Source organism: Erithacus rubecula, assembly GCF_903797595.1.
Source record: "Erithacus rubecula genome assembly, chromosome: 14".
In the NCBI taxonomy this organism is placed as follows: domain Eukaryota; kingdom Metazoa; phylum Chordata; class Aves; order Passeriformes; family Muscicapidae; genus Erithacus; species Erithacus rubecula.
The window spans coordinates 17,786,163-17,851,449 of record NC_136666.1 but is presented as its reverse complement, the minus strand read 5'-3'; the positions used below and the strand labels follow the sequence as shown (position 1 = coordinate 17,851,449).

Genomic DNA, 65,287 nt, shown 5'->3' with positions numbered 1-65,287 from the left:
GCATTAGAAATTAGGATTATTTTTGTTAATAAACAGGATTTTTGCAGCTTTCTGTCAGCTGTTGAGAGGAAACTGCAATAAGTAGCACAGAAGGCAAACCACCTCTCCTCCCCAAACCCAAATGCTCCATCAAGAGCAGAGCTGATGGGCAATAACCAGGGTGCTTTTTACCAACCCTGCCCTAAACCACATCAATCTCCTGTCCCATTATCCCTTTATTTCTGCCCCATTTATTTCATACCCACTCTGCAATCAAACACCTTCAGGCACTTGTGCTACTCAAGGGTTAAAATATTTGCTGCTCACACACCTGATGAGGTTAAGACAGAGGCTTTGGTGCTGATTAATCATTAGCAGTTTCCTCAGCATTATTAGAAAAAAAAAATCACACCTAAGTAGCTTCTCTAAGAGTTTTTGTGGTGCTTTAAGTACTGAAACATCTCCACTGCAAAACCAGATTTTTTTGGGATAATTTAAACTGGGTTAAACTCCCTGCAGGGCTGCCTCAAGTGCAGCAAAGCTTGGCTGAGATAATGCACCTTGCAGCAAGGGGCTGTTTGCTCCATGAGGGATTTGGCACATGGATCCTCAGGGTGATTTCTGCATAAAAATGCTGGGAAATGCCTTTTTTGTGTTATATTGATATTGTTACCAAGGGCATTCCTGGCCCACAAGTACAAACCTCAGGTTCAAAGGGGACCTTGAGCATCCCTGGAGGAGCAAAAGTGTCTCAGTGGTTTTATTCCTACCATAAAATGAGCAAAAAAGATGATCTTTGGGGACAAAAAGCAATAAACCGAGGGTGGGCCCAGCATTGATAACCAGTCACAATATCAATATTTCCAGTGCTTATTGGCAATTTCCTGCCCAAACCTATCTTGGGGCACTTGATGCACTGAAACCTGGGAAAGTTTAATATGAGCAGATCTTCAGTTTTTCATGAGGAAACCCAGGCTGTGGCACTGCCACCAGCACAGGGCACTCTGCTGCACACCAGGACAGAGCTGGGACATTTCCCTGTCCCTACAGGCACAGGGAAAAGGGGGTGACTGATCTTATGAAATCTGCTAATTAATGGTTGTGAAGATCCCGAGATGGGAGTCCCTCATTTTTTCACAGCACACCCAATTCCTTATCAAGGGACCTGCTCACAGCCCAGAAGGCTGCCATGGTTAAATCCAGCCCAGTTTGGGAGTGCCCAGGCTGGTGCAGTGCAGAACATGACTCAGCCAAGCCCTAGGAGAACAGGAAGATAAAAAATTTCAAAAGCAAGATATGCTCTCCATGAAGAGCTCTGGGACCACATAACCTCACTGATGCCACCAGAGTCCTGCACAGCCCTTTTATCCCCAGCCAGCTGCAGCCTGGTGGGAGCTGGCAGCAATTCCATTGTGGTGTCTGCTCTGGAGCCCTGGAAAACCTGCACAGCTCCAACCCCAGCTGTTCCAACGAGAGCAGAACTCAGCCCCAGAGTGCCCCAGCAGGGAGGAGAGCCCATCCCTGCTGAATTGCAAGGGAGGGCAGAGAGCAGGATCCTGCATGGGGGGAAAAATCACAGGTGGGCTGTGAACACGGGATGGACACCCTGGGAATCACCAGGAGCTGGGATGGACCCAGCAGCCAGGTGAGGAGAAGGTGGTTGCTCAGGTTAAACTTCTAATTCCCAATTATTTTTCCCTGCATTGCTCAGAACACCTCTCCCTCTCCTGGAAAAAAAAAAAAAGAAAAAAAAAGGCAGCATCAGATTTTCCAGCAGGACAAGCCCTGTGTGTCAGGAACATTTTCTTTCAGCAATGTGCTAAAGAAGTGCAAAGGGTCACGGGAGCTCTGGGATGACATCAGCCTCTTTACTATTAATCCTGTGTTGAATATTATCCAGGAGAGAGTAATTTTTAATGGGGCCCTGGTTTGTCTTGTTTAAACTTGCACATACCTGAGCTACTTTTAGGCCTAAACCCACAGAAAAGAAAATAATGCAGCTTGGCTTTAGTGCAAGCAAGAGAAGTGCTAATTCCACCTTCTTTTATCTCCACATTTACTCAGTAGTACTGAGTAAATAGACCAAAATGGAGATTGTTACATTAAGGCACACCTAATAATACTACTCCATCCTTAATGCCAATTAACTCTGGGGCCTTTCAACATTGCACTCACTCAGAGCACACTTCAGATAATACAGCTGATAGAGGAGGTGAAAAACGTGGTGTGATCAGCAGCAGAGGGGAAAGCTGAGCTTCCAGGAGCAGAATGAAAGCGTTTCTCCTGGCAGAATACACAATTTTTTGTCCTGTAGGTCTCCAGGGCTTGACCAATCTCTCATTCCCAACCCCTCCACGCTGTTATTAAATACAAGAGATGACCCCCAAGCTGCAGGAAAGGAATTTGGGAGCCCAGTTTTGGTGCTAATCCCAGATTTACAAGTAAAGCTGGGTGTAAAGGAGCTGAGCAGCTCCTTTAGGCTTGCCCAGAGTCACAGGCTGGTTTGGGGTGGAGGGGACCTCAAGAACCAGCCCATTCCACTCTGCTGTGGTGGGCAGGGACATTTTCCACTGCCCCAGGCTGCTCCAAGGATTGTCCAGCCCAGCCTCTCACCTGGCAGTGAGGAAAGGGGGGAATCCTGTATTCCACAGGAGCAGAACCTGCCAGAGCAGCCACAACCCTTTGTGTGAGCAAAGGACCCAACTCCAGCCCTGCCCAGGACACCAGAGATGCTTTTCCCTGCCAGGGTGGAGGTCACACTCAGCTTTCCTGCCCATTTGTTAGAAATGGACCAACACAGCCCCCTGAAGGTGCCCCAGAAAATCCTCCAGGAAGTGTAAAGTTGTATTAATTACCCAAGAGATTTAAAAATTTAATTATTTATTTAAAGAACCATTTGTCTGCTAAAAATGTCAAAGACTCTCCCATGAAATTCAACTCCAGTGGTGATACCCAGTTACACAGCTGGACACCAGTGCCAGCACTGGAGACTGGTCCCCATGGCTCCTTCCACACATTGCTGCTCCCAAAAAACCCCCAGGTGCCCAGAGCTGACCAAGAGGAACCCACAGCCACCAGGGGAAATCACAGCTCACAAACAAGAGGCTGCAGGGCCTGAATGCTTCACAGCTAGAGAGGCAGTTTTTAATTTTCATGCTCTAAATTAAGTCATCATCAGTTATTCCTGAGATGGAAGGTATGATCTCCCTTTCTAAATATACACCTGGAGAGCTGCCAGGGGAGCACAGGCTCCAAAACCAACAGGCAACCCAGCCTGGAGGAGAGGAGAAGCCCTTGGAGACCTGGGGAGCTGCAGGAGAGGATTTTCACAGCAGGGAGAGGGAAAGCTTGGCTGGATTGTGGATCAGGAGAGCAGAGCAGAGCAGCTGAGGAGGCAGAGCAGCCCTGGAGCCCAGAGGAGCTGCAGAGGCTGGAGCCAGAGCTGCTGGCCATGGGCAGGATGGAAGGAGCTGGTGCTGCCCTCACACAGCATGAGCTCAGCTCCTTCCAAACCTGCCCGGGGGACAGGAGGTGTCTGACAGACCCAGGCTGGGACAAAACCCGCGGGAGGGAGATGCAGGATCCTCTCAAGGCTGGGATGCTCCAGAGCCCAGCACCCACACCCCAGGGGCAGGGCAGTGAAAACCAAACTCCCCACTTCTTCCTTGCCCATCAAGCCCAAAGAGACATGACTAATCAGGGGAACAACCACTAATGGCACCATCCTGAAATTCTAAATATCACCTTCATTTTATAATTCCTTCAAAAGAAGGGACTTGCCTGAAACCAGGCTTAGGATTTAGACCATAGTCCATTATTTCCCAGTTTACCAAACTGGGGCATGGCCCACTCCAGATTCCCTATCAAAGCAGCTCCTCCCTTCTGTGCTGCCAAAAAGTTTCTCCTCTACGCTAAAAAATTAATTAATTGTGGAAGAACATGTCCATTTTTCCATTTAAAAAAATTACTCTCCCCAAAGGCTGCTGGATTTATCAAAAACTGCCCCAAACATGGGTAAGAGACAGGGCCATTCCTGCTCCCTGCTAATGGGGTGTTAAATTATCCCAATTACAAGTGGTGCAATGTCACATCTTTAGCTCTGTAACAAGCAGCAAAATCTTGGCACGGCTTTTGGCCAAAGGCAATTGCTTATCAAACCCAGTGCCAGAGAAAAATGATCACAATTTCCTAATGCATCAGAGGAATGCTGCAGTGGGATGCAGAGCTTCATTAGCCAGAGACAAGCCCATTGTGGTGGCGTGGCTTCCATCGTGGCAGGAAGAGGAGCAGAGCCCAGCCAGGGCCACTGGGGCGTGTTAATCCACCCCCTGCTCCTTCTGATTTGTTCAGAAAGCTCAGGGGTTTGTATTCACTGAGCTGAATTCAGAGAGAGCCCTACAGCAGCACAGACAGGATTTATGGACTTATAGAATCCTTTAGGCTGGAAAAAAACCCTAAGGTCAAGTCCAACCATTAAACAGCACCAAAAGCAGCCTGGCTGCAGGGCGAGTCAGCAAGGATGGGATGGGTGTCCCAAAGCTGCTGCCTCCAGCATCAAGCTCAGCCCCACCTGAAAAAGGAGGGATAAAGATCTGCTACCCTGAGCAACATCCAGATCTTTGCAGGATGCACAGCACACAAATTTATCCTGTTTGGAGAGGCAGGAGCACATCAGGATTGCTCCAAGTGCCACAGACTCCCAGGTTTAGGTTAGGCTTAGAAATCCTGCAGCAACAGCTCCAGCAGCTCTGCATCCCCATCCTGCTGGAACCTGCACTGAAGGGAAAAATAACACGGGGGGAGGAAGAAAGGCAGCTGAACTTTGTTTAACCCCACAATGAGTGCAAAGGGATTTCTTATTTTCTTCCCTCTGGTTTGTCCATCTCTAATTAGTATCTCAGAGAAAACCATGTCAGAGTTTTGTAACCCCACCAGAGCGGGGAGGCTCAGCCAGGACTGCCTGGGGCTGCAGAAATTCGGAGTTTTTGCTCTGTCCTCCCAGCACTTCCCCCTAGGCCAGACATCACAGCATTCTTTGGTCCAAAAAGTCCTCAAAAGGCCACCAAAATTGGATTGTTGGGAGCTGGAGCTCCCTGGCGTGGAGCCAGCACTGGGAACATCACCAGGACTTCACCATCCAAAGATATAAAAGATGTAACTATGGCCTGCAGCTCCCTGTGGGGACAATTCCCCCACATTTTGTCTATTTAATCTCAAGGGTGAGGAGCTCAGCTTTTGAAATTTCATCCACCCCAGGCACAGCTTGAGGTGCAGGAGATTGAGATGGAGTGGGAAGGATACAATCCCCTCTCCATCCCAAAACCCCAGGGCCAGCAGCTGTCTCAGGGATGCAAATATTTCTGCTATGAACCACTAAAAACCAGGATTTCTCATCCCATGGGTATTTATGGGTGCTGCCCAGGAGCACTGAGGCAGGGAACCATGGAAAGCTCAGGGAAGGCTGAAGCACTCTGAGCTGCAGTTGGATTTTTAGGGTTGTTTCCTGGCAGTGGGTGTGTCAGGAATATTCATTCATAACATCCAGCTCACACCAAAAATCCCAGAGCTGCCATTAGGTATCCACAACAGAAATCAGGTCTAAGAGCTCAACCAGGCCAGGGAACACAATCAGTGCTAAATGATCCATTATCCAGCCAAGGGAGTTCAATAAAACCACCATGACTTCCTAACAAGCCAAAATATGAGACTGCTCATGTAGAAACCTTTGATCCTAGAGAACAACAAGTGCTTAAAAGGAATCTCATCCATTCACCAATTCCTCCCACTCATGGGCTACCAAAACCTGGCCAGGACATTCCTTTGTGGAGAGATGGAGATTTTACACCAGATGTTGGGGATTGATCTTCAGAGCAGCACAGAGCCTGGCTCAGCAGGATTTGGTGCTGCCTGGAAGGTTTTGGGGGTGTCCTCAATCCACATCACCCCCTCCCAGAGCACAACAGGGATCACAGCTGGCTCCTCCTGCAGGGAGCAGGGGCTCCATGGGAGGGATTTACTCCAAAGGAGACACATCCTCCCTGCTAATGCATCCCAGCTTCTTGTCCCTGTTTCCATCTGGGCTGTTTCTAGGTAGCCAGTTTAGCTCCCTGGTCCCACACGTGGCACCACAGCATCGCCTTCCCCACTCACAGAAACCCCTTCCTCTGCTGACAAACAACCCCCAGCAGCTCCTCAAACCCCAAAGGAGTGGCCAACACCAAGAAACAGCAGAGCAGGGCTGGGGGAGAAGGGATAAAACACTGAATAAAGCAAAGAGACAGCTCTGGAAAAAAGCAGAAAGGATCCCGTTTGTATAAGATATTCCGAGCGCCGGTGTCAGTCCATCATGGTTTGTATTAAAGCCAGATGGAGATCATCTCCTCTTCAAAGAGAAGTGGCTGGAGTTGTTACAGTGGGCCAGCTGCTCTGGAGCTCCCCTTCTCCCTGCAGTGTAATATATCCCGTGCTCCTTGGAGCTCACGTCCCATGGAATATCTGTGCAATTTGTAACCAGCACACAATGCAGCTCAGCTGCAATTCCATAAATCACCCCCAGCCTCCGTTTCATCATAAATCTTCTGATAGCTCTGCCTTGCAAAGGACCAAGCAAAGGTTTGAAAGGGTTTTGTTTTGGTTTTGTTTTTTTTTTTTCTTCTCCTTGCATTTCGAAGGGAAAAAGAGATTCAAAGACATTTGCAAAATCCACAAGGGGTCAGTGTCTTGGCAGAAATCCTCCTCCAGCGCCGAGGAACACAGGCATGGCCCCAGCTCCAGGATGTTTTTAATACTCTGAGACAAGGGAAGGATTTGTGGGGGCAGGGGGTTGATTTTGATGTTTCTCCCTGCCTCCTTTTTTTTAATGAAAAAAAAGCAACTCAAGCAGCAATTCTGCTTTGCTGCGCTGTTTTTGTGCCTCGGCACGAGTGACCTCTGAGGAGTGGGAGAGCCCTGCAGGGGGATGCTGACCCTGGCCCTGCCCTGCTCAGCCAGGCAGGGAGGGGGCTCAGCCCCAGCAGCTCTGCCAGTGCTCACAAACATCCCCTGGGGGGACACAAAGGGACAGGGGGATCAGAACCCCCCGGGTTCACTCTGCTGCAGCTCCACGGAGAGCTCAGGGCTCCCCATGGCTTCCCTGGGGCTCCCCAGTTTGGGGACATCACCCAGGCAGGGTGAGGCTGCACAGCAAAGTGGGAAGGGTCAGTGAGACCCCAAAGCTCATCCCAAACCCACATCCCACCATGGAGCTGGTGCTGCACTGAACAAACCCTCAGAGCATTAAATAAAACCCAGTGCCCAAATCCTTCCCTCTCCTGATGCACCTGAGGGGTTGACACCAAAAACAGATCTAAAGGAGGGATGGAAACTACAAAATCTTTAAAGTCCCTTCCAACCCAGCCCATCCTGTGGGGGAACAGAGAATTTCCCAGCCCTTCTCCATACAGTGACCCCAAAGGTGTTTCTAAAATAAATGAAGAACATGCCCAGTGTTGCTGCAGTTCATTCATGACCACATAAGCAGCAGGCTGAGCTTTCCAAGTCCATCTGCTGCTTTTTCCTGCCCACATGGAGGATTCAGAGTTGTTTTGCTGATTTTCCATTGACTCAGGGGCTGCTGCTCCAAGAGGTGATGCCCAGGGGCCTCTCAAGCCTTGGCTTGGTCTCCTCCCTTTCTCAGGTGTGTGGCACCAGACCAGCCCAAAGCCCTGGAGGGTCTCTGAGGGGGGGACTCAGGCTGGTGAGAGAGGAAGGATTGCCCAAATCTCCCTCAAGGAGCAGCTCTGACCTCCCACCCTCCCTCCACACACCACCACTTACTTATCTTGGAGGAAACATTTCACAACATCACATAAAAAATTATTTTACATTTAATAAACCAAAGTTTATGACCATTAAGCTGCTATCAAAAGCCTTCTGGAAATCTCAGTTTGTCTAATTCCAGGCTAAAAATCTCCAAAAATCACCACAGAACCTCTTTCACCTTGCTTAATCCCAGCTCATGTGCACATTTTTATGAGAGGTTTCCTAAGCAGGACAGGTCTGACCCAGCTGGGCCATATCTCCAATTTCAGGGGTTGATAAGACTGGGAAACAGAGAGGAAGAAAGTTCTCCCATCCCATTCCCACAGATGGAGGTGATGTCAGATGTTCCCTGCAGCCACTTTCTGGAGAGCAGAGCTTGGATCCCACCAGGGATTTCCCTGCCAACACAACCAGCTGGAGCAGGGGAGGATTTGCCCTCCTGAAACCACAACCAGAGGGGATCTCATGCAGCAGAAACAGAACTCAGCAGGGACTTCCCTGGTGGGAAGCTCAGAGAAAAGCAGAAGAGCCTTTGTGACCATCCTTCAGCACCAAACCCCACACCCTGAAATTCACACCTTGGGCAGTTCTGAGAAGCAATAATTGGTTAATTATGACTTGCCAGAGTTATTTTGGAACTGCTGCTGGGACAGAAGAGCTGCAGAAGCTGCTGCAGCACCAACTTCCCTGATGGTCCCACTCCATCCCCACCATGAGAGCTGCACCATGGGCTGGCTCAGAGTCCTCAGAAGAAAGAGAAAAACATTCTGAATTCCCCAGCATTTGAATCACAGAAGGGGCTGCCAAGAACGGGCCTCCCTCGTTCCAGTTTCATAATTCCTCAGTGCTCAGACCCCGTTTGGGTAATAATTAACTGTTCCCAGCACAGCCCTGGCACACAGACCCTCAGAATTAACAGCACCGAGTTGATTTCTGTTAATTACACTATTTTGGAAGGAGAAGAGGAAGGAAAGCAATTTCCAGAGATGTGGGGGGATTTTCTTCCCAGCTTTCCCAGGCATCCTTGGGGAGAAGGAGCCACCAAAAATATTTTGTGGCCATTTCATGCACCATGGGCTGCAGAGACACTGAGGGACTGAGCAAGTGCCACTCTCCTGCCCCACTATCACACATTCCATGGCACTGCCAATGGAAAACCCATCCTGGGGAGAGGCAATGGCTCAAAGGCACTTTGTTATTAAAAATAAATTAAAAAATCGATCAATAAAGCAGCTGGAGCCTCCCAAGCCCCTCCTCAGCAAACACCTTCATTGTCTCAAAGCTTTGCCCTTCCACGAGTGGGGTGCACTTCCCACTTCCCCAAGGTCCATTTCCAGCTCTGTCTCCTCAGCCAGGGCTGGAGGGAGGCTGAGAGTCACATTTCCCCAAGAAATTCCGGGAAAAGCACTCCTGCTTTTAATGAGAAGACTTTTTTTTTTTTTTTTTTTTCTCTGCTCTCTTCCATAGCCAAGCTAATAAAAATGGAAAGCAATAAGAAATTCCAGCAGAAGGGAGGTGTGGGGGAGGAGCAAAGGGAAGACACCACTCATTTAAACCTATCCTAAACAGGAGATAATTAGGCACATATATCCCAGAAAGAATAGCAACAGTATATGCAATTATTGGGAATGCACACTTTAAGAGCATTTGCCAAAAATGCCTGTTTTTATTAAAAAGGAATGGTTTCACAAAGGCCCAACTGTAAGAAAGGTTGTAATTTGCCCAAATAAAACTTAATTTGATCCATGAAATAGCTGTGGTTTATTGTGTAATATATGTGCTATGTGTTTTAATTTAATAGAATCCAATATAATTGTAAGCCAGTTGAGTTTCAGAGCAATTTTGGGTTGTTCCCACAGTGTGCAGAGCACAGATGCCACTTTGTGCATCTCACCAGCACATCCATAAATCAGGAATATAGGAAGGATTATCCACCAAGCAGCAAGCAATGCTTCATCCTGCTCCAGACAGGACAGAAAACCTTTGAGAGAAGCAAAAGGAGTTATTTACAGGAAATAACTCAGGATGCTCTGCACTCCACCAGGCTCCTGGATGCAGTTTTGGGGTGCTGGACCAGCCCAGATATCACCCAGAGATGCCATGAAGCTCCTTGCAGTGCCCCCAGCACACCTCAAGTGAGGGGAGGTGGAGGTAAATCTTTATTTTTGCTTTCTAGGAAGCTCCTGGTCCATGCATGAGGCCAGATCTGAGCTCTCCCAGCAGGCAGCTCCTGCTCCCAAACAGCTCAGGGAGGAGCAGGGACACACTGAGGGGAAGAGCCAGGATCTCTGCTCCCCCAGCACAGCTCCAAATTTGAGTTAAACCACCCAGGAACAGCACATCCCCAGAGCCAGCTCCCTCCACAGGGCATTTACTGCATCACAGACACATCTCATTTGTTTTTTTGTCCTGGGACTAAACCCCACAACCCCCCTCCTGTTCCTGAAGCTCATCCACAGCTCTCAGAGCACCAGCAGCTCCATCCTCTGATCCAGCACCACCCTAAAGCTCTTCCTCCCCTTCAATCCCATCCCAGAGCAGGCAGAGCCCGAGCCTGGAGCACCCAGGGATTTGGGAGGCACAGGCTGGTGTGTGAGCAGCTGCTAAAAGCATTAACCCACATCCCAAAGAGCTGGAGACCTTCCACCACTCACAGCATCACCTCCAGCTCCTCTCTCTGCACCAACAGGGATTTCTGTCTTTTCTCTTGGTAGCTCACACACAGCCCTGAATTTGAATTCCAGCTCTGAATTCTGCATTAAACATTGAATTATCCACTTTTGCTGTGGAGATAAAGCCACAGAGAGGAAGGATTATGGCCTGAAGACTGGCAGCCCCCCTAAAACTGCAGCCAAACTTGTGCCACAAAGGCTCTCAACCTCTCTTTCTCAGAAGAGCTGACAGTGGATGGATTTAGCAATAATTCATTTTCCATTCTGGCTGGAGAAAAGCATTTCTCAGTCACAGCAGCAATGAAAGTCAAGGACTGGGATGATGGATGTGTGCTCACAGAGGAGCAGCAGCCCCTGGGACCCAGAGCAGCAACTGGCTGCTGCTCCTCAGCCCAATGCAGAGTTTTAAAACCCATTATTGCTAAATTAAGAGGATCCTGTCAAATAAACACTCCACACACCAAAGCCTGCAAGGACTCAGGTCCAATACTGGAATTACTAATTCAGGAGTTCCACTGGAGTGGAATTGGGGTACACCCACAACACCAGAACTCAGCTGCTGCCTCCATCAAAGCCTTGGCACTCACAGGATATTTGCCCAGAGTTTCACTGCTTGAACAGCAGCTCAGGACATCCCAGCAGCCCCAGAGATGACCCATGAAGAGCCAGGCACTCCCTGAGCTCAGCCTGACCCCTGGGAGCAGCACAAGGGATGTTCCAGCACTGCTACAGAAAAAAAAAAAACCAAAACAAACCTCACTTCCCCACTGCACTGCACAAAACATCCCACAAAAAAAAGCCCCTGGTGGTTTGTAGCCACAGGGGTGACCCAACAGCCTCCTCAGGACAAAGCTGAGCCAGCTCAGCCCAAAAGGAGCCACACAAAGCCTGGAACAGCAGCAGCTCACCCCAAGCACAGCCCAGCATCTTTAATTTCTACCCTTGCAAACAGAACACCACAGACCTTACAGGAACAACAGGGAATGTGCCACTTACCTGGGGTGCTGGGAGACCTCAATTCCTGCAGAAGGAGGAAAAAACTCCACTTGGAGAAGCTCAGGAGGCTGCTCAGAAAACAGTGGAGCTGTGACCATCCTGCTCCTAGAGGGGCTGGGCAACCAGCAGCAGCTGTGGGTGCTGCACAGCAGAATCCCATCAGCTCCTTCATCAAAGCCAAGCTGCTCCTGCAAACCTGGCAGGGCATTCACTCCCCTTTCCCACCCCAAAGGCTCCTCCAGGTGCCAATTCCCAGCCCCAGGTCCAACCCCAGGGCAGGGGATGCACAGGGAAGGCTCCAGCTGGGCTCTCACAGGGTCCAGTGTGCAGCTCAACAGCTTTGAAGTCCTAAAGCTCCTTTGAAGAGTTCTAAGTTTCAATGATTATAAAGTATTAAAGGGGCAAAATGAGACAGAAAAGGATGCTTGATGTCTTATTTCATTGCCTCACCATAAAATCCTTTTTTATTCCCTTTAAAGCCCTGCTGTCAGCTGAAATAAAACACTAGATTTATTCCTGGGGAAGTGCATGAATAATGAGAAAAAGAGAATTAAGCACAATCAGTGGATTGCACAAGGGAAAGCCCAGAGTTAACCTTCAATTCCATCCTTGGTGCTTTTTTTGTCCAAAATATGAAGTGTGTAAAATGATAAAAAAGGTGGCACTGCTACACCAGGAGGAGAACAAGGAGCAAAGGTGTGAGTGAGAAATGCTGGGAAAAAGAAAAGGAAACAGGGAAAGCAATTTCTGCTGGTGCTTCCCAGGTAAAATGAGGTCAGTATTAATAAAAATTTCTTTAAACAGCCCCCAAAACATAAAAATGGCCTCTTGATTGACTGTGTGAAAGTGATACAGCAAGGGAGGTGGGTGGTTTGGCAGGACCCACCAAACCTAAGCCAAAGGGATAAAAAAACCCCTGCAAAGCTCTTGAAAGAAGCTTTAAATGAGAGTGACATGTTTTGACACCGTTCCCTAAGAATGGCTGTAACACAAACAAAAATTAATGATGTCAAGTATTAATACTGATGCTGCAGGAATTCAACCAATGTGGTCCCAATTAAACATCAAATATAGTTATAATTTGAAAAATGACTGCGGGAATGTCATTGCAACATTCCCTGCTTGGATCTCTCCCAGCACCCACCCAAGGTTTGTGTTTCCCTCTGGGATCAGCCCCCACCTTCCTCCATCCCTGCAAGTGCCCAAGGCCAGGCTGGAGGGGGCTTGGAGCACCCTGGGATAGTGGAAAATGTGCAACAAAATGAGATTGCAGGTCTGCTCCAACCCAAACCACTCCAGGATCCCACAATTCTGTGATTCTCCATCCTCACTCACTGTGGCAGGATCATCAGGGCCAGGTGCCAAAATGCACCAGGAGGGCTTTGGAGTAGTAAATTTAAGCCTTATTTAACTCTTTGAGGTCTCTCTGCAAAGATGAAGGTGACAAAAACATCCTCTGCAACCTTGAAAGCTTCCCAGTCACTGGGATTTTGTGGAAATCAAAGGCACAGGGATTTGTGGCAGGACTCTAGGACTTGGCAGAGCTGCTCCCTGGCAATAAATAACTTCTGTGACCAAGCAGAGCCCGTGTCCAACCTGCCCCTGCCAGGCCCAGCACAGAGCAGAGGAGCTGATTTTATCCAGCATTTCCAGGCAGAGTAAATCAGCTCAGACAGGCACATCTGACCAGGACATTTTTTTGGCTGCAGCTGCTCCTCAAAGTAAATATATTCTTCCCAAACACTCCTGGATCATTTATTGCCTGGATGACACACTGGGAGATCTACAGGACAGAGCTGCTCATGGCTCCTCTGAGGCACTGGAGGCATTCCCAAAATCCAGGCCATGCTCCAGTGGAGAATCCACCCAACCAGGAGTTGTCCAAAACCTCCATTTGTTTCTCAACCATCAAACACATCCAGGACGTGCAGGACTCACAGACAACCCCTGGGTAAGGCTGAAAATCCAAACTGGTCCTGCTGGGCAGCTTTGTGGCTGGGGATATTCTGCTTTTCTCCACTGATTAGCACTGATGAAGATTAATCTGCACAATTAATGTGCACCCTGGTCCTCACCCTGCTCTGAGTTATCAGGGAGGTCAGACAGCCCTGGGTGAGAGGAGCTGCAGATGTTCCTCTCACCTCCTCCCAGTGCTCCCTGGCTCTCCAAGCAGCCTCACTCTCCCTCCTCCTGGAGCCAGCTGCAGCCTTCCAGCCCATTCACTGATTTTCCAGGGTCCTGGCTGAGATGGGAGACAGCAGCTGCCCCCTGGAACTCCCCTGACTGCTGCCAACTTCAGCTCGGGGGGGGAAGAAAAAAGACAAATCCCCCCCCGTAATGCGAATACTTTATTATCAATGAGTGACTGGTATTAGCTTTTTGTCTGGGTATTAATAATATTTCAAAAAACCATACATCAAAATTAGGGCTTTCTCCTATTTTTGCTGTATAATTTTTGTTTTTTTTTTCTTTTTTTTTTTAAAAATCTGTATTGAAAGAATTATATAAGCCAAAGTGCATTTTCTGTTTTTTGTCCATATACACATTGCACCATACATAAATAATTACATTGTAAAAATGACTCCATAATTACAAGTATAATATATATTTTCATATAATATATAAAACTTTATATTAAATCTAGGTAGATGATATTTGGGATAAGTCCTTGCCTTTTTTTTTTTTTTTTTTTTTTTGCCTTTTCTCTTTTTTTAAAAATTTTTTTTTCCGCGCGCCTTTTCCCGGTCGTCTTTTTTTTCATCACCGGTTGTTACTGAGCAGAATCTCCAGCCAACACGGACACGAGGTGATGAACTGTCTGGAATAACAAGGCCCCCAACCTTTGGCAAAGCTGATCCTGACACTGTTGGGGTCGTAGGGCCCGTCTGCATAATCCAGCTCGGCCGTGTGCTGCAGCAGGCAGGACTTGTCGTAGTCGAACACCTTGATGGAGTAACCCGGCATCACCTTGCGCACGATCAGCGTCCTGCAGCTGGGCACGTCCAGCGTGGGCGAGTTGACAAAGATGGGGTGCTCGCTGCGGTTGTAGGCCCACACCCCGTCCGGCTCCTTGCTCAGCAAAATCCCGTAGCCGATTTTACTCCGAGTCCTTCTCACAGTCTCGCTCCTGTTGTCCAGGTTGAGCTGTCCCAGGCAGAAGCCGTTTCCTTGAGGTAGGTCGTAGAAGATACTGACGGATTGTTCGTACACTGTGTACAGGCGGCCCACGCGCGTCCGGTGCTCCCAGTAGGCCACGTTGCACCAATGGCTCCTCTTCACGGCGTCGGGCGACGTGCTGGCGTCTGCGGGGAGAGACAGGGTCAGGAGAGCTGGCACCAGCTGGGAAACGGCAGGGATGGAGCCTGGGAACAGCTCCTGCCACCCACGGGCTGTGCGTGGTGAGAGCTTGGGTTTGTGTTCAACCCTACCCTTGTGTTCAACACAAAATCGCTGTTCAACCCAACCCTCGTGTTCAACACAAAATCACTGTTCAATCCAACCCTTGTGTTCAATGCAAACTCCATGTTCAACCCAAAATCACTGTTCAACCCAACCCTTGTGTTCAACACAAAATCACTGTTCAACCCAACCCTTGTGTTCAACACAAACCTGGTGTTCAACCCTACCCTCGTGTTCAATGCAAACCTGGTGTTCAACCCAACCCTTGTGTTCAACACAAAATCACTGTTCAACCCAACCCTTGTGTTCAACACAAAATCACTGTTCAATCCAACCCTTGTGTTCAATGCAAACTCCATGTTCAACCCAAAATCACTGTTCAACCCAACCCTTGTGTTCAATACAAACCTGGTGTTCAACCCAACCCTCGTGCTCAACCCAAAATCACTGTTCAACCCAACCCTCGTGCTCAACACAAAATCACTGTTCAACCCAACCCTTGTGTTCAACACAAACCTGGTGTTCAACCCAACCCTCGTGCTCAACCCAAAATCACTGTTCAACCCAACCCTCGTGCTCAACACAAACCTGGTGTTCAACCCAACCCTCGTGTTCAACACAAAATCACTGTTCAACCCTACCCTCGTGTTCAACACAAACCTGGTGTTCAACCCAACCCTCGTGTTCAACACAAAATCACTGTTCAACCCAACCTTCGTGTTCAATGCAAACTCCATGTTCAACCCAAAATCACTGTTCAACCCAACCCTCGTGCTCAACACAAAATCACTGTTCAACCCAACCCTCGTGTTCAACACAAACCTGGTGTTCAACCCAACCCTTGTGTTCAACACAAAATCACTGTTCAACCCAACCCTCGTGTTCAACACAAAATCACTGTTCAACCCAACCTTCGTGTTCAATGCAAACTCCGTGTTCAACCCAAAATCACTGTTCAACCCTACCCTCGTGCTCAACCCAAAATCACTGTTCAACCCAACCCTCATGTTCAACCCAAAGCTGGTGTTCAACCCAACCCTCGTGTTCATCACAAACTCTATGTTCAACCCAAAACTGGTGTTCAACCCAACCCTTGTGTTCAACATAAATTTCATGTTCAACCCAAAGATGGTGCTCAATCCAAAACTTGTGTTCAACACAAACTCCATGCTCTTCCCAAAATCAGTGTTCAAACCAAAACTTGTGTTCAACACAAATTTCGCACTCAAAAACTGTGTTCAAGCCAAAACTGGAATTTAACCCAAAGTTCATGTTCAGCACAACTTGTGCTTAACACAAACTCCATGTTCAAGCCAAACTTGTAAAGTTCGTGCTCAATCCAAAACCTGTAACCATAACTTGTGTTCAACACAAACTTCATGTTCAACCCCATATTTGTGTTCAACCCCAACTTGTATTTAGCCCAAAATTTGTGTTCACCTCAAAAGTTATTTAACCCAAAATTTGTGCTCAACCCAAAGTCCATTTCAACCCAAAGCTTGTGTTCAACCCAAATCCTGTCTTAATTATGTCAAATGCCACCAAGACTGGCAGCTCAAGCCCAGGCTGGGGACCCCACAGGATGCCCATGAGCTCAGCTCATCTCTCTCTCTCCAATTAATGTCCAACCCTGCACCCAGCAGCTGGATCCCTGTTTTCTCAGGGGATTTGCACTGCTCCCACCTCTCCAGCACCCTGTGCTCCTGCAGCTCCACTTCCCAAGCCCAGTTTGTGCCGAGCCTGGGGACATGCCTGGATGAGTGACCCGGGTGTCTCCTCTGTGTAACATTCTCTGACAGCCACGCTGATGTTCCCACGGGGAACATGAAATCTGAGGAAGTGTTTCATGCCAAGGGGGAGTAGCTGCTATGAACTATACATGTCCTTCTAAAAAACCCATTGGAACTCTCTCCAGACAATGAGAAACGTCTCATCTTTCTAGGAATTACACTCAGGGAAGACGGCAGGGACGCAGGCTGCCAGAAATCTGTTTAATCTATGATGCCTCCAGAATTTATGATGTCTCCAGAAGGAAGACAGGAAAAGAAGGAGCCCCAAAGAGGGCGAATTAACCACTTGCTGAACATCATTCCTGCTCCTGCCACACTGTGGGGTTTGCAGGCAGGGAGCACTCAGCTCCCTGACAGCCCCTCACGTGCCCGCGCCCCACTGACCCCGCTGCCTCTGTGCCATCACATCCCATTAACTCACCCAAGGGCTGATGCCATTATTTTGCTCCAGAGCCCCCATTTAGCACTGGATTTCAGGCCCAGCCCCTCCAGCCCTGCTTCTTTTCAGGCTCAAATTACCCCGGAGGGCAGCGGGCTCCCCTCCCCATTAACCAGCTTTGAATTAAGCGGCTTTGTTGGAGTTTAACTGGAGTTGTAACTCTACAAATTTCAGGGGAGGGCCAGGGGGGAGGGGTGGCAGGGCAGGGAGGGAGGGAGAAGGATGTTCTTTGCTGTGGGCAGTGCTAATCAGCCTCAAGCAGCAACATTTGAGCACATTTTTGGGGGAACCACATCTGTCTCTTCCCCTTCACCCATCACAGGTCACATTTTTGGGGACACCATCTCAGTCCATCCCCCTGCCATCACCAGGGACAACTTCCACTGAACCAGGGTGCTCAGAGACCCCTCCATCATCCAGTCTCCACAGCCATTTTCCCCTGGGACATCCTACAGATGCTCACAAAGCCTTTCCAAAGCTCTCCCCAAACTCTGAGCTCTGCTCTTGTCCCATTCCAGTGATCTGGGGGCTGCACACCAGCTCAGGGCCTTTCATGTGCTGGAGCTGGAGGCTGGTAGCAATTACTGAGCTCTGCATCTGTTTAACCTCCCAACCTCCTCAAAGCCCTCCATGCCCATTAGCTATGTTGGTTTTGTTATTACATTTTTGAGAAACTACTGCTCAGCCCCTGCATTTCCCTTACAGATTAAAGATGGGACAACTTCAAACTTCCAGTGTCCCCAGCAGCTTCATTAATCAGGGGAACAGTCAGCAATAAACATTTATATAGGAGTTTCTCATGGTTTATTGCAAATTAATATACAAGGGGGTAAAGTAAAGCTGGAGGAAAACAGTGCCTATTCTACAAAAACATTTTGTTGGAAGTGCCAACAGCCCTGGTGCCATCTCTGCTTTCCAGGAACTGGGAAATATCTAACCAAAATCATCCATGAAAACAGGAGAAGGGTTTTTCACATGAAAATAGATTTATGAAAAACACTTCCATGCAATTTATGGCAGGAACTTCACTCCATCCATCCATGAATGCATTCCCCTGCCAATGTGCTGCTCACCTCTGTCATCCTGGCAGTGCCAGCTCACAGAACCCCTGACATGTCCTGTGCTCCTTCAAACAGGTGAGGATGTGAGTTTTAGGTAACTACTCCTCAAGAAGTGAGACGTTTTCTTTCAACCCACTTCTTCTGGCCAGGGAAGAGGAAAATCTTTAAAATTAAAAAAAAAAAAAACAACCAAACCCACCCTCAGGGAAATGAAGCCCTGGACAGGGGCAGTTCAAGGCTCATCTGAGCCTGCAGGAAGCTGTCACAGGGTCCCTCTCCCTCCTTTTATCTCCCACTGCACTCAACCAATTCCTGCAAAGATGAACTCATCCCACAGCCCTGACATAAAACAAGCACTTCAGCAAGCCCCCAAATCAGGGGGGCCTGTGCTGTGTCTCATCCCCTGCCAAGTATTAGTTTGCCTCCAGCTATTAGCCACTACCACTCTGCAGAGAGCAGGGGCGGCCAGCACACCACCACCTCCTCCTCTGCCTTTTAAATAAATATTCCTCTTTTCCCTCCTCTTTTTTTTCCACGCTGCCCTTTATGCACAGACAAGAAAATCCACTTTTTGTTCTGTTTTTTTCTCCCCCCCTCCCACTTCTGCTGGAACAGAGGCGAGCTTGTTAACGTTCTTTTTGAAGAAAGGAAAATATTTGAGTCCTGCAGTGGTACAGGATGGGTTTTTAACAACTATCATTGTAGGCAGCTACAACTTGTAGCAGCTCCAGAGGGGCTGGCGTCAGGACTATCTCCTCCATCAAAGCACCTCCATCCATCAGATGCAGGGGCTGAAACTCTGCCCTGTGTTTACTCCTTCCTCCACCAATGCCTCACAGAACATCCCAAAGTGAATTCAAACAATTAGAGATAAAGGAATGAGATAGGAGAATGGAAGCCAGAATTTAAAGGGAAAAGGCTCCAACGTGGCTCAGGCAAAAGGAATCTGGGGCTGGGAATAAATGCAGAGAGCAAACACTGTAAATCCTCCTGGTGTTAGCAGCACTGCTGCTGTCACTCCCTGCAGAGTGTGGAGGTAAAGAAAATAACTTGAGGTTTGAGACTATTTGTGATTTGACAGCGTTTTCTGCCAGTAAAGTTCAAAGGAGTGCTTTAAAAGAGAAAAGAAAGATGCTTTTTTTCCAAAACAAAACGCTGCACAGTCCCACTGCTTGATGCTGCAGTTAAAAGCAGGATGGAAAACATGGGCAGATCATGAAATACATGAAATAAACAGCTCTGATTCACTCCTTGGCTTTTCCAAAGCCACCAAAACCTCCTCTCAGCAGGTCAAATGGCCCCCTCAGAACATGGCTGCAAGGAAGAGCCTCTCAAAACACATTTAAGAGGTGCCCACAGGGAAGACCATGCACATGAAAAATAAATCACTGCACTCTCCAGATGTGACAGGGACTCAAATGCACATCTGGGAAACCTGGAAATGAAGCAGGGCATTCAAAAGTCTCCCCACTACAGAGCCCACTCCCCATTTCCATCTCTCCCTCCTGTACTCCTGGGTCACAGGGCAGCCTCACACTCCCCTGGCCATGGAGCTCAGCCATATCCTCCCTCAACACCTTTCCATTCAGTTTTATTCCACTTTTGGACTAATCAACCCATGCTCAGTCATTTTCCTCCCCTCTGCCACAGCACAGACCTGTATTTACACTGCCCAGCACACAGGAGCAGGGAAGCAGGAAGGTCACAGCCACACACAGGTCATTGTGAACAAGGTCCAGATAAAAAGCCCAGCACAAAGAACACACACATTTCCCCAAAATCTATTAACAGTTCACTGGGGAGCCATCAGTTAAAATAATCCCCCATTAATACCCTTGGAAGCAAGGAGCAGGGTAAGGAAGGGGTTAAAACTTTCCACAGCAGAAATGGAATTTTTATGGCCTGGCAAAAAAAAAAAAAAAAAAAAAAAAAAAAAAAAAAAAAAAAAAGAAAGAAAAAGAAATTAATTGTCAATCTACCCCAGCAAAGCTCACAACCATTTTCTTTAAGCCAATATACTTAAAATACCTCTGCCTTACAAGTTTCAGCTGGAATGCATCACTGTGCCCCCCAGAGCCCCCCTGCCACCCCAGCATGGCCCCTTGGGCTGAGAGCTGTCCCAGCATGGGGGCCCCTCTGGGGACACACAGCAGCCACCTCTGGCTGCCCATCCCCACTGGGATGGGACTGGGGGCACTGGGAGGGGCTGTCGTGGTCCCAGTGTGTGTATTTAGGGTAACATCCCAATCCCAGCAGGGAGCAGGCACAGGGGGCTGGGCAGGGGTTTCTCCATGTGGAAATGCTGCTGAGGACAGCCCATCCCTAATTCCTCCATCCCCAACTCCTCCTTGGCTTCTCCAGGAGCTGCTGGTGTGGCAGGATGGGCTCTGAGGATGGGCAGCCCTGTTTCTCCTCCTGGACATTCTCTCCAAGCCCAGCATCAGCACAGGATCTTTGATGTCCCAGCTGTCACCAAGAAAAGCTTCTCCCTGGGTCACAGAGGCCATGAAAAGCAGTGACCAGCTGGACCTTCCTGTGCTGCAGAGCATCAAACTCTCCCAGATTTCTGCTTTGCACCACTGAATGTAAGGATTGAGCCCAGCTCCTATCTCAGCTATAAAACAAGAATGTGATTTTATATTCTCATTCATCTGTCTGGTCCCAACTTCTCCACCCTCACCAGGCACCATCCTTGTGTTGGGCAGCCAAGGACACCAGTTCAGCTCATTTATCCCAAAAAAACATGGAAAGAGAGCTGAGCAGAGCCCTCCCTACCACCATATCCACCATCCTCCTCCTCTTCCAGCCCTCCCCTTGGAGCAGAGCTCTGCTGCTCCCCTGCCTCCTCTGCCAGCAGATTTAATTTGTTAACCCAGGAGATGATTAACTCCAAAGAACACTTGCTCTGGGTTAATTAATTAAATTAGTTAAAAAAAAAAGGGTCTGACAAGCACCAGAGCTGGTGCAAGAGGTGTGTGGAGAGGCCTGGGGGGAAAGGGGGACATTTCCATGGCAGCCCAAGAAACAAAAGCAACACAGGACAAGGAGCCAATGCCAAGAATGAGGATGAAAACAATTTTCTCTGCATAAAAGAAACCACTCTGCAAAATCATCAGCTCATGCTAATTTTTTTTTTTTTATATCCTTCAAAGCAAAACACATGCCATGTTTAGTTCTGCCCGGAAATTTGGAAGTCATCATCAGTTAGTTTATTTTCAAGGAGTTTGCTTCTAATGGACCCTCCCTGGCCATTAAATCCACAGTCCAGAACATGAGTTTAAGGTATTTTAGCATGGTTTATCCCCCCCAGCTCTCCTGGTTTAGAAATAACTTTTCAGCCAAGGGTGAAAACTGGAAAAAACCCATCTCGGATATTTTTCACTGACATTTTTATGTGTCTCTTCTAAATATGCCAAAGTTGTCAGAGATTTAGGTGATATTTTTGAAATGGTTTTTGAGTCCTCAGAGTTTTCAGGCACATCCATGGCTTTTCCAGCTGCTGCAGGTACCTGTGTTACACCTGGCACGTCCCAGGGAACAACAATGTAAATAGAGCTTCAAACATCCCTGCCCACGCTGGCTGCCACTTCTGAGAGCACCAGACCTGTCATCAACCACAGCCTGCCTGGGACTTCTTCCCTCTTGGAAACCAGCCCTGGATAAAGCCAAACCCAGCAAAGCCCTGGGGTGGTGCTTGGCATCTCCATGAGCATCCCCCCTTTGCCCCAAACCACAGGGGAAAGAAAGGCTGGCCAAGGGAAGGTCCCCACTCTTTGGATTTTCTGTAAAATCCAGAGGTTTGATGAACATCTTCCTGGGATTGGCTTTTTCTTCTGGCAAGGCACCAGCCCCACTCATAGGGGAGGAGGTTTGTTCCCAAGCAGGGTGAGGAAAGTTGGGATAAAAACGGGGAGGAAACCTCCCTTTTTTCCCACTTTGACATTGAGAACTCGCACATTCTCAGGTCCTCCACCCAACCATGTGTGCAATCCCTTTTTTGTTCCCTCAGAGCTTGAAAAACTCTGAGGATCTGGGAGAAATCACCCCATAAATCAGCAGATGGCAGAATTCCCTTCCAGCCACTCTGTGATGTCCAGAGCTCCTTTCATCAATCCGGGGGCTGCAATCCCAGCCACGCCAACCACATCCCAGTGGGATGGGCAGGGACTGGGGTGGCCAGATGGCATCTCCTGGGCTCTCAGCCACTTTTGGAAGCTGTTGTGCTTGGCAGAGCAGCTGTAGGTGCTGTCAGGATGCCCTGGGGCAGGGGGATGATCCGGGGAGATCCTGCAGCGGGGCCCGGGCGCTGGGAAATGGGATAAATATAAATAATCATAGTTTTCATTCCCAGAGAAGTTTCGGCTGAGAGCTTCAAAGCCTTTCAAAAAGCAGAAACTAATTAGTAGGTCCCTCAGAAGAGAAACAGGAATAACACCCCTTCCCACCTCCATTGTGCTGCTCAGGGAGAGCACGTTGGGCGCTGGAGCTGAGCCTGGGAATCTCCTCGGTGCAGGGGATGGGTCAGAGGCTTTGGCTGCACCAAACCAACCCCCCAGCACTAATCCTGAATCATGAAACCCCAAGGAAGGGGTTTGGCCCAGGGTGGAGGGGGCAGTGAGGTGCTGGAGCTGCTTTTGAGGCTGAGTTGGTGAGGATGTCATGGAGAGGCTGCTGAGCCTCCTTGTTTTCCACACTTGTAAGAACATCAGGGTGCCCCCAGCAGGACCCCTGACCCAGCACTGGCTGTGTTTTATATCCAGTTGTGGGATGATCCATAGGCACTGAGCTCCTCCAGACCAGGAATGCTGTTCTGCAAAGGCCAGGCAGCTCTTCACCACCTCCTGGCACAGCCCAACCCCAAATTACAGCTCAGCTCCCCCCAAGGAATGACCCAAATTTGCCATTTCCAGAGAGGAATGCTCAGCTTCCCCATCATGAGGCCTCATTCAGATACATCCCAAAACACCAGGAAATTGGGAACTTTGGGCTTTGGAGCTTGGACAACACACAGGACCCTGAGCAGGCTGTGGCTGCTGCAGCTTTTTAGTTTCCTAACCAGGAATGAGTGGAGCTGCCTCCCTGGGAGGAAAACCAAAGCAATACCAAACAAAACAGCACCATCAGATGGATTCTGAGAGCCTGCACTGTGCTCCAGCCCCAGCCATTCCCTCTGCAGCAAGAGCCTCTCCCTGCTCTCACACCTCAGTGGGATTTACACCTGAGAACGAGCTGATGGCTTCCAGAGGTGACTGAGCAGCAGAAAAAGCCACCCTGATTTCTCAACAGCCACAGCAGCACCTTGGAGGGCAGACTGAGCTCCACACCAACATCACTGTGAGCATCAAGGACTGAGACAGTTTTAGGGAACCATCCCTGCCCTGGAAACAGCCTGTGACAGAGGAGGCTCCTGAGGGGGCCACAAGCAGCAGCCCTACAAATATTTTTCTCCCTACAACCTGGGATTTTTTTCTCCCTAAAATCTGGAAATTTTTTCTTCCTACAACCTGGAAAATTTTTCTCCATACAGCCTGGGAATTGTTCTCCATACAACCTGGGAATTTTTCTCCATACAACCTGGGAATTTTTCTCCCTACAACCTGGGAATTTTTCTCCATACAACCTGGAATGAGCTGCTCTGCTCCTCCTTGGCTGGCTGGGTGTGGAGTCCAGTGCTGGCCAGACACAAAACCTCACTTTGGGAATTCTGTCTTTCACCCCAACCCTGTGCCAGAGGGTTCATTCCAGACCAGCTGTGTTCCAACCCACCCCTCTCTCCAAATCCAGCTGGCATCTGATAATTCCTCCCTAGCCACCCCCAAAAAAAGGATCTTTTTTCCAGCAGGGTACCAGTGCCCTCACATATATGGGAGGCAGACAGGGGCTGTGAGAGGAATGGGAATCCAGGCTTTGTTCTCCTGGCCAGAAGCCAAGATCCTGCTGCTGATAAATCTCTCCTGAGCCTCTCTGTCTGAGCAGCACCTCTAACTAGGGGCTGCACTGGTGTCACAGCTCCTCCAAGTCCTTGCTCGTGGCAGATTTGCTGGAATTTTACAGGGAATTAAAGGATTTGGGGTGCCAGCCTGGCCTCTGCAAGGAAACAAATCCCTCTGGTGTGCTGGTCATGCTGAAAGGCTGAACCTGCACGGGGAGAGGGATTGAAGTGTCAGGATGGGATTGGGGTGAGCAGCCCTGGGAAGGGTCTGCTGCAGGAATCCCACCAGGAAAAGGTGGAAGGGAGCAGAGGGATGGCTCCTGCCCTCCTCCAGCATCCCCAGGGCACCCACACACACCAGATTTTCCAATGGCTGCTGTGTGTGGTGGTGTGTAAACATCCCAAGCAGGCAGCTCCACTCACTGCTGGTGGCATCCACGGGCTCTTACTCCCACTTCAGGCAAAGACTAAACAATGACTTCAGCAACTCGGGATGGAAGCCCCAGGGCTGGTCCATCCTCACATCCACAGTGGCAGCAGTGAGGATGCTGTGCTGGATCTCCTGCCAGGCAGGAGGATCTGAGCATGGAAAACAGCCCTGGTGCCATTTGTGTGCCATTTGTGTGCTATTTGTGTGCTATTTGTGTGCCCCTCTTCTAGAAAACCCACAAATCAGCAGCTCAGAGAAGTGGATGCACAGAGCACCCATTTCTGCTAACCTGGGACAAATCATTCCTGAAGATCAAACATTGCAGGATTGCTACAGCTGTAACTCTAAAATCACTGATTCCAACTGTCACACTCCTCTACTGCCTGGAATGGTGCTGTAAAACCTATTAAAGTGCAGAGAAACAGCAAGAAAATTGGTGTGAAGCAGGGGTGGGGGATGAAAATCAATGTATTTGCAGGAAACCCACAGCACTGAAGAGCATCAGTGCAGCACAGAAATGTGTGGCCTCTGCAAGTCCCCAAGTTTCAGTGTCACCTCCCAGATGACCAAATTCCTCTTGCTGTACTTGCTCATGGAGACTGGAGGTGACTCACACCAATTACCCTCCCTGGCCAAGAAGGACTTGTTTTCATTTCTACAAACCACAGCTTCTTTAAAAAAAAAAAAAAAAAAAAAAAAAAAAAAAAAGATGGGGGGGGAAATAGAAAAATGCCAAAATACACAGAGAACTCCATGGAATACATCCTGTCCTGCTGCACTAATATGAATCCCAGACAACTCCAGCTTGGCTTGGGATATTCCAGAAAAAAGGATTAATGAGTTATCACAGAATGGTTTGGGCTGGAAGGGACCTTTAAGCTCATCCTTCCACCATCCCAGGCTGCTCCAAGCCCTGTCCAGCTTGGCCCTGGACACTCCCAGGGATGGAACAGCCACAGGGAAATCTGTGCCAGGGCCTCCCCACCTCACAGGGAAGAATTTCTCCCCAATATCCCACCCATGCCTGCCCTCTGTCCCTCCATGCTGTGAGCCATGGCATGGACACAGCCAGTGGAACTGCTTGGATTAAAAACTCCCCCACCTTCCCAGGATTTCTTCATCTTTTGTGGGAGCTGAATTTTCAAGAATATCCTTGTCAGGGTTGGTCTATGCAGAGTTTGTGGCTGCAACTCCTCCACGAGCTGTTGTGGGGCTGGAAAGCAAAGGCTGAACTCCAAAAAGTGCAAAAGAGGCACCAAATAAATGAAACAAATGAAATAAATGACCTTCCCATGGAGAGGCAAATGGGAAGGAGAGGAAGGGAAGCAGGTTGGGTTCTACATCAAGGCCAGGGAGATTAAGGGAGCACGTGAAGGAATCCTTGGGGATAATGAGTTCAACACTGCACTCCCTCCACTCAGCACTGCAGGAAAAATACCAGATTCCTCCCCTCCCTCCTCCAGGGAAATCCATTCTAAAAAATAAAGTAAGGAATACTGGGGGAAACACCAGGCATTACACATTAAAAAGGCAGCTTGTCACCAGCCTAAACCAGACCCATTATTTTTCCTCACACATATACAGAATCCACATGGATGCAGAGAATCCCCCTGCAAAAACCCTGAAGAATAACTGGGGGTAAAACCCATTTCCAGAAATGCATTCACAAAGATCCAATGAGCAACACAAATTCCCAATCTGGGTAATTTTTGCCTATTTTTTCAGCATTTCACACAGCTTCTGATGGGGCTGTGGATGATGTGGAAACCTCATCGTTCAACCCCACTATTGAGTGGTACAAACAGATATTGGTGTTGTAAACTCTGTCAAGTTCTGCACTAGAATATTTAAATTGTTAAAAATAGGAAAGAAACTGCACAGTTCACATATTTTATAAAGCTGGGTTAAATCAACATCTGCAAAAAATATCCCCCTTAAACGAAATAGCAGGATTTCATTAAGTAAATTGCAAGTTGGCAAAAATTCTGAAAGAAAGGGAAAAAGCCACAGCCAGCCCTGTAATTTAAACCTTATTTTAACTGTGACAGCATGGCTGTGAGAGGCTGCATTTCCAAAGGAAAAAAATAAAATAAAGTTTAAAAAAAATACCTGTTTCCCTTGCACCTCTCCTCAGTGCCTGCAGTTTTTCCATAGGGAGATGCAGAGGGAGCAGGACAAGCTCCCACCTCTGCATCCTCTGTGTCAGATCCCCCAGCCTTGAAAAACTCAGCATTTTCCACCCCAGGATGCTGCTGGGTGATGGGTGAGGGTGCAAATAAATCCCTCAGAGCCAAGAGGGCTCAGGGACACCCCAGTGAGGTGCAGCCCCTGTTCCACCCCTTTTCCTGGCAGCTGAAATCTGGGGATGGAGGAACAGCTCAGCCTGGGACACTTCAGCTCTTGGTGTGTTTTAAACACTCTGTGAGAGTGGCAGGATTTGGGTTTGTGCACCCCAAAGGAACCCCTGAATGCTCAGGATGTGCCTGGGGGGCTCTCCTGGGCTCCCCTGTGTTTTGGGGTGCTCCCATTTCCCCAAGTGGAAGGTGCAGCTTTGGGGCAAAGCTCAGCCCTGGGGCAGCCAGGGAGTTTCCAGCTGCTTTTCCCAACCTGCTGAGAGCTTTCCCTGCCTGGGGTGACTCAGGCAGGCTGGGCTGGGCTGCGTGGGGAAGCTGAGCTCTTCCCACAGCCCTGGCCAAGGGCGCTGCAGGAGCCATCCCTGGGACAGGGACAGGGACAGGACACCCCAGGGCACCGTGCTGGGGACAACACCCAGCAGATCTGAGCTCCAAACTCCAATAATTTCCCACCTGGAAGCAGCAGCACTCTGGGATCAGTAAAACCCCCCCCCTCCCCATCTGGCATATGCTGGATTTGTTTGCTTTGAGAAGAATTGCAAAACCTCAAAACAAAACGTGAAAAGAGCAGCTCTGATCTGCAAACTTGGAGCTGAAGAGGAGCCCTCTCACAAAAAAAAAAAAAAAAAAAAGGCCAATTATTTGCTTACAAGGTTTTGGCTTGGCTGTTTTTCCTGGCACTTAGGCCAGTGGAGTTATTTTGAAGGGCTGTTTGCTCCAGGAGGAGCCCAGCAAACAGCAATCCCATTTCCTTTCGGATCTAAACATCCGCTCGCCGTGCGAGCCGGAGGAAAAACCCAACCCCAGAGCTCAGGGAGAACAAGGAAAAGGAGCTGGGTGCTGCTGGGCAGGGAGATCAGCAACCCCCTCTGCCATCCCCATTCCCTGCTGGCCTCAAGCAGGGCAATGCTCATCCCAAAGCTCTGGGATGCTCTTGATCAGACCCAGACCCTCCCATTCATTAACACATCCAGGGGGGATGGACCTGGTGATCCTCACAGGTCCCTTCCCACCCAAGCCAGGCTAGAATTCCACTCTTACAGTGGGATGGAGCAGCTCCTGAGAGGGCAATTTCACAGCCTGGTGCTGGATGAAGCAAGAAATGAAAGCTGCTTGTAGCTCCCTGGAGATGCAGCATGGCTGGAGCCTTGCAAAAGGAAATTTGGGAGAAGGAGAAAGGTGGTTGTGCTGGGGGAAGTGCAAGGCAAAGAAGGATGTGGAGCTGCTGGAGCAGCTCCAGAGGAGACCACAGAGATGCTCCAAGAGCTGAGGGAGCTGGGAATGCTCACCTGGAGAAGGGAAAGATCCAGGGAATCCTCAGAGCCCCTTCCAGGAGAACTGGAGAGGGACTGGGACAAGGATGGAGAGACAGGACACAGGGAGTGGCTTCCACTGCCAGAGGGCAGGGAGATAAGTGGGATTTTGGGGAGGAATCCTCCCAGCTAGGCTTTCCACCCTTCAGTGAGCAAAGGGCCAGCTCACTGGAATGCTCCTAAATTTCCTGGCTTTTGAGGATACAAGCCAGGTCATTAACATTATTTATAGGTTCCTGTGTATGAGTTTCCATTTGTTTGCCTGCTTAATACCAGTTAGGTGGAAAAAAAAGAGCAATTCCTGGAGGTCAGACAGTTAAAAAACCCTCATGTCCATGGTCTGATGGACCCAAAGGATCAGCAGCTCCTTTAGAGGCATAACAGTTTCCTTAAATGCTTATTGTGTAAATATTTAAGCTACTTTATAAAACTTTTACAATGTACTTAGGAAGCATAAATCTCCCCAGCAGAGCAGGGCAGGCCCTGGCTGCACACAAACAGGGACATTTCCAATGCTAATGCTGCACCCAAGGGGCCCTGAGGTCACAATCTCAGGAAAATCATTGCTGAGCTGATCCCCTGGGCTCACCCCAAAAGGCAGCAGTGGTTACGTGCACTGAGTCATTGCAGCTCTGCAAAACAATCACCTATTGATGGCTGCTGGGTGCTCTGTGCAGGGAGCCCTGAGCTTTTTTCCTCTTCAAAGCACAGCTCTTACACTCAAAAAATTATGTAATTCCAAAACAATCCGCTAACGCTCGTTTTAAGAATGAAATGTGAGTTTTTTTTGTTTTTTTCCCAATGCCTGTGGAAGGTTTGAAGCTGAGCCCAGCTCATCAGTGCCCACTCCTGCATCCCTCACCAAACCAGTGCCACCCACCCCTGCCAGCCTCTCCCCTGGTTTTTGGGGAGATGAATATTCCCTAGCACTGGGAAAAACCCCCATGTGCTGACTGACACATCCATAAGGAAACCCTGCACCTTTATCACACAGCCCTCACCAGCTCCAATTCTCCAAATAAATGAGAATTATTTAACACTGGAAATAACATGTTCAAGAATTTTTCCCCAAAACAGCTTCTCTACTGTAATTTAGGTGTGTTTGAGGCAACAACAACAAATGGAAGCAGGGAACTGGAAGTTTATTCCCTTTGCAAAGCACAGCTTTGCTGTTGTATATGATGAAGGACATAGAAAGTCTGGAAAAAAAAACTTGGATGGGAGTTCAAGCACTGATGTTTTAAAGATGAAAGCGTGTGGCTCGATTAAATGTTTAAATAAAGTTTTCTGGTACTAAATCATTTAAACATTTTCACATTCCTCACATTTCTAGAAGTGCTGTTGGCTTTATTTATTGTCATAACCCAGTGGCCTCAGCAAGCCACCAGGGCCACTCGAGGCAACCTGTTTTCCAAAGGGAAAGTTCTTGCAGGATGAGAAAAAATCAGGAAGAACAGGGGAGCCTGAGAATCATTTTCCACCCCCCATTTATTCTCCAACCCCCATCATATTTTCCTCTTTTTTCTTTTTTTTTTAATAAATAAATCCTTCCATGCTGCACATGGGCAGAGCCAGGTTGACCAGAAATTCAAAATAACTCCACTGACTTCATTGTGGTTGCATTCAGACAGCTGAAAATCAACAGAAATTAGCCTGGGTGTTCAAATTGAACACTCTCCAGCTCTGCCACAAAGCTTTGAGGAACTGCAGAGAAAAATGGGGATAAACCTGCCACGAGTCAGTAAGAGTGGAAATGCTGGGGAGGTTTTTGTGCAGGACAATGCAGTGGTAGCAGAGGAACAAAAATCTGAATTTCTCCTAAAACAGAGCTGGATAAACAAAATGTGGTTTCCAAAGGCAGAAGATAACTGGGCTCAGTCACCCAGCGTGCTGCTGCTGACCCTGATGTCCTTATTTCCTTGTAAATCCATCATTAAGGAATAAAAACAACAGGCCAGGCTCAAGGGGACACTCCTGAGTCCCTGGGATCCCTGATGGTTCCATCCCTGCTGCTCTCACTGAACCTCTCCCCAGGAGCTCCCAGGGCTGTTTGCTTAACACAACCCAGGATAAAACTCCCTATTTATTTTGGCACCATTCACTCCCAAGGCCCTAAAACCCAAATAAAGTCCCTTCCCCTCTGTGTGTATCTCCAGCTATTGACACTGCTTGGGACCAATTTGCAAATCCAAACAAACCTGGGTTGTGTAATGGGGCTGGAAAAACAATCAGGAAGGGGCTGGGGGTGTGCTCACAGGTTCCTGCAGGGAGGGAGGGCTGCAAGGGGTGGCAGATGACAAGAAATTCAACTTTTGCTCTGCTAACAACAGCAGCTATTTTCTGCCCATGACATCATGCCATGAAGATGGTGCTGGTGGAAATCACAGAGGACTTTGCTGCTTGTCCAACAGTGGCCAACATCCTACAGTTCCCTCTTTTAAAAAGAGCAATTTTTAAATTTTGTTTCAAACCTCACAACCACCCAAATCCTCTCTGCTGGCTCAGCTGATCCAAGGATAAATCACAGCATCCCAAATCCACGGCCAGACTCTCCCACCCATTCCCCAGCAGGGCACAACTTATCTGCTCTGCTTCAGCCCTGTTCTGTAGAGGGATGAATTGTGCCCTTCAGCTGGCTCTTTCCCCCTGTTGGTTGCAGTTAAATATCTAAAAAAACCATCTCAGACATGGACATCTGTATTAATCTGAGATTAAGTGCAAGAATTGCTACCAAAACACCATTAAAATGGTCCAAAACATTATTGGGTCTTTAATCACATGCAAAAGCTACATCTCACCAAGGGAATTCAAATCTTAAGGGCAATGTGGATGACTCTGGATAGAAAATGGATTGTAAAAATACATCAGTGTATTCTACTTGCAGACACAGAGTTGATGTAAAAGTGCATCAAGCTACACCAACATAACTGAGGGGCTGGAAAAGCACAATGCTGTGCTGTGCAGGGCAGGGTGAAGTTAAATCTCCTATTCATGAGCCCATTATTTCAGAATCAATGGTTAAAACTAAAGAGCTGCCACAAACTTCTCCTGCAGCTTGAAGAGCCTGTGATGGGCCAACCCAGATCCCCATCCTGCCACCACAGGGGCTCTGCAGAAAAGGGTCTCCTTTCAGAGCAATGGAGAAGGCAGAGCAACAACTCTATTTTAGCCCTGTTGCTATGAAATGTCTACAAAAATAAGCCCTGCTTGTGCCCTCCCTTAGGCACATCCCTGTCCTGCTCCCCCTCACAGCCCTGTCCCAGCCAAACTCACCTGGTTTCAGGTTTCCTGACAAACCCTGAAACATAAATACATCCCTAATTCTGCTGGGGAAGCTGAGCTGAGTTTCTGGCAGGGCTGTGCTTGGGATTGAAACAAGGAGGGGGGAAAAAAGCCACAGCAGTTTTGACCCAAAACCAAGACTCCCACCTCTAAACTTGGCAGCTCCCACTGATTTTTATTTTGACTCAAAACTCAGGGCTCCAACACCCTGCTTGGGGAATTGGGATGTTCAGAGCCCTGCAGGACACCCAGCTCCCTGCCTGACACTGGATATCTTGATGGAAGTGTGCTGCAGCTCCCCAGTGCAAGGTGAGGAAATCCCACCTTTCAAAGCAGCAGAAACCCCAAAACACAGCAGGCTGATCCTAAGCCCTCCCTGCAAATCCCATCCATGCCCAGAGCCCAGCACTTGGAGGCTGCACACAAATATAGCTGCAGGCATCTTTCTGAGAGCTGCAGAGGCAGGGTTTAAAAGCAGGATGTTTGGCTGAGCTGCTCTTCCCTCAAATAAACACCCACGACCTCACTGGAGCAGAGGCACCCTCTGGGAGCCCTGAGCTGCTGCATTTCCACAGAGCCAGCCTGGATTTCCCTGGAGGGAGTGCCACAGGCTGGGTGGCACCTGGGGAAGGAGCCACAGCTCCCCAAGGGCCACTCTGGAATTGCTGCCCATGGAGGGAAGTGTTTCCTCATCCTTCTCTTTCTCACAGACCTGCTGGGTTGAGTCACAAAAACCCTGTTTTGGAAGCTCTGAAATGCTGAATTGGTGAGAATTTCTTTCTGCATCACATCTCAGGGAATGAATCCAAGGTACCCAAGCTGATGCTCCCAGTCTGGGAGTGGATCTGCATTCAGCACTCACTGTTGCCATTGTAGTTTGGAGACCACCAAACCCCCAGTGTGCACAACTGGAGCCACAGTCTCACCCCTGTGCCACCACTTAATCCAGGATAAAGATCCAGCACTTTGGAAAAACATTTCTGCTGCCTGCTCTATGTACACCCTACACAGTACCTCAGTTTATTCATGTGACACAAGCACCAAGCACAACTTTAAAGGAGAAATAAGGAATAGAAGCTCCAAGCCTGTGCTGTTTTACTGGAGAAAGGCTCCTTCCCTCTGTTAAACCACCCTCAGCACTGTCCTGGGGCACTGAAGGCTGGATCTGAGCACTTTGGTCCTTACTGCAGCTGGCATATGAGATTTTAATGCCTGAATGAATTTCACTCACTTGCCTGCCTTGGAACATTCCCTGAATCCCTGAAACCTCCCTGAGCATTTGAACAGGGTGGAAACGTGACTGCAAATCCCAGTGGATGCTTCCTGTGCTCAACACACACCAACCACTCAGCCCCACGGATGTGCACAGAGGCAAGCCTGACCCAAGAAGAGCTCAATAAATAAATTAAGCCACATTTTAACAAGCTCTCAGCCAGGCAAGGCTGTGCTGTGGTGGCTGGGAAGCACATCCCAAACCCAGCTGCTCCCTGTGCCCCACCCCAGTGATGCTCCAAGGTGGAGCCAGCCTCAAATCCCAGCAGGACAAACAACAAACACCATTCAGGGAGGACAGAGCCAGCAGGAGAAGTTCTCTGGAGGCTGGGGGAGAGCCAGGCAGGCAGGACCCACACGGTGCCAACTCCAAGGGGAAACAGCTTGGGGAGGCAGCTGGTTCTCATTGAGAGCCTGCAGGGAAGGGCAGGGGGAGGAGAGGGCTGGGAGGATGGGGATTAAAATAATATTGTGTCGAAATCTCAATGAGAGGGAGGAAAGGGGGAAGAGGAGAGGAAGGAGCAAGGCAGCCCCAGGCTGAGCTGGGATTATCTGCTGGCTCCCAGCAATGCTCTGGTGCTGCTTGGTTTGTCCTCGTTTAAACCTGGATTGATCCTATTGCATGCACACAGCCAGGGCAGCCCAACCCTCCCACCCTGGGACAATGCACTCTGCTCAGAAACCTTCCACAGCTTTTCTGGGCACAGGGAGGTGACAGCCCTTCAGCCCTTCCATCAGCACCTTCCATTGGATGGGTTTTTTCCCACTGTTTCTGTGTTTTAAAGCCATCAGATGGGATGTACATGGGGCTGGAGAGGAAAGGGCTCCTGCCCCACTCCAGCAAAACCTGTTTGGTGACAGACATGATCTAAACATACAGAAATCCAGGATGTGAGACAGGTTCTCCCATTTTCCCTTCTAAGATTAAATTTATTTGGAAAACAAAATTAGATTTCAAGCCAAGAATCAGGAAACCTCACAATACTATTTTTGCTATGGTCCAACTGAATCTCTTGTGTTCTGCTTCTCATTGTCAAGATCACAGCTGAATTTTCTGGGACCAACTATCCCTAATTATCCAAATACACCCAGGTTTCCTCTCACCCACAGGGAAGGGGCATGGAGAGACCCCTTTTTGGGGCTGTACCTATGACACACACCAGCTCCAGCTCCCATTTCCTACAGGAATCAGCCCTGGGCATCCAGTTTCCTTGAAGGCTTTGAAAAGCCACACTCAGCTTTTCCTTCCTGCAGGTTTAACATGAGCTGACACTTCCCAGCGAGGCAGCAGAGCTCGGGGGACTGCAGAGCTCAGCACATAAAACACCCAGAGCTGCAGCCTTTGAAGCACAGCCCTTCAAAGACAGCCACATACCAAATCTACTGAGGTTTTCTACACAAACAAATTCAGCATGGCAAGAGCAAAACTAATTTGCAAAGATCTTTTAATGTTGGAAGTCTCAAATGACCGACCCTTTCAAGCACAGCTGAATTCAATCCGGCTCTGAAGGTCTGTCCTGGCAATTCAACATGGAAAAGACATGGATATTTCAAAATATGTGGCTGGAATTACTGGGGAATAAAGAATGACTCCCCTTTTCTTGTTCCAGTGATGAAGAAACTGCCCAGTGTGCTCCTAGTCTGTAACCTGTGAAGTGTGAGTGGCTTTTTTTTTTTTTTTTTTAAATATAATTCTGCTGACATTTCCCTTCCATTCAAATAACTTAGCAATGGGGGAAGAGCAGCTCCCTGTTCTCACAGGATTTTGACCTTACTTTGTGCTCTCCCAGGAATTTCCTTGTTCTGCTGGGAGTGGAAGTCTCCTCAGGCACACACATCCCTTGGTGCAAGCACTGGAACAGCCCCAGTGCAAAGGGCAGAGTCAGCTGAATCCCCATGCTGGAAACCCCTGTGGTATTTAAAGATGAGCCAAAGCACAAATGGGGGGTCTGGGGTCTGCTCCTGCAGCCCCTGGCCCACTGGGACACCACCCTGGGGTTTGGATGTCCCCACCAGAGGCAGGAGCAATCCCAGAATGGGTAAGGCTGGAAAAACCCTCCAAGATCAGCACCTCCAACCATCCCACTTGTCCCCAAGTGCCACATCCACACGGCTTTTAAATCCCTCCAAGTGTGAGGACTCCACAACTGGGCAAGAATTCCCAAATATCCACCCTAAACCTCTGCTAGCACAACAGCCCTGAAGTGGCACAGCCACCCTGACCCAGCTCTTCACCCTGGCATCAGATGCAGGAACAGATCCAAGTGCCAGGGATGCAGCTCCCACCCCGTGTCCTCACCTGCACCCTGCAAACCCACCTGAGATGGGGCAGAGAGCCCCCAGCCAGGGCTTGCAAAGCCCACAGCTGCCACCCAGCTCAGGCCCCAGCCATAAAAATGAGCTCCACAATGGTGTTATTTATTTTTTTGGAGTCACAAATGATTTCCAGCAGCAGGAGGGTGAGGGATGCGGCGCTGGACCCGGCACCCGGCCAGTCTCATAAATGGTTGGCAGCCAGCAGAGCAGCAAACCCATTCCTATTGAAATGAGCTTGTTACTACTAATTTTTACTGGCTTCCTGGTCGATTCATAAAGTTTTGTTGGCTTTTTTTTTTTTTTTTTTTGTATGTGTTTTGTTGGTTTTTTTTTTTTTTGGCAGATCTCAGAAAGCAACTCCATGACATTTGAGGAAAATTGAGCTCTGACTTTGTCACCAAGGGCTGCTCTGCACCAACCCAGGCACCCACAGCCTCTCTGGAAAAGGTGTTGTGTTTGCAGGGCTTCATAAAAGCTCAGCAGAAAGAGCTCTCCACAACAGGGCAAAATCAAAACCTGCTGGGCTCAGTTTTACTGTGCTCAGACCCGTGGCAGCTGCAGACACACCATTTATAGGGAGGGAGGGATTGGGGCTCAGACACTTCACTGCCCATTTTCACATCTGCTCCTTCTCTCCACAGCTGGATACCCCGAGCTGCTGCACCAGACAAACCCAACCAGATCTAATCTTGGAGCCTGAGCTTTTTATAAACACCACTGGCTGCTTGCTATGAGACCTGGCAAAGCTCTGCTCATGGTGAGGGGATGGATCATAGAGTCATGGAATGGTTTGGGGTGGAAGAGACCTTTAAGATCATCCTGTTCCACCCCCTTCCATGGGCAGGGACACCTCTCACCAGCCCAGGTTGCTCAAAGCTCCATCCAACCTGGTCTGAAACACTTCCAGGGTGAGAGCTCCTGTTATCTTATGTCATGACTTCTCTGGATTTCAAGAATGATGAGAAAAAATTACCTACAGTTCATTTCTATCTACAGGTCTCACTGTAAGGTTCAAAGAGCAACAAATACTAATAAATAAATAAATAAATAAATAAATAAACAGGCAAAAAAATCAGGACACAAGAACTGTGTTTGCCACAGAGCTGAGGGGAAGATGCAGCAGTGCTTCCAAAGGAACAACATTCATTCAGGAATAAGGGAAAGCAGAACCATGGGAGTTCCCAGCCACCACAGCCTGTGTTTGCCTTCCCTGGGCAGGACAGGGATGCTCCCAGACCCCCCAGCCTCACACAGGGGGGATGAATCAAGTGCCTCATTCTTCCCCGTGGACAAACTTGGCTTTTCCTGGAGTGGGATTGCACAAACGGGGCCTTGTGTGAGCACCAGGCTCAGAACAGGAACAGGGAGGCCTTGGAGCAGCCAGCAGGGGACAAGAAAGGGAGGAAAGGGAAGAAAAGGGAAGAAAAGGGATGTGCTCTGCACAGCACAGCACGTCCATCCCTGCAGGAACCTCTGCAGAGAGGTGGGAGAAATCTAAAAAGAGCTCAGCCTTAGCACAGAACCAGGATGGGAAGGGACTGAGAGCTCAGCTCATCCCACCTTCCATGAGACCAGGCTGTCCAAGCCCCATCCAACACTTCAGGGACAAAAAAAAAGCCCAGTTTCCCTGGGCAGCCTGTGCTGCAGCTCCCTGCAGGCACCTTGTCCCTGATCAGACAGACAACAGGACTCTGCATCCCTGTGTGTGAAAGCACAAAGGAGCTGGCACTTCTTTTTTGAAAAAGTCTTTAACATTCTTTGGCTTGTCTCATGGAAAAATCTTAGCAAATGAGACCTTAATAAATGGAAAGAGCTGAAAAAAAAAAGCATTTCTGCTCCTGCTCATGGAATACACTGATAAAACCAACACTGCTGGGTCTCCCACCCTTCTGTGGAGCCACTGTGAGAAATCCTGCCTGAATCCCCCTGTCATTCAGAGATGCTTGGAAACTCCAGCCTGGAGTTTGGGCAGCCTGACCCCTCTCACTGGTACAAGCACTGAGGAGGAAGAACATCTCCAAAGCCATAAACCCAACACAGGCACAGGAAGGGGAGGGCAGCTCTCCTGAGCACAGGCAGGGCCATGGCCAAGCTTGTATTTTGTGAGGGTTTTCAGGTCTGGGCATCAGAGATAACTTTTATCCATTTAAAGAATAAAACTAGGGAAATATGAACAGAAAATAGAGGGGGAAACCTGGGGTGCAGGGCTGATTAAACAGGAGAAGAGCTTTGGGTTTAATTCTGTTTATATCCTCTGATGCTGGTGGGTTTTTCCCCATGTATTTTTGATATCTAAAGCCTGGGATGAGGAGAAGCTTCTCTGGGAAGGGGTGGAGGGACAGCAGCACAGCCCAGCACTTCAGTGCCAGAGCTGTTTGATCCCTGCTCCAGCCCCAGGAGCTGCAAAGGCCATTACCAGCCAGCATTAGCAGAGGTCAGCCAAGACAGGCATTTCCATGTGAAATGTTTTTGTTCTTACAGAAAAAAACCACACCCAAGCAGGATTCCAGCAGTCCTCAGCATCCCAAGGCCAGACCCCAGTGCTGGAGATCCCCCCCAATCTTTGTTTCGCCAGCACTCTGCCCCTGGGGTGATGCTTTTTTCCAGCCAAACATCCATTTTCTGGGGCTACAGGAAAGCTGGAGAAGGACTTTTGACAAGGTGGGGAGGCCCTGGCACAGTTTCCCAGAGAAGCTGTGGCTGTCTCTGGATCCCTGCAAGTGTCCAAGGCCAGGCTGGACCAGCAGAAACCTGGTTCAGTGGAAGGTGCAGGGTGAACAGGATGAGCTTTAAGCTCCCTTCCAACCCAAACCAGGATTTGATGAACCAACCAAGAGAAAGGCACAGAGCAGGGGCAGAGCAAGAGCTGGGACAGGCAGCACCAAACCCAAACCCTGAGGAGCAATGTCCCTCCTCCCCATCAGCATCCTGGATGCAGGACTGGGATCACAGCCCCAGGCTCTTGGGGGGCACAAAGAGCTGAGTCTCCTTTGCCAGGAAACTCAATCTGTGGTTCCAGGGGCTCAGGACACTTCAAAGCCCTCAGCAGCACTGAAGGGATGGACTTTTCAGCTGTGGAGCAGAGAAGCAAAATCCACACAAACAAGCAGTGTTCCAGAAAACCAGGTTTAACCATCAGCAGCTCCCAGTGATGGTTTTATTTTTTTTTCCCTCCTTCTAGTTTGACTTTTTTTTTTTTAATTTCTTATTAAAAGCCAGCTCAAGCTCCCACAGCACACAGCCCTTTTGGGTCTGAGCATCCTCCAGAGGTAAAATGCTGAGTTAGGTCTTGGAGCTGGGAGAGGAGGTGCCTTTGATGAACAGCAAATCTCCAGACTTCAATGGCTCCGGTGAGCGCCACACATTTAATAAGTTATTTCCGTGGAAAACCTTGGTAACTCAGTTATGAATCAAGCCTATAAACACCTCTCACTCATCAAAGTGCCACAAAAAAATCTATTACTGGGACTGTGAACACAAGGCTCTCTCTACAGGTCCCCTGTAAGAAGCCAAAATTCCTCCTTCAAAACATTCAGCGTTTTCAAAGGTCATAAATACACTGTGCTCAGTATTCAGCAAATCCCTTTAAAAAGCAAAACACAGGCACAGGGAAAAAAGGAAAGTTCAAACAAAGCCAGATCCATGGGATCCATGCTGGTTAAAGGACACAACCAGAGCTACATCAAAGGAACTTTTACTACCTAGAAAGTTGTATCCAACCCCTAATAGGGTGCAAGAATGTAATGTTTAGGCTACAAAGATTAAACTAATTTACTTTTAAGTAACTTGCTTACTTCCTGATGTTTCTTCTTTTAAGAGTGATGCCTAGGTGCTTGGAGAAGTGAGGGATGTGATTATTCTGTGATTCAAGGCCAAACATCATAACTACTCCACGAACCACAGACAAAAACACATTTTATCTGGGTGCTGTACTTCCTCCAAGAACTTCTAGGTTGAAAACATCCAGGCTAGCTGTGAAAATCCATCCCAGTTCCAGGTAACAGAGGGAGAAAAAGCAACTCTCTCCTTCTCTGCTGGAATACACTGAACTTCAGTGTCTTGCTCACAAATACTGCCCATGGAACCTTCACTTCAGGGCATCACCCTGCCTGGATTTTCCCTCATGGAAAATCCTCCTTTGGAGCTCAGGAGCTGTGTGTGCACACAAATACAGGGGCATCATCTGCAGAGCAGTTTTAATCTCTGCAATATTGGTAAAACCAACCTTCCTCCACCCCTTGTGCAGCCTGTGCCACTCCAGGCAGCCAGTCTGGATTTTTTCCTTTGTTCTTCTCAACAAGGGTCAACTCCAGCTGCCCAGATTTTTTAGGGAGAGCTCTGAACCTTGATGTCCCTCCTCAGGAGAACTTCAGCACAAATCACCTCTTCCCACCTCCAGCAAATTCCTCAGTGATCCCTCAGCTTTAAAAAAATTAATTTCCCTTCCCCACATCACTGTCCTGGCTGAGCTCTGTGCTAATCCCAAAACTAAAATCCTGCACTACAAGCCCAAAACCCACTGGATATTTTATCCAAACAGCTCTCAGTGGCTTCAGAAACATCTGCACAGCTCCTGCCAGAGCTCAGTCCTGCTCCCAGAGCCCATGGATGGAGCCACAGGCAGCTCATCACACAGGTCACAGGTGGCACCATGACAATCTCCTGCCACCAAAGCCTGGCCACCCCCAGCTCTCAGGTACAGCTCAGTGCTCCAGCTGATAACACTAGTTTTCCCACAGGGTTTCAGTGGAAAAACAACCACACACAGATAATATCCCCCTCCAGCCTTGATCTAGGGTGCTTCTCTTCCATTGGCAAGCCATCTAACTCTTAAAAATATTTTTTTTTCTTAAATTGCTGCTTGCTCAATGCTCTGAACAACTTCTTCATCTGCTTATGATTTTCCCAGGTGGAATATTCTCTGCAGGGTTACTCTGCTTGTGGCTGAAGCTCTGCTATCAACAGGATTTGATAGCAAACAAAGAGCCCACCTGGCTACAGAACCAATGATCCCCTCACCTTCTGCTCCAAGGGAAAGGCTGAGCTCCAGGTAAGCACAAATGGGACATGGAAAAACCCACTGCCTTCCAAAAATCCCCTGGCTCCAGTGGGTTTATCACCACCCCAGAAAGTCATCTTTATATAAAACATAAAATAAAGGAGCACACCTGTGGAAGGGACAGCACTGAAAGCCCAGAGATCAGCTCCCAGAGCTTCCCCACCTTCCCTTTCAGGGATTAATCCATGATTCACCCTGCAGCTGGAAAAGCTGCCTGTGATGCCAGCCCCAGGCAGGGCCAGAAGCTGCACAAAGCCCCAGGGAGGGCAGGTTGCTGCTCTGAAACTCTCCCATGGGGATTCCAACACCCATGGCCATCCACAGCCAGCACAGAATTCCTCTCTGAAGCACACTGGAAAATGGATGCACTTTATTTCCCTTTGGCAAACTGAAACTATGGAGGAAAACTGTTTAATATAAAAACATCTGACAAAGCACCTCCAGGATGTATTTTTTTGCATCAAAGAAGTAGCTCTTGGCAACAGGCTCGTTCCTCTGACCAGGAGAGGTTTTAGCCAAACCCTGATTGTTCTAGACTGCACAGGGGAAGACAAGCCAGCAAACCTACAGTTAAATATGAAAGAAAAAAAGAAACCAAAACCATTACTGGCCCAAACAAACATCTGTCTGTGATTAAACTGGATGCACAGATATGTTGTGCCTTTTTTTAAAGGATTTCTTTCTGCAGGAAGAGGGGAAAGGCTGCAGGGTGGTGCTGCACACCCAGCAGGGAGACACAGCAAAGCCAAGACCTCTCCTCAAAACCCAACATTGCCCCCCAGAAAAAACTGCTGCCCTATAAGGAGAAAAATATCCTTTTTTTTCTATGAGCAGGCAATTCCAGAATCTCTCCCCCAGCCCGGAAAGGGCAATGTTTGCCCAGTTGCCACACACATCCGCCTGACACATTTAATGGGATTTTTTTTTTTTTTTTTCCTACTCCTAACACACAGGATCTTCATAAATTTCCTTGTTAGCATAAATCCTGCAGCCTGTTATTTCTGGGGGGGGAGAGGAAGGGAGACGTTCACTTTCTCCATTCAGTGGGTTTTCAAATATGCTTCCTTAAATTCATCCTAAATATTGCTGGAAGCAGAAAAACCCTCTGGCTCTTGCCTGGAGCTGTGGCATTGCCTCAGCAGGGTGAGTCACCAGCTGGGATGGATGATCCTGACTTCTTCCTCCCTTTGGTGGTACAGGGATCCTGCTCCCCAAATCAAATCCCAGCCCCACCACTGCCCTGCAAAACTTCCCCATCTTCCCAGGCATTAAAAAAAAATTAAAAATCATAAATAATTGAAATAAGCTCCTGCCTATTCAGTCTGTTTTTTCCACCATCATCAGTCACCAAGCAGAGCTCATCTCCACATGGAGCCAGCACCTTCTGGACATCAGCAGAGCTGCTGGGAATAACCTCATGCCTGTGCCTCCATTTCCAGGTGGAAAACACCTTCCTGCTGCTTTGGAGAATGGACAGGAATTCATCCCTCCTCCAACAAACCACCAATTCAACATTTCTTCTTCAGGGTGCACACATGGGATCACCAGAACTGAAACTCTTGCAGAGTTTTAACACATGGGAAGTGATTTCAAAGTTTAAAAATAAACCAAAACAACTATTTTTGGAAAAAATAAACCAGCATCCTCCCTGGGGATGGTCAGCACAGAGACCTACAGGTGCAAAGCCACCTTTGGCTCTCCTACCTGCCCTCCAGAATTTAAACCCACCACTAACAAGAGCTTTGGTCAATGCTCACCATGGGGCTTTTTGAACAGGAATGGGGCTATTCCATGGGTTTTTAGGGAAGGTGAGGATTCAGGTGTGGGATTCAGGGGAAGGCAGGCAATCCCAAAGCCCACAGCAGCTGCTCCAGCATGTCCCCACCATCCCACCCCATCCCATCCCATCCCAGCCTCCACATGCCTGGCAAGTCTAACGGGTACAGCAGCTTCTTGGCATGTGCTGGAGGAGCCAAGTCTGAGGGGAAGGGAAAAAAAAAAAAATTACTACAAATGTTCCACCAATTATGAGTCACGAGGCTGAGCTTTTGTTCCTGCCTCGCTGGATTTTGCCCTTTCCCTGGTATTTCCCCAGCTCTGGCTGGGGAGCCCAGCACTGGCCAAGGCTGTGCTGGCTCCCAGGGGACAGGCAGGCTCAGGAACCAGCTGGGTTTAAAATAGAACTCCCCAAACAGCAAGTTTCCTTCAGCTCTGCTCCCCAGGCAGAAATGAACTGAAGGAGGGAAGATGGAGCCACTCCTGGTGCACTCACAAGGCTGAATGTGGCACTGCTGGAGATCAGCAGGAGGAAATTTCGGGGTCAGGCATCTCCAAGTGCCTTTTTCCACCAACCCAGATCTTCCCAGGCCATTGCACCTCACTGGGAAAACAGGAGCATCCCCATTCCAAGGGAAAAGCTGTGGCTGGACACTGATCCTTGGATAAACAACTTTGTTCCAAGCCCCAAATGCTTTGAACACAAGATGAAGTGGACCCTGGGGTATCACCCCTGGATCCAGGTCACATCCACCCAACTACCCACAACTTGTGCTTCCAGCTAGCACTGACTGTTCCTCTGAACTTTACAGTGAACCTGCTTCTTCACTGAAGAGTTTCCCTCTTTTTAATGGCAATATTATTGCTATGAAAGGTTCTACTTCAAAAAGAAGTTTGTTTTTTTTTTTAATTTACACATATGACAGAGATCATCTTTTGCCTTCATGCTAAACCTCCTGTTTTAGAAGTTCATCAAGTAAAGGAGCAACAGGAGAAGAATGGCTCTCTTTGTTATACAAAATTGAATTTTGTGGTTTTTGTAGGAAAAGCTTTTTTGATGATCAAAGCTGGGCCAATAAATAGCAGTGGCTTGATGCTAGATCCAAATTTCACTTATTTTTGGAAGAAGAGTTAAATGCACACTGAGCTCCCCTGGTACACAAGAGGAGACAGGGAGGACCATGTGCTTTGTGCAGCACTCCCACAGACCCACACTTCAAGCTGAGCTATTAAATGAGTTGAAATGGAGAATAAACAAACTGAAATGTGGCAGGTAGACTGGAGCCTAAGTGGGTTTTTCCCTTCTATTTCCCTGTGATGACATGTATGGGTTAACTTCAGCAGGGCTCTTATCCTCTTTCAGCAATCATGAGCACTGGGGACAAATAAATCACCCAGCCCCAGACTCTTATTAAAAGTTACACCATTGGAAACAGCACAGGGGGAGAGCAGGGATCTGGTTTCAGCACAATCTCAGTCACATGTTATCATTATATTGTTCAAGGAAAAGTTAAAATCTCTCTTCTCTTCCAGCAAACCCACCAGATGTCCCATAAACACTGAGCCATGAGAGAAGCTAAACCATGACATCCTGAGGAACCCCACTCCTCCAACTTGGCTGCTGTAATTAATGCCAATTATGGAGTTACAACAGAAGCCACGGGCACAGGGAACTTTAGGGATGTGCATCCAGCCCCAGGAATGTTTGCTAGGAATTGCAAACATATATTTATTAGAGCACAAAGCTGCATGATCTGAGTTCTGCTATCAGTTGCTCCCCTGCTCTGGACACTTGGCAGCACAACAAGAGCCTGTGGGCAATCATGGACTGTCTGCTGAGAGGACAAGGGACAATCCCCACAGGGAATTGTGCCACTGTGCCATGATACAAAGAAATGCCACCACCAAAGGACCAGCAGCCCCAGGGTCCCCTCCACCCCCTCCCTTGAGCAGCAGATTTTACCCCTGTGCTCAGAAAACATGGGGCTCCACCAAAAGCACCTTTGTCTGCCTTTCTGCCAATTCTCAGACCAAGAACCAGGCAGAGAATTAAAGCTGATCCTCCAGCCAGGCCCCTCCTGTCCCACACACAGCCTGGGATGAGACACCAAGCACAAAGATGGGGAATGGTGGCAGCAGCCAGAGCTAAGGAAAGCTCCAGCTCTACCTCTGCTGTCAGGTAAAACCACCCCAGGCCTTGCAGAGCCCCATTAAGTGAATGAAAGGTTGCAGGGTGGGGCAGAGCAAAAACCAGGACCTAATTAAGCCAAGCTTTGTTCGGGATCTTCAATGGCTCCGGAGCTGGGAGCCTGCTCATGAAAGCAGGGATTGCAGCCTGGGGCCAGAGCCCAACAGGTAACACCAGCCCGACTGAGCCAGCACAGAGCCCAGCCCTGGAGGGGCTCCTGCCCCCCATAGGGGTGGGGAGTGGGCTCAGAGCCCAGCCCCACAGCCATGGAGGGGCTCCTGCCCTGCCATAGGGGTGGGGAGGGGGCTCAGAGCCCAGCCCCACAGCCATGGAGGGTCTCCTGTCCCCATAGGGATGGGGAGGGGGCTCAGAGCCCAGCCCCACAGCCCTGGAGGGGCTCCTGTCCCCATAGGGATGGGGAGGGGGCTCAGAGCCCAGCCCCACTGCCATGGAAGGTCTCCTGTCCCCATAGGGATGGGGAGGGGGCTCAGAGCCCAGCCCCACTGCCATGGAAGGTCTCCTGTCCCCATAGGGATGGGGAGGGGGCTCAGAGCCCAGCCCCACTGCCATGGAGGGACTCCTGCCCTGCCATGGGGAGGGGGCTCAGAGCCCAGCCCCACAGCCATGGAGAGGCTCCTGCTCTCCCTGGGGATGGGGAGGGGGCTCAGAGCCCAGCCCCACAGCCATGGAGGGGCTCCTGCCCTCCCTGGGGATGGGGCTCAGAGCCCTGCCCCACTGCCATGGAGGGACTCCTGCCCTGCCATGGGGAGTGGGCTCAGAGCCCAGCCCCACAGCCATGGAGGGGCTCCTGCTCTCCCTGGGGATGGGGAGGGGGCTCAGAGCCCAGCCCCACTGCCATGGAGGGGCTCCTGCCCTCCCTGGGGATGGGGCTCAGAGCCCAGCCCCACAGCCATGAAGGGGCTCCTGTCCCCATAGGGGTGGGGAGGGGGCTCAGAGCCCAGCCCCACAGCCCTGGAGGGGCTCCTGTCCCCATAGGGGTGGGGAGGGGGCTCAGAGCCCAGCCCCACACCCATGCTCTGCAGCCTGCCATTGCTCCATGCATGGCCAGAACATCCCTGCCCATCCCACCAACAGCACCTTAGCCCAGCACCCACTTTTTCCACAAACCAACTCAAATAACTGCACTTTTTGTCCTCCTCAGAGGCAGCACAGAAGCCAAGGGCAGGAGCAGGACCCCCCTCCCCTCCTGCTGTCCTGCCCCAGCCCCCAGCCCCAGCCCAGAAAGGCACCAACAGCTGCCAACCTGAGAAATCTCCGGGCGTGACGTTGGGAGAGTTTGTAGCCTCTGTTTCAGTGTAAGACAACGTGGAATCTGATAGATCTGGGAGAAAAAAAAAAAAAAAATTAAAAAAAATAGCAAGCACTTTTAGTCCTGTTTGCCAGCAGTGTGTGAGCACCCGTGGCTGCTCAGCTTCCCACCACCTCCCCGAGAGAAAAACTCCACAGAGCTGGAGAGCAGAGATTAACTTTGTAGCTCCACCACGCAAATGCAAAGTTTGAATTGCCTCGACCACAAAAATAACTCCAGTTAAGTTGATCAAACAAGTAGGAACTTGGTGCTTACTGGATAAAGTTACATTAAGCCTCTAAACAAGTCAGAGTTACTATACTTAATTATCACCATTAAAATTCTTGAAGCTGTTTATTCTTGCTTCCTTCCTTCCTCTTTGCTGAAGCGAAGGAAACTTTGTTTTAACAAGTTAAGAGTCTTTGTTATTCTCTCTTGCTTACACCCCTCTAATTAAGTGCTCAACTGTTTGCTCACAGATTAACTATTATTTTTCCAATCAAACAAGCCAGAGAAGCAAATTTCAACCCCTGGCTGTTGTTTTAATAAAGTCACGTGTTGCTCACTATCATCTCTCCCTGCAGCACAAGCAGTTTCTAAAGAGAATTAACTTGGAAGGGGGAGTGCAGGGAGGGACAACTCTTTTTTTTTTTTTTTTTGCCTCCACACCTAAAAAAATAAAAAAAAAAAAAAAAGGAAAAAAAGCCACTAGCAGCCAATTTGGCCTTGCAGGCTGCTCTGGTCACCTTTGGCAGGGGCAGCTCCTGCCTTCCCCCGGGGCTGGGTGGGACAGGCAGGCACTGCTGTCCCCTCCTATCCCTGCCAAACCCCATTTGTCTCCTCCCCATGGCCATGAACCCCAAGGGATAAAGACAGAAAGCCCCCAGCTGCATCAATCCCAGCAAGAAATCCAGGAGGGATGTGGGATTCTCCCTTCCCTCCCATGTCTTTGCTTCCCATTTAACCGAGCAAGAAGCAGGGCTGAGATAGGATGGTGAGGATGCAGGGATGCCAGCTCAGAACATCTCCAGCACACAGGACCAGGATCCACGTGGATCCAGAGCTGCCAGGCTCTCCAGCACCCTGCACTCCACACCCAAAGCTGCTTTCACCCACTCGGGTTTGGAAAACCTTTTTTAATTCCCCAGGAAAAGCGACACCCCATTCAGAAATGACACAGCACTGAGTTTCAAAGGCTTTCCATCTCTTTGTCAGGAGCAGGGGAAGGGTAATAGCTGGTTCCTGCATGGAAATGGCACCCAGCAGCTCCCACTCCCACAGATTACACACGCAGACAAAACATGACGTCTGGTAACCTTTCATTACGCCTTCATTAAAAATAGAGCTTCATATTATTTTGGAAAATATGCATGTGTCTACACGGTAATTTGGTAGGATAAACTGGCATCCATTTACTTCTTCAAACCCGTCAGCTGATGCTTGCTCAGAAATAATGAGCAGCCATAAAAGCCTGACTTGTTGGCTTTTGCCTGACATGCCAGGTAGGGCTGTCCCAAAGCAGCACCAGGGCTGCACCATGAAAGAGTTCCCCAGAGATCAAAAGACACAAAACACGTACCCAGTGGCTTTTGCTCATCATTAGGAGACAGCCGAGAGTAGGGAGGTGGTGGAGACTCTGGAAAAACAAAACTTCAGGTTAGTGCTGGGTTCAGGTTATCAAAACCCCTTCACTTTCTCTTTGGGGATAAGAATTCTTCCACCCAGTGGAAAACAAAATACTTGGAAGTAACTGGAGACCAAGGTTTTCCTAATTTTTGAATGATGGGAGTTGCAAGTTGAACTTTTAAAGTGGGCTCTGCTACTGAAAATTGTGCAACCCCTTCCCCATATCTGTGCCTGGACACCCACAGATGGAGTCACACAAAAGTCAAACTGCTCCCCAAGAATCACATTTCCAACATCTGCCTTGGGAGACACCTTCCACCCGTGACTCCAACACACAGGATTTAACAAGGGCTGCCCAAACACTTCTCAAGTACTGAGCAGAGGGACTGGGTGATGGAAAGGCTGCTCTTGGCACACAGGGCTGGCACCAGAGCCTTCAGCCACCAGGTCACCCAAGTCACTTTGTCCATCCCAAAAGGCACAGAGCAGCTCAGGAGCAGAGGCCACTGATCCCCCTCTCCCTAAATCCATCCCACAGAGCTCCTGAGCTCGGCTTTAAGCAGCAGGACTGAGCAGTCATGTGCTCCAAGTTCAGCAAGTCCTCAGAGGTGCTTTGCTGAATCAGGTCATTCAACCAGCTCTTGCTGTTCCTGCAAGGGTCAAGACCACGGGGAAGGTCGATGAAGATCCTTCATCAACTCCAGGCCCTGATTAGAGGGGTTTCTTTTCTCCTTCCATAACAGGACAGTGATGATTCTTGAACTGTGACTTGCCAAAACTGAGTGTGCAGGCAGCTGGGCTGTACCAAGGCATCAGCACTGCCTGTTATCAAGGTATGAGGCACAGATTGCAGTGAGAAATTGTACAGTGGAGTTCACCAGTGGCTCCACAGAGCAGGGAAACACAGGAGTGTTCCCCAGCTCCCATCCAGCACCTGCAGCTCAGCCTGGCTGAGCTCATCAGAAAGAGCCTCAGCATCCCCCCTGGGACAGCTCTGGGCTCATACTGCTCCTCAGAAAAGCTTCCCCAATCCCCCTAAGGGAGCAGGGTGCTCTACTTCACAGAGTGCTTATAAATCCCAAAATAAAAAATAAAAGTGCTGATGTCCTCATGCAGAGGTAACAGGCAGACCTGGCTGTGCTGGTCCCACCAGACCTGCTGCCACCAGGGACTCATTGGAAGCACCCCTGAACTTTCACAGGTCACCCCACAGCAAACTGGGTGGGAAACACCCCCAGGATGATCCCTGCAGGGAGTCACTGGTGGAAAAGGGCACCCAAGCTTCTCCTGGCTCCTGTTCCCAGCGCCCAGCCGGCGCGGGTGGGGTCCTGGCACAGTCACCCTTTATCAAAGTGATAAGGAGCCACTTGATAACAGCTCTGCTTTCTACTACTCCCAGCACAGGGCTGGCAGCTGGGAAAAGCACCACGGCTGCAGGAAAGAGACTGGGAAACTTCTCCCGTTTCTAAAATAAATGTCCCGTTCCTGAAAACGCAGCTCAGCTCCAAATGGAATAAAAAAAAAGCTGCCTCCAGCCTCTAGCGACCTTCGGGAGAAGCACGCCCAGAAGAGAAGTTTCTTTGAAAGAAGTGATGCAAAGCGAGGCAGGAGCCCAGATTGCAAAAGAAATTATAAAATCAAAGTTCTTGCCAAAAAAAAGGGACAGCCAGCACAGAATCATAGATGGTTTGGGTTCGAAAGGACCTTAAAAATCATCCCTGCTATGGGCAGGGACACGTTCCACTATCCCAGTTTGCTCCAAGCCCCCTCCAGCCTGGCCTTGGGCACTTCCAGGGATCCAGGGGCAGCCCCAGCTTCCCTGGACACCCTGTGCCAGGACCTCCCCACCCTCCCAGGGAAGAATTTCTTCCCAAAATCCCACCTATCCCCACCCTCTGGCAGTGGGAATCCAGCTGTCCAGCTTCATTATACTTTTTCTACAGCCTGTTAAACATAATTTCAATTTCTGCACCTCCAACTCCACCAAACTCTGCTCCATTTAACTGAGGAAACCAAACCCACGCCTTGAAAACGCTCACCTCGGTAAAGAAAAAAAAACTGAAAAAAAGGAAAAAAAAAAAAAAAAAGAGAAAAAAAGAGAAAGCCCCGGGAAATGCAGGAGCCCCAGATGCGGGGATATCCCCGCGGCCCCCCCGAAGCGCCTGCGGCTTTAAGCCGGCGGCGGTGACCGCCCGGCTCCGATAGGAGCGAGCCAGGCTGGCGCCAGCGGGATGGAGCCGCCGATTATCGCCCCTCCGGCTCCCGGAGAGCGGGGAAACTCCGCGGGAAGGGAAAAAAAACAATAATGAGAAAGGGCTTTTTACGCACAACTGGAACCGCTGGTTGCAAGGGAGGGGGGATGCCCGGAGGGGACCCCGCAGCACCGCGGGGCCGGGGCAGCGCTGCCCGCGCGGGTTCGGATAAACCCAGAAAGGGGTCAGAAACCCCGAACCCCCAAATCGGTGGGTGCAGTGGCGAGGGGGGGCCGCTGCTCACCTGGCCCACAGAGGCGGCTGAAGTGGTAGGGGTTGCAGCAGACCGTGGGTCCGTCGGCCACGCCGAAGCTCTGGCACTCGCAGAGGGGCTTCAGCTCGGCGGGGTGCTGCAGGTCGGGCCAGCGGAACAGCTTGCCCAGGAGGAGGTGCGGGGGCGCCGCCAGCCCCCCCAGGCGCACCTCGGTGCGGGCCACCAGCACGCAGCCGCCGGGCATCCCCCCGCGGGACTCCACCGCCTCCAGCAGGCTGTCCAGCGAGCGCTCCTTCAGCCGCTTCAGCAGCGAGTAGGTGACGGCCTTCAGCTCCTGCTCCAGCAGCAGCAGCCGCGCCCGCGCCTCCCGGCCCCGCCGCTCCGGGGAGCCGCCGTCGGCCGCGCCGTCGGGGCCGGGGGCGGCGGCGGCGGCGGGGGGAGGCGGGGGTCCGCCCGGCTCCCGCTCCGAGAAGAGGCAGCAGGTCACGGTGCGGCCGTCGCTCTCCGCCGCGGAGCCGGGGGTGCGGAGCCGGGCCCCGCGCCGCTCCGCCATGGGGTCCCCGCGCGGCGCCGCCTCGCCCGCCGCCCCGCGCCGCTCCTCCGCCTCCCGCAGCAGCAGGCTGCGCGCTACCGCGCGGAGCTCCGCCGAGGCGCTTTTCTCCGCGAGCTTGCAGCTGCCGGTGGCTCCGAGGTCGTGGCCGCTCCTGGCGCTCCCATCTCCGCCGTCCCTGTCCGGAATGACGCGGCTCCTCCAAAGTCGCCGCACCAGCCCTGAGCGTTTGGACCTGAACATACGACCCGCGGGCGGCCGGGGGGTCGCGTCGCTCTCGGCCGCCCCCCGCCCTCCTCCGCGGGGCTCCTCGCTCCGCCGCCGGCTCTATCTCATCGCAGCCCCGGCGCAGCCCGGACTCCCCGCGGCGCTGCTGCCCAGCGGATCTCGGACGGCCCGCGGCGGGGCCGCACCATGGGGGGGGCGGCGGGGCGGCGCGGGCATAGACGGCGCCGCGGGGGCCGCTCCCGTGGCGGCGCTGGGGCTCGGGCGCGCCGCGCCGTGCCCTACATCGGCTGCCAACGCGGGGCCGGGCGGGGAGCGGCGGGGGCGAGCGCCGGGGGGAGCCCGGGGCAGCGCTCGGCTGCGCCCCGCGGCCGCTCCACCATACAAGGTGGGGAGAGGAGCGGGGAAGCGCGCCCGGCGCGGGGGGTGCCGCCCGGCGGGGAACCGGCGCCGGGGGCCGCTCGGAGGCGTCGGATCCCTTCAGCCAAAAATAGTATTAAAAAAAAAAAAGTGTAAAAAAAAAATTAAGGAAAAAAAAATTAAATCAGCAAGGCGATGAAGAAGAAGCAGCAGCAGCAGCAGCGCCCGCAGCGCAGCCGGTTGTCAGCGCGTCCCTTGTCCGCATCGCAGGGCGCGGCCCCGGTCCGGCGGGTCCGTGCGCGGCTCCCGGGGCCGCCGCCGCCGCCCGCTCGCGCCCGCCCGCCCCTCGCCGGCTTTTGTGTGGCCGGGGCGCGCGCGCGGGGCCCCTCGCGAGCGGCGCCGCCATTGGCTGCCGCCCATCATGTGCCAGTCTAGACACTCCGGCGGCTCCGCGCGGCACCGGCCCTTGCGCAAACACCGGCTCGGGTTTCCGACCGCTTAAAGCCGCACGCGCCCCGCGCTGCCCCGCCGCCCGCCCGCCGCTCCGGCCCCGCGCTGCCCCGCGCTGCCGGCGGGCGCTGCGAGGGGGGAACGGCGGCGCGGGGAGCGGCGGAGCGGGGCGGGGGGGTGGGCGAGCGGGGCGCTGCGGAACGAGGCCGTGGCAGCGCAGGGGTTAACGCGCCCCCCCCCGGACACACCCCCGCGATGTATCAACTTGTCCGCCGTGGCAAAAGTTCAGGCCCGGCGCGCTCCCATTGGCCCGCGCCCGCGTGACGCGCGGCGCCGCCGCTCCCCATTGGCCGGCGGGCGGTGCAGGCCCCGCCCCCTCCCAGCCCGGCGTGCCCGTGAATGAACGGCGGCCGCGGGGGATGAGCGGGGAATGAACGGGAAAACGGGGGATGAACGGGAAAACGGGGCGATTTGCGAACGGCATCGCCAGCAGCAACGGCCTCCTGTCCCGCCCCACGCGGCCGCAGCCGCACAGTGCCCGTGGGGAGCGAGCGGCACCCCCGGGGACCCCCTGGATGGGACCCACCCCGAATAACCCTTCCCCGAATACAGAATAAATTCCTATAATTTACACCCGCCCAGGGAAGCCGATCCGGGACTTTGCCCGTTCTCGCTCCATTCCCAGGGATGCTCAGGGATGTTCCCCAGGGAACCTGCTGCAGGAAAACCTTGGGGCCAGCCTAGAGATTTCACTAATGAGCAAAAATTAATCTGGGCAATTAATCCCCCAGCAGTTGATTAGTTAAGAGGAAGACACCCAAAACCAAAGCAATGAAATTATTTCTACCAACAGATCCTGGGCAAGCTGAATGTTCATAGTTTTTCTATTGGAATTTTGGGTGGCTTTTTCCATACCTGAAGGTTGCTGTCCAAATTTCTGTCCACATTTCCCTAAATCTGCCCTAATCTACCCAAGAACATAATTTAAATCTACTAGGTGAAGACTACCTTTATTTTACAGCAAACTTAATCAGTGTAATGTCAAATACTCCGTTTGAAATCCATAGGTGTGTGCCACCAATATAAACACAGAATGTAAATAGGTCTTTTGATTTTGGGGTCACTTCTGTCCCTTCTGACCTCTAGGACCAGGGGCAAAGCTCCTTTTCCCCTGCCATTTTGGGGTGGGGTTTAGGAAATGTGCAGCTTGCCTGGTTAAAAATATAAAAATCCATATAAAACCGGTGAGGGATTTGCTGTCCCTGACGCTGCTCAGCTCTCACCCACCTGCAGAGCAGCCACGATTCACACCTGTACCATGTTTTGGGCTGAAGTCACCCAACACCCCACTGTGGGAGGGAAATGGCTTTTTTTCACAGTGAAAAGGCTACAAAAAGAAAAAAAAATCAACAAATTCAGCTTCAGACATGGAAGCAGAAACTGGGATTTCCTGGATCTCATGGATCATGGAATGGTTTGGGTTGGAAGGGACTTTAAAGCCCATTTGGTTTCACCCTTACCATGGGCAGGGTCACCTTCCACTATCCCAGGCTGCTCCAATCCTTGTCCAACCCGGCCTGGGACACTTCCAGGGATGGATTTCCAATCCTGGTGAGCTCCCTGCCCATCCTGAGGCTGCTCCAGAGATGCTCCAACCCTTGTTTAAAATCCACCCGGATCACCCTGCCCTGCATGACCCCAGGATTCACCTCCCTAAACTGCTCTGATGCTTTTCTTCCCAGCACTGTCTCTCCAAGCTGTCACCCAAATTACAATATGTCCCAGATGTGCAATTACCAACATTTAAATATATATAAATCTTAAATACAGCACTGCTAGAGCTAAGAATAGGTTATTATTCCAACAAGCAGCATCTCCCTGCTCTCTATCCAATGCTCTATAATCATGGAGTGTGCAATATGGCAGCAAGAACAATGGGGCTTTCATGGGATCTGCAGCATCTCCACGGGCACAGGTATGCAGGAGCAGCCCCAGTTGCTGAATGCCATCCATCCCAACCCCTGCAACAACAGCACATTGTTCCTGCCCCAACGTGGGCAGCAAAAACAGAGCCCTCGATTGTGCCTGTCACAATGCACCTATAATTTATAGTAATGTTGGTTATTAAAGGATTTCTAGTGATTAACAGCAATGTGCTGCTTCTTCTTCTTGTTTTTTTTTTTTTTTTTTTTTTTTTTTTGCCTGTCATAATAACAAACATTCCTGGGAGATGCTCTGGAACACATCCTATAGGTTTTGGCAGGGAAGCCAGAGAGAAGCTTTTGAAAGCCTGCCAGTGTTATCTGACATGGATCTCCCAGGTACAACAGAAAGCCAAATCCTCCTGGGTCCAAGAGGACTGTGGGTGGCCAGAAGGGCACCAACCTCTTCCCAAAGCCAAACTGCAGCTGGGATGGGGAAAAAAGGGGGGCAGGGACCAGCCCTGCCATTGCCAGCACCCTCAAAGGCATCAGTAGAGCCCAAACCTTGACAGGGGTAATCCTGGTGCTCAGTAAGGAAAATTAATATCATTTTCTGTTTTTTTATTTTCTTTTTCTTTTTTTTTTTTTTTTTTTAATCTCTACTATTTGATACATTCCTGCTCAAAAAGAAAAATTAAGAGGCTAAACCATAAAATGAAAAATTGACATTTAAATAATGTTGTAAGAGCCTGACTTGTAGGTTATTTTAATGCCTTGAAAGTGGGGGGCAGATGGGGACCCCCAAGGGGTGGGGAAGGCTGGGGGACACTTTGCACCCCCTTTTCCCCCCAGAACTGGGGGCTCAGAGTGTCTGAGCCCAACCAGAGGAACCACCACAAACCTGCTGAGCTAGAGCCAGGGACTCTGCCAAAAACTAAAATGCCTCATAAAATCCTGCTGGTTTTGCTGGAAGCTGATTTTGAAAGGAACCAGAGAAAAAAGGTTTTGACAACATCAGAATGTCCCATTTCCTTTGTTTTCATGACATTGCCATGATTTTCCAGTTCAAACTGACTTTTCATTTTACTCTTGCAAATGTTATACCCTGTGTGGTAACACATTGTGATAGGACCTTGGACCCTCTTCAGAATGGAAAAAGCTAAAATCAGAATGAGGCATTTTGATAAATCCAAAGTATAAAAAAAATTATGTTAGAAGAGTTTTCCTCCATGGAGAATTTCCCAACTGCTGGACTCACACTCCCAGACCTCCTTGGCACCTTGAAACCCTTTGTGCAGAGATGTGATCTCACCTCAGCCCCTCAGCCTGTGCCCCCATCCTGGAGCAGCTGCAGCCTTGGCAAACCCTTTCCATGGGATGTGATCACACTTTGCCAACTCTCCTGGGGCATAAAATGGTGTGATGGTTTGGGTTGGAAGGGACATGAAAGCAATGTCACCCCTGCCATGGCAGGGACACCTCCCACTGCCCCAGCTGCTCCAGCCCCAGTGTCCAGCCTGGCCTTGGACACTCCAGGGATCCAGGGGAGCCACAGCTGCTCTGGGCACCTGTGCCATCCCTCCATCATCCATCCATCCATCCATCCATCATCCATCCATCATCCATCCATCCCTCCATCCATCCACCATCCATCATCCATCCATCATCCATCCATCCCTCCATCATCCATCATCCATCCATTCATCATCCATCCATCATCCATCCATCATCCATCCATCCATCCATCCATCCATCCATCCATCCATCCATCCATCCATCATCTATCCATCATCCATCCATCCATCCATCCATCCATCCATCATCCATCCATCATCCATCCATCCCTCCCTCCATCCACCATCCATCATCCATCCATCATCCATCCATCCCTCCATCATCCATCTATCCATCCATCATCCATCCATCCATCCATCCATCCCTCCATCATCCATCCATCCATCCATCCATCCATCATCCATCCATCCATCCATCCATCATCCATCCATCCATCCATCCATCCATCCATCCATCATCCATCCATCATCCATCCATCCCTCCATCATCCATCTATCCATCCATCATCCATCCATCCATCCATCCATCCATCCATCCATCCATCCATCCATCATCCATCCATCCATCCCTCCATCATCCATCCCTCCATCATCCATCCATCCATCCATCCATCCATCCATCCATCCATCCATCCATCCATCCATCATCCATCCATCCATCATCCATCCATCCATCCATCCATCCATCCATCCATCCATCCATCATCCATCCATCCATCCATCCATGTATCCATCCATCATCCATCCATCCCTCTCTCCATCCATCCATCCATCCATCCATCCATCATCCATCATCCATCCATCATCCATCCATCATCCATCCATCCATCCATCCATCCATCCATCCATCCATCCATCCATCCATCCATCATCCATCCATCCATCCATCCATCATCATCCATCCATCCATCCATCCATCCATCCATCCATCATCCATCCATCCATCATCCATCCATCCATCATCCATCCATCCATCCATCCATCCATCCATCCATCATCCATCCATCCATCCATCCATGTATCCATCCATCATCCATCCATCCCTCTCTCCATCCATCCATCCATCCATCCATCCATCCATCCATCCATCCATCCATCCATCCATCATCCATCATCCATCATCCCTCCATCATCCATCCATCCATCATCCATCCATCCCTCCCTCCATCCACCATCCATCATCCATCATCCATCCATCCATCCATCCATCCATCCATCATCCATCCATCCATCATCCATCCATCATCCATCCATCCATCCATCCATCCATCCATCATCCATCCATCCATCCATCCATGTATCCATCCATCATCCATCCATCCCTCTCTCCATCCATCCATCCATCCATCCATCCATCCATCCATCCATCCATCCATCCATCCATCATCCATCATCCCTCCATCATCCATCCATCCATCATCCATCCATCCCTCCCTCCATCCACCATCCATCATCCATCCATCCATCCATCCATCCATCCATCCATCCATCCATCCATCCATCCATCCCTCCATCCACCATCCATCATCCATTCATCCATCCATCCATCCATCCATCCATCCATCCATCCATCCATCCATCCATCCACCATCCATCATCCATCATCCATCCATCCATCCATCCATCCATCCATCCATCCATCCATCCATCCATCCATTCTCCATCTATCCATCCAAATCCCACCAGACCCATGGTGAGGCTGGAGGTGATTCAGGGCCACAGCAAAATTAGGGATGGATTAAAATTAAACATCCTCCAAAATTCATCACAAACAGGAAAAACAAAAAGGAGGCAAAATCCGACAGAAATGTGCCAAATTCTGCATTTCACCAGGAATTCGTGTGAATGGGTTAATGGAAACTGCACAAGGCAGGAGCTGCAGAGTTTCCAGGCTTTTCAAGGCCCTTCCCACGAGTATCTGCTGTGGGTGGGGACAAGCTGACTCACACTTTCCAGGGCTGTAGTAACATTTCAACACCCCGGCGCTCCAGCCTTGGGGACTGATGGCAAAGAGCACATTCCCAGCAGAGTGGTTGGGAAGCTTTTTGCCAGAATGTTTTCTTGGGTCAGAAAATGTCACTTTGGCAAAACCAGATTTTTTTAAATTTTTTTTTTTTCCTGTTTGGTTGTGAAGTACCAGTTTCCACAAAATGTTGTTCGGAAAAGTTTTCTTGGAGCAACTCTGGATTTCTTGTCAAACTCACAGAGGAAAAATCATCTCCCCAGAAGTCTTTAGGGTGGGTGATGACATCTATCCGTGGTGGCCCCCATCCCAGGAAAGGTGTCCTGGAGCAGGGACATGGATTCTTTAAATCCCTTCTAGGTGGAGCTGAGCCAATTTGTAAAAAATAATTAAACAGTTACTGAGAGAGAAAGAGTCTGACTTTAGCACTGGAGATGAGAGCCTTGATCTGAGATAGGAGTACTGGGTTCAGTTCCCTGGTTTGGCTCAGGACAAACAAGGACTGAACCACAAGTCAGGCCAGTGCCACGAGTACAGGATTATCCCCTGTGTTTCTGCTGCTTTCATTTTTAGGAAAACAAACTCAAGGCATCCCAGAAAAGCCCTGCTGCAATCCAAGGAAAGCATTGGTGTCTCTGGTTTTGCAGCACAGGAAGGTTTTGCAGCCTTCACCCAAACAAAATGCCAGCTCCACAGAGAGAAAACTGGGGCTTTTCTCCTGGATAAAAGATTCATTTCCATTTTTCCCATGGCAGAACAAGCTAGAGGCACACCTTGTCTCTTGGTCAGTCACAGGGTCAGAAGCAGGAGAAGAATCTTTTCCTGCCATTCCCAGTGCTGCTGAAAATCCCATCTGGGAAGTCCAATCCTGTCTGAGCAGCTTTGGATACCTACAGAAAATGCAGAGTCAGCTCAGCAAAGCAGGAGAGGATGGAGGGCTCCATGAGTGTGCCCAGGCTTCCCTTTGCCATGGGGAGGTGATCTGTGGGCACAGGGGAGCCATCAGACCTCCTGCTGTCCCTCCTGCTGTCCCTCCTGTCCCTCCTGCTGCCTCTGACTGGGATTCTCCTTGTGAACTGCTGAGCTAGGAAAATGAGCCATGAGACTGGAGAGGATGAAGGCATTGATTGCTGAGCCCCAGTCTGGGGCTTCATCCAGGAGGATTTCCCACCTTGTGGTGCACTGGGAACTCCAGGGGGGGTCCCACAGTGGAGTGAGCATGAGGAGGGGATGGTGCAAGATCCTCCCAGCACCTGAAGGGAGCTCACAGGGAAGGTGGGGAGGGACTTATACCAGAGCCTGGAGTGACAGGACAACAGGGAATTGATTAAAACTGACAGAGGATAGTGCTGGGGTGAATATTAGGTGGAAATTCTTTGCTGTGAGGGTGGCAGGCCCTGACACAGTTGCACGGAGAAGCTGTGGCTGCCCCTGGATCCCTGGAAATGTCCAAGGCCAGGTTGGATATTGGGGTTTGGAGCAGCCTGGGACAGTGGAAGGTGTCTCTGCCATGCAGGGGTGGGATGGGATAAGATTCAAGATCCCTTCCAAACAAACCATTCTGGGATTCTGTAAGATGAAGAAGGGGATGGGGAGGAAAAGTCACCTACAGCAACTCCAAAAATGGTGCAGCCTCTGATGCTCCTGCAGGACAGAGATGCACAGGCTGAGTCCAACCTCTGCCTGCATGGGAATTTGGGAATTTGGACCATCTACCTCAGCCTCAATCCTTCCTTTCCCAGACTCAGAAGGACCATCAGCCCCTAAACCCCTCGTGTCCTGCTCTGGCTACAGGAGCCCAGTTCTGTCACATGAACCAGCTGCTCTGCTCAGATGGGAAGGGAATTGCATCCAGAAATCACACCCCCCTAACAAACACCAGAACTTTGTCCAGTTTGTGGAGACAGTCTGCCTTTCTGGAGCCTTTTCCAGGCAGATAACACCCAGTTCTGAATCTGCCCTTTACGTTCTTGTTGGCTTGGCTTTAGTGAATTGTCATTTTTGAGCTGGAAAGGGATTATTTGAGTAAGAAAAACAGCTGTGTGTGCTGCCACCACGGTGATCCAGCAACAAACTGTGTGACATACCAAGCACAGTGTCCTTAAAAAAAAATAAATCTACCTCTCTTCGTGTTTACTCATACAATTTGCAAACACAGAAGTGGAAGTTCCCCAGGGGGAGAGGATTAAAAAAAGGATTATTCTATTTGGAGCTGATCCAGAAAGCAAAGGGAGTATATATAAATGTATATGTTTATGTCCAAAATGGATTTTAATTGAGGTTTGTTGTATCCAGTGGTGCTCTGCTAGAAGCAGGAGCTAAAAACACAGTGGGGCTGGAGGAGAAGGAAGGTTGAAGAAGACACCAAAGCAGACCTGAGAAAGGTCAGCCCTAAATGGCAAACCTGTCCATTTCTGCAGCAGTTTGCTCTCCTATTTATGATGGCATTTTCTGGGAAGAGCTGGTCAGAGCCAACTAGGGCAGGCTTGTAAAAAGATAATTTTTCTCCCTTAGAAAACACAAAGACAGACAGACTGGGCTGCTGGCTTTTCTCCCTGCCCAAGATCTGCTGCCCTGGGCAATTTGTTCTGTTGCAGCAGCTCTTTGCTGGAGTGAGTGGTGTCTGGGCAGCTTCAGAGCAGACGCCAGTCACTCCAGTAAAGAGCTGCTTACCACAGCTTTGGTAAATATTTTCTGCAGTGGTGCAGCAGCGTCTCAACAGAGCAGCACTGTTATTTCGTAGGCATCTCCAATAATAACTCTGAGAGAAGCAGCCACAAGACATTAGCAAAAGCTGCTGCTGCTGACCAAAATTTTGGAGAAGCAGGAACAGAAGTGGGAAGAGAATAGAAATAGGGACTGAGTCACTGGCTGGAGAGGCAGCAAGGGAAAATTGAAAAAGGCAGGCTTTGGAAGCTGGTCCTGGGACATGGCTGTGGGATCGGCACAGGCTGGGCTGATGCTCCCCCAAATTTCTCACAACCTCTAAATGGGGATATGAAAATCGTTATGGGGAAAAGAAAATAGTGCCTTCCCTGTTTTGAGTTGGGACAAAAGGTAGCCAGAGGCACTCATTGCTGAGGCACTGAAGCTTTTTTTGTGTTGAAACTGCTTTTTGAGTGTCCCTGCTGGCAGCTGGCTGCAGGATCTCCAGGCTGCTTTTCCAACAGAAAGCAGCATCAGGGAGGAAAGGAGCTGACCCTGAAGCCATTGGCACCTCTGGGTGTTACTGAGAGCAAATCACCCTTAAAGAGACACCAGGCACAGTTTGGTGGAGCAAACAGCAGCTTGAGCACCCAGCACAGGAGCAGGCTCTGCTGAGAGGGCAGATGGTGCCTGGAAAGCAGGCAGGTCTCCAGGGATCTGCTCCATTCCATTGCCACACCATGGAATGAGAAAACTCCTCTCTGAGCTCTTGGGGGTTGGCCCTTCTGTTCCTCAGACTCTGCTGAGAGCCCATGACTGGGCAGGAGAATGCTGGCTCTGACATTCCAGGCTGTGGGGAGAGGATGAGGAGCAGCTCTCCTTCCCCAGGGCTGCCTGGGTGCCAGCAGCAGCTCTCCTGCTGCCCAGGGACCCCTGGCCATGTCAGGCAGCTCTGGGCTGCAGGTGCCCTCTGCAGACCCCTTCCCATCCTCTTGGAGCCAGAACTGGGCTTTTCCATAGCTGGACATGCATCTCTGGCATTAAACCCTTTTGCTGGTGTTTTGGTGAGCCAAGCCCTGGTGTAGCCCAGGTCCCCCAGACAGGTTCCAGCTGAATTCTGACCTTTGTTGACCTCCTGAGCTGGGCCTGGAACATCTCACTGCCCAGCCTGACCCCACACACTGGCTCCTGCCCCCCCTTCCCAAAATCCAGCCTGGCTCAGGGGTGCAGGACTGACCTGCTGTGTGCAAGCAGCTTCCCAGAGCTCCCCAGACCCTGCTGGGGAACCAGGGGATGGAGCAGCACTCAACAAAACTGATTTGATAGAAATGAGGGGGTTTAGCTCCCAGCCTCTTCTCATTCCCCTAGTAAATGATTGATGCACAGTGAGCAGATGTGGTGAACCACAACAGCAGAGAGAGGAGGAGTGTGGGGAGCTCAGCTGAGGGGCTGCAGGAACCAAACCCCAGCAATTCTTATCCCACTTTTCATCATGACACCTTCCCTCTCTTCACTGAGCTTTACCAGCCCTGTGGGAGGCACAGCAGCTGCTCAGCACCAGCTCAGGACAAGGCAAAAATGACAAAAAATTCCCAAAGGCAGGCAAGGAATAAATTTTTGTCTACCAGTCCTGCCAACCCCTCTGAACCCCCTGTGCCCATGGCAGTGACCCAGCTCACTGTGCTCTCCAGACAGGTGGGACAAGTGCAGGGGGACAGAGGGACATCAGCCACCCCAACAGGAGCTGCTCCCATCAGCAGCAGCCAAACAACAAACGCTCCTCGTGCGCCTGTAAAACCAGGGTGGCATTTTTATTAGCTGAGGTTTCCTCCTTTCTTTCTTTTTTTTTTTTTTTTCTTTCTCCTTTTTTATGGCCTTATCCACAAATGCTGAGAGCCAGAGGGAATTATTTGTTACTTACATTAAAGCAAGAAGCCCTCAGACCACAGCTCTACAACCACTCCCCGTATCATTATTTTCTTTTTTTTTTGGATTTTTATGAAGCTCATTATTAAACCTGAACTAACACAGACATCCTAACAAGCCACCCAGTGCTAATAACTGCTAAACAGCATTATTAATTATTGTAATTACAGAATTTAATTGATAATATTAAAGAGAATACTTGCCTACTTTTCCAACAACAACAACAAAAAATTCCACAAATGCAGCTTATTAACACTAATTCTATTCTTATTGGTAAAACTATTGTTAGATTTCAAAGACAGCAAGTTTGGTGCATAAACAGCACCAAAAAAGACAGCATTAAAAAATGGCTCATGCTGGGATGGTGGGGCATGTGCCCAGATTCTGGTGTCACTTAGCTGGGATGGGGATGGAGGGAGCTGGGCAAAATGCAGAATTCTGTCCCTGAAATTGGACTGCAGCAGCACTGGTGGCTTTTAGGAGGGGCATCAATTAATACATTCATATATTATCTTACAGTGGTGCAGGCAGGGTTGGGGAGCCAGTATTGCCTCCCCAAAGGGAGGCTCTGTGCAGTGAGTGGGAATGGGAGTGGGAATGGGAATGGGAATAGGAATGGGAATGGGAATGGGAATGGGAATAGGAGTGGGGATAATGGGAATGGGAATGGGAATAGGAATGGGAATAATGGGGAATGGGAGTGGGAATAGGAGTGGGGATAATGGGAATGGGAATGGGAATGGGAGTGGGAATGGGAGTGGGAATGGGAATGGGAATGGGAATGGGAATGGGAATGGGAGTGGGAATGGGAGTGGGAATGGGAATGGGAATGGGAATGGGAATGGGAATGGGAATGGGAGTGGGAATGGGAGTGGGAATGGGAATGGGAATGGGAATAGGAGTGGGAGTGGGAAAGGGAATGGGAATGGGAATGGGAATGGGAATGGGAATGGGAGTGGGAATGGGAGTGGGAATGGGAATGGGAATGGGAATAGGAGTGGGAGTGGGAAAGGGAATGGGAATGGGAATGGGAATGGGAATGGGAGTGGGAATGGGAGTGGGAATGGGAATGGGAATGGGAATAGGAGTGGGAGTGGGAAAGGGAATGGGAATGGGAATGGGAATGGGAATAGGAGTGGGAGTGGGAATGGGAATGGCAGGAGGCATCTGCAGGCTCTCCTGTGCTGAGCTGTGGGTCCAATGGACAGATGCAGCCTCTGTCCTCGCTGCCCCTTGGAACGCTCAGTGGAATTATTCAAATTATTCACCCTGAGCCCAGACACCCAAACGGCCGCATAAACACCGAGCTGCGCTTTTAATTAAAGATGTGCCGAGATAAAAAGCTGCACAAACCAATTTTCAACAATTAAAAGTAATATTCAAGGCATTTGTCTCCCCAGTCCTCATGTGTCCTGAGCAGCTGCGTTTTCCCCCCGTCAGGACTTTTTGCAGCGATTCCCTGCGCGGGATGAGCCCGCGTCCAGACGTCTCTTTGCTCCAAAAAGAGTTAAGATTTCACTTGTCAGGCTGTTTTTGTTTCTATTCACATGTCAGTGCCTGTCATTTATTTAGTCAATGGGACATGTCCAAGGGATGGAGACAGACTGGGTTAGTCATTCTGACCGTGGGTCGCCAGTCACTGCAAACTGCCTGAGGTCATTTCCAAAAGCGCCAGGAACAATGAGAGGGAAGCTGGGCCCGGGAGACCTGCAGGAAACGCCGTGGAGATTAAAGACACAGATAGTCCTTTGCAAAAGTACACTGGAGGAATGTTCCCTATGTTCTGTCAACAGAGTTTCTTCCTCGCTCAAGACTGTCTATTTTAAGTCTGAGCTCGCACCAAAAATGGAAATCCTTGCTCAATGGCTATCAGTGGATCTTGGGTTTCTGAGGCTGCCTCAGCCGAGGAAATGAACCCTCCGGCTGGGCTGGAGCAGCTTCAAACAATCCCTCCTGCAGCAGCCTAAAGGATGAGCCCGCCTAAGGATGGAGCTGAGCCGGGCTCTGCCCTGCGCCCGTGAGCATCGTCCCCATGGGGAACCAGAGCCAGGGCCAGGATGGGCCAGGAACACAGAGTGGGCTAGGAACACAGAATGGGCCAGGACACACAGAATGGGTCAGAAACACACAGAATGGGCCAGGACACACAGAATGGGTCAGAAACACACAGAATGGGCCAGGACACACAGAATGGGCCAGGACACACAGAATGGGCCAGAACACACAGAGCCCAGAGCCAGAATGGGCCAGGACACACAGAATGGGCCAAGACACATAGAATGGGTCAGGAACACACAGAATGGGCCAGGAACACAGAATGGGCCAGGAACACAGAATGGGCCAGGACACAGAATGGGTCAGAACACATAGAATGGGCCAGGACACACAGAATGGGCCAGGACACAGAATGGGCCAGGACACATAGAATGGGCCAGAACACACAGAATGGGCCAGGAACACACAGAGCCCAGAGCCAGGATGGGCCAGGACACACAGAATGGGCCAGGAACACACAGAATGGGCCAGGACACACAGAATGGGCCAGGACACATAGAATGGGTCAGGAACACACAGAATGGGCCAGAACACACAGAATGGGCCAGGAACACAGAATGGGCCAGGACACATAGAATGGGTCAGGAACACACAGAATGGGCCAGAACACACAGAATGGGCCAGGAACACAGAATGGGCCAGGACACAGAATGGGTCAGAACACATAGAATGGGCCAGGACACACAGAATGGGCCAGGACACAGAATGGGCCAGGACACACAGAATGGGCCAGGACACATAGAATGGGCCAGAACACACAGAATGGGCCAGAACACACAGAATGGGCCAGGACACATAGAATGGGCCAGAACACACAGAATGGGCCAGGAACACACAGAGCCCAGAGCCAGGATGGGCCAGGACACACAGAATGGGCCAGGAACACACAGAATGGGCCAGGACACACAGAATGGGCCAGGACACACAGAATGGGCCAGAACACAAAGAGTGCAGAACCAGGGAATGGGCCAGGAACACACAGAGCCTAGAACCACAGAATGGGTCAGCCTGGAAGGGGACATCCAGTCCAGCTCGAGCAGGGTCATCTCAGATTGCACCCTGCTGTCAGGACACAGCCAGGCTCCAGCACAGCTCCAGGACACTCTCCTGCTTTAGGGAAGGGGCTGGAAAGGGAGGCCTGAAACACAACCATAAATATTTGCTGCAGCATCTTGGGCTGATCTCAAGCCCCGTGACTGCAGATTTGGGGGAATGGGAAATTCCTCTGGCAGCCAGCTGGGCCCCAGTGCAGGGCTCCAACACAAGAGCAGTTTGAGGTGCAGAGATGCACTTTTTGCTTTTTAAGCAGAATAGGCCAGGCCACCCTTATTTAACACATAAGGTACCTCTGGGTGTTTTGGAAAACACTAATAACAACCACATGATTGGTGTAAAGTGCTGCCTTTTCCATCCAGACACACTATTGTTTGCAGATAAATACATTCCATTGAGATTTTTTTTTTTCCTATCCTGACTTTCTGCATGTGGCTTCTGCATCTCAGGAAGATGGGAATGGGGGATTGACCATGGTGGTGGCCCAGGAGGAGCCACTGCAGCCCTCTGGTTTGGGAATTAGGGATGGGGGCCAAACCCTGCCCTCAGTGAGGGTACAAGAGCCAGAGCTATGGAACAAGGATGGGAGGGTGAGGAAAAGGAGCTGCACAGTAGATCTGTGGTAGTTTTTCTAGAAGAAAGCAGAAAATGCATTTTTTAGAACACAAACATCCCTCACACACAGAGATACACAGGAGAAAACCCAAATTCCTCAGCGGGGTATTTATGAAGCCACTCAGAGACAGGACACAGGCCAGCTCAGGGAGATTTCTCCACGTGTTGTTAAAGATTCAAATTACAGAGCAATTGTGAGCCTTTGAAGAGGCTGGAGTGGGCACTGTGAGCCTGGGGCTGCTGGGGCAGGGTCTGGAGATAAGGCAGAGCCAGGAGCCAGCACTGACAGAGGCACTGGGGGAATTGGCTCTGCCTGCAGATAAGGGAAGCATCCTGCTTGGAGCACGGGGTAAACAACTTTTAATACACAAGTGACTTATCTGCAGAGTCCCACGGGAGGAAGTTGATGCTCTGCTGGCAAATCTGGGCTGTGTGACACAGAGGGGACACGGCACAGCCATGGCACCCACGGGTTTGGGGACCCCAGGG

At 50.1% G+C, this 65,287-nt stretch overlaps 1 protein-coding gene across 1 annotated transcript; it reads right to left on the bottom strand.

Annotated features, from left to right (window-relative positions):
• Window positions 1–14,189: 14,189 nt before the first annotated feature.
• SMAD6 (SMAD family member 6) lies at window positions 14,190–51,022 on the bottom strand. Its single transcript, XM_079317744.1, has 4 exons — window positions 49,490–51,022; window positions 46,947–47,003; window positions 45,323–45,400; window positions 14,190–14,749 (listed from the first exon to the last, which is right to left on the bottom strand). The coding sequence occupies exons 1-4, from the start codon at window positions 50,250–50,252 to the stop codon at window positions 14,208–14,210; spliced, it is 1,440 nt and encodes a 479-aa protein (XP_079173870.1). The 5' UTR covers window positions 50,253–51,022; the 3' UTR covers window positions 14,190–14,207.
• Between the last annotated feature and the right edge of the window lie 14,265 nt (window positions 51,023–65,287).

Coding starts and splice junctions, on each gene's coding strand:
- SMAD6 (XM_079317744.1), bottom strand. CDS start 50,252: ATGTTCAGGTCCAAACGCTCAGGGCTGGTGCGGCGACTTTGGAGGAGC. Junction 45,401..46,946: donor TGATGAGCAAAAGCCACTGG/GTACGTGTTTTG, acceptor TTTTTCTCCCAG/ATCTATCAGATTCCACGTTG. Junction 14,750..45,322: donor CACGCCCGGAGATTTCTCAG/GTTGGCAGCTGT, acceptor CTCTCCCCGCAG/ACGCCAGCACGTCGCCCGAC.